Source organism: Neospora caninum, chromosome VIII (genome assembly GCF_000208865.1).
Source record: "Neospora caninum Liverpool complete genome, chromosome VIII".
In the NCBI taxonomy this organism is placed as follows: domain Eukaryota; phylum Apicomplexa; class Conoidasida; order Eucoccidiorida; family Sarcocystidae; genus Neospora; species Neospora caninum.
This window is the reverse complement of record NC_018395.1, coordinates 6,357,231-6,425,288: the sequence shown is the minus strand read 5'-3', so window position 1 is coordinate 6,425,288 and position 68,058 is coordinate 6,357,231. Positions and strand designations below refer to the sequence as shown.

At 57.6% G+C, this 68,058-nt stretch overlaps 7 protein-coding genes and 1 pseudogene across 7 annotated transcripts in view, besides 1 other annotated feature; 2 read left to right on the top strand and 6 right to left on the bottom strand.

Moving 5' to 3' along the window:
• NCLIV_0380 (transporter, major facilitator family domain containing protein) overlaps window positions 1-4,721 on the bottom strand; it is a gene marked incomplete at both ends in the record, with an annotated part of 11,143 nt that extends 6,422 nt beyond the window's left edge. The window contains 3 exons of the mRNA XM_003884004.1: window positions 1-1,523; window positions 1,805-2,106; window positions 2,588-4,721. The exon at window positions 1-1,523 is cut by the window's left edge and continues 4,398 nt beyond it. Of these exons, the coding sequence (XP_003884053.1) occupies window positions 1-1,523; window positions 1,805-2,106; window positions 2,588-4,721 (3,959 nt within the window). The remainder of the gene's footprint in view (window positions 1,524-1,804; window positions 2,107-2,587) is intronic.
• A 3,758-nt stretch (window positions 4,722-8,479) lies between these two features.
• On the bottom strand, window positions 8,480-13,847 carry NCLIV_038025 (uncharacterized protein; the record flags this gene model as incomplete). The annotated part of the gene is made up of 3 exons (XM_003884003.1): window positions 8,480-11,133; window positions 11,540-12,568; window positions 13,571-13,847. 3 exons carry the CDS (start codon window positions 13,845-13,847, stop codon window positions 8,480-8,482), a joined length of 3,960 nt encoding a protein of 1,319 aa, XP_003884052.1.
• Window positions 13,848-16,461: 2,614 nt separating this feature from the next.
• On the bottom strand, window positions 16,462-21,237 carry NCLIV_038021 (annotated as a pseudogene).
• Window positions 16,462-21,237: a sequence feature.
• A 2,662-nt stretch (window positions 21,238-23,899) lies between these two features.
• Window positions 23,900-33,587, bottom strand: NCLIV_038020 (conserved hypothetical protein; the record flags this gene model as incomplete). Its single annotated transcript, XM_003884002.1, has 4 exons — window positions 23,900-25,462; window positions 26,012-26,312; window positions 30,918-31,923; window positions 32,378-33,587. The coding sequence occupies 4 exons, from the start codon at window positions 33,585-33,587 to the stop codon at window positions 23,900-23,902; spliced, it is 4,080 nt and encodes a 1,359-aa protein (XP_003884051.1).
• Window positions 33,588-35,548: 1,961 nt separating this feature from the next.
• Window positions 35,549-38,647, top strand: NCLIV_038010 (conserved hypothetical protein; the record flags this gene model as incomplete). Its single annotated transcript, XM_003884001.1, has 2 exons — window positions 35,549-35,608; window positions 37,436-38,647. The coding sequence occupies 2 exons, from the start codon at window positions 35,549-35,551 to the stop codon at window positions 38,645-38,647; spliced, it is 1,272 nt and encodes a 423-aa protein (XP_003884050.1).
• A 2,406-nt stretch (window positions 38,648-41,053) lies between these two features.
• On the bottom strand, window positions 41,054-43,845 carry NCLIV_038000 (CUG-BP-and ETR-3-like factor 3, related; the record flags this gene model as incomplete). The annotated part of the gene is made up of 3 exons (XM_003884000.1): window positions 41,054-42,111; window positions 42,472-42,915; window positions 43,311-43,845. 3 exons carry the CDS (start codon window positions 43,843-43,845, stop codon window positions 41,054-41,056), a joined length of 2,037 nt encoding a protein of 678 aa, XP_003884049.1.
• Window positions 43,846-50,527: 6,682 nt separating this feature from the next.
• Window positions 50,528-55,620, top strand: NCLIV_037990 (putative AGC kinase; the record flags this gene model as incomplete). The annotated part of the gene is made up of 8 exons (XM_003883999.1): window positions 50,528-50,617; window positions 51,073-51,195; window positions 51,594-51,745; window positions 52,372-52,504; window positions 52,864-53,003; window positions 53,639-53,772; window positions 54,237-54,283; window positions 54,913-55,620. The coding sequence occupies 8 exons, from the start codon at window positions 50,528-50,530 to the stop codon at window positions 55,618-55,620; spliced, it is 1,527 nt and encodes a 508-aa protein (XP_003884048.1).
• Window positions 55,621-57,718: 2,098 nt separating this feature from the next.
• On the bottom strand, window positions 57,719-61,390 carry NCLIV_037980 (conserved hypothetical protein; the record flags this gene model as incomplete). The annotated part of the gene is made up of 1 exon (XM_003883998.1): window positions 57,719-61,390. The coding sequence occupies one exon, from the start codon at window positions 61,388-61,390 to the stop codon at window positions 57,719-57,721; it is 3,672 nt and encodes a 1,223-aa protein (XP_003884047.1).
• Window positions 61,391-68,058: the final 6,668 nt, after the last annotated feature.

Sequence of the window (68,058 nt, the reverse complement as noted above, 5' to 3'; positions counted from 1 at the left end):
TCTTCGTCACGGAAATCGACGATGTCTTGGGAGTGGTACGCGAGAAGGACAGGTTCCGTCGCGAGCGCCGAGGACGAAGCGAGGTTTCGCGGGCCGAAACCTAGGGCTGGACGTGGAGAGAGCGTGCGGGAGGCGACGGCAAAAGACGCCCGAGAAAAGGAAGAGACAACACAGTCTGCGGAAGACGCACGTGAGAGCTGAGAAGGCGCGGGACGTGCGACGCTTCCCCAGGCGCCTTCCCCTTCGTCAGATTCGACCTTTGGCTGCCGTTCTGAGACAGGGAAGGCGCCGCTAGTGCGGAAAACCGTTTGTTCAGAACACCGTGCCCAGCAGGCTCCAGACGAAGCGCAGGTGCCTTGGAGGGCAACCGGGCCCTCTCGCATTGTTTGAGGGAGTCCCTCCCACGCTTGAGAAACAGGAGAGAAACAGGAGAGAAACGGCGAGAAGAGCGAGGCAGCCGACGGGGATGCTGAGAAGGGAAGGGCGAAACTTGAGGCTGGGCGGCCAATCGACAGTGAAGGGGGAACGTTCGGGAAAAAGTCGGTAGGGCAGAGCGACGAAGAAGCCTTCCAGGAACAGGAGGAAGAGGCGGCAAAAGGTGGACACACAGGGGACACAGGAGATGCAACAGAAAACAACGGAACGTCTGTCAGCTTTGTGAGAGACACGACGCGAGAAGAGCAGGCCGCGGCGGAAGAAGACACGGCGAGGGAACACCGAGGAGACAGAGGAGCCGCGCCGACGCCGGGTCTGAGTGCGGCAGGTTCAGGAGATGCAGCCGAACACAGCGGAGCGGCCTCAGCGACGGCTGAAGAGGCAAAGCCGAACGAAAACGATCTGGGTGAAAGCAGACGGGCACCAGCATCTCCCCGCAGAGCCACGGTAGCGGGCGGAGGGACACGTCGAAAAATAGAAGGTAGCCGCGACGACGAGAAAGGCGAAGGAGGCAGTGCAGCGATCATTTGGTTCTCGAAAAGCCGCACTTCCCTTCTTTCCAAGCGTCCCTCCTCTGTCGTTTCCGTCGCTCGCGCGAGGCCGGTTTCCTCTTGAGGTGTCCGTGCCCGGCGTCCTGCGACGCGCTTCCCCACAAAAACTGCATGCGCCCCTGTGTCTTCATTATCGACTCGGCCGGCCTTCGCGCCTCCTCCACACCTGCCTTTGCCGCTCTCGAAACCGTCCAATGTGCTGTCCGCTTCGCCAGCCTGCATCCCAGCTCCACCTACCACGTTGGTTATTGTCTCGTCAGCCTGCCCCAGGATTCGCTCCGCTTTTTTCGTCTCCGCTCCCTTGTCTGTCGCTTCCCCTTGCTGTGCTTCCTGGTCTTCGGGGGTTGGGTGTTCAAAAACCTCACGGGCGTGCGAGGTGTTGTCGCCAGTTTCCGGCTGAGCCCAGACGTCGACGTGGGCGGCGTTGCAGAGCGCGAGTAGAAGCAGCTGCGCGACAAGCAGAGCGACTTGCAAGAAGAGCACACCCCGCCAGTCGAGGCGCGACTGTCGGAGGAAGCCTGCGAGAAGGTAGCCAACCTGTGGAGCGACGAGGCACGCCGGGAAGAACCGCAAAAAGCAGACAAAAGGTCAGAGACCACGCGGACGACATGAACGGCGCAGACGGTCATTCTCTCCTAGCTCTCTGCATATATATATATATATATACATGTAGCTACAGACGAGCGATGTGTCAAAAGCCTGGTCGCGCCAGTCTAGCACGAGTAGCTACATCAGTATGTGTGTATCAGCAAGTGCACTAACGACCTGCGCAGATGTGTTTGCTCCAAATTTTCTCTGGGACTCGCCAACCCGCTTACCACGACACCCACCACTACGGCGGACTGGGTGAGGCCCATCCACAGGGTGAGCAGATTGTGGGGCGCGAACTTATCTACCCACACCGGGGCGTAGACAACGAAGGCCGTTTGCGAGAAACCGATAAGAAAGCGTGAGAGGAAGAGTGGGATGCAGGAGCGGCTGGCTGCAAAGAAGATAATTGCCACGGCGTTGAGGAGAAGCGAAACAAGGAGCAGACGCTGGGGCCGAACGGCCTCCAAACACCGGGCACAGAACGGACAGAAAACGAGCATCCCGATGTGAGGCAGGGCACCAACGAGGCCTGAACGGAGAGAAGACAAAGCAGCGACGCACGTTGAAAGACAAACAGACAGTTCCTGTAGGGCGATACCTTCTCTGCTCGTGCAGCCTTCTCTGTCCATAAGAGCGATCAGCTTCTCCGCCAGTGTGTGCTTCCATTCAACGACTGACATGTTCCACTCGAGAAGAAGGAGTTGCGGGGTGGGGAGGTGGGCCCGAGGGAGTCGAGGACAGCGGGTGCTTCAGAATCTGCTTATAATGTGCCGATAACAATACACGACCTAGCTACGATCTTTACTTTCGCGACGCCGCTCTGTACGAAGGAGACGCTAACTTCTTTGTAGCAATCTATACTGTGGGTTCGTTCATATGTCCACCGAAAAAACGTGGCCTGTCGCCGACAGACCGGAATCCCGGCTCTTTCGTTTCACTTTGCCGCCTGCTTCCGAGCGTTTCTGCCTTTCCTCTGATTTACGTGGTCTTCAGTGGCACTGGGGGCTGACCTTGCTCAGATGCACTCGCGTGAAACTCGCGCCCCAGGTCTGCCAGGACTGCAGGCACGACACCGTTGTCGATGTTGAGCGTCATTTGGATCCCGAGAATAAGAGCGAGAATTCGCACCTTCCAGGGCGTGCTGTAGCTCCCATCTTTCTCCCCTTGCATGCGTACATACCCCTCATCCCCCGCTTTCTCGTCGTCTTCCTCGTCGTCTTCCTCGTCGTCTTCCTCGTCGTCTTCCTCACCTTCGTCCTCGTCGCCTTTCTCTTCTTCTCCCTCTCCGTTATCGGAAGGCTCACGCGTTAAGGCGAGAGGCCTTGCCTCGGCGGTTGCCATGACATCGGCGGTAGAACAGGCTCGGAGACAGTCAGCGAGGTGAATGGAGTCTTCGGAGCCCTTGCTGGATTGTCGCGTTTCCAGGAGTTCGTGCTCGTCATCGCTTGCTCTTTTCTCGCCTTTCCTCTCCTGCCTGCTTCCGTCTGCATGCCTCGCAGTCAGCCTGTGGCTGAAACAGCCTCTGCCCGCTTTCCCGTTCCGCTTCTCCCGGTGGGTCGGGTCACCTCTCCGTTCGCCTACACCGCTCTTCCGATGCAGCTTTCCTTCCCTTGCGTTCTGTTTCTTCCAAGGAAACGAAACCCCAAAGCGAAGACGGCTTGGGCGCAACAGAGATGCAACCGCCTCTCCGGCGCCTCTCTTGCGAGTGCGTGTGACCCGCCTTTGCGGTCCTGCGCCCTCTTGTTCTGCGTCTTCAGGTATCGAGGAAGTGTCTTCGTTGGTTTCGCTTCGCCTTTTTTCTTCGTCCGATGCTTGCTGTGGTCGTCTGTCTTGCAGGTTCGCCTGCTCTGGCGCTGCTTCGGCGCGCAAAGCCTCGTTCGAGTCCCGTGTCTCTTCGTGCCCGTCTTTTTCCACACTGTGGACGCCATGCAGCCCGCCTGCGTTCCACCCTTCCTCAGCTTGACTCCCTCGCTCGCGCCCCCTTTTCGGCTCTCGCGCCCTGTCCTTTCTTTCTTCCTCTTCGCCGTCTCGCTGCTCGTTCCCCGTGCGTACGCGCGCCCCGTCTCGTTTGGCGCCTGTCGCTGTGTGGCCAGCGCTGTCGGCCGCCGCTGCTGGGACGCTGTCTAGACAGTGCCGAGGGTGCAGAGGAAGTCCGAGGACGGCGAGTTGCCGATCGCCTTTTTCCCCACGACGACACGCGGCAGAGAAACATCCAGCGGCAGTCGAAGGAGAAAAGGACGAGCGCGAAAGAGGCGACGCAGGCGAAGCACAGGGAAGACAAGCGAGGGGGACAGAAGAGGGCGAGATGCCGGCGGCGCCTGGGCGCACGGCTGAAGGCGCAGTCGGCGGTGAAGCCACGGGGGGACAGAAAGGCGGAGGTCTGCGACCCCTGAGAGAAGAGGGGACAAGGCCGGAGGACGAAGAAATGGGCAGCCCAGAGGAGGAGAGAACCCCGAGTCGCAAGGAAACGGAGGATTGGAGAGAGGCGTCCGGCTCAGATGGCGCAGGAGGCGGCAAGCGACCTGTAAACAGCGAGGGCCTAGCGCCGCCATGAGAGACCAAGGACGAGGGCGACGACTCGTGAGAAGAAGATGGAGCCAAACGAGACAATCGAGAAAGCCTGAGCGACGGGACATGTTGTGCGGTGGCTAGAGTCTCCGCAACGGAGTCGAGAGGCCCGGGTGGAACAAACGCGCTTTGGGTTTCAAACACTCCTTGAGAAATGCCCGAGGCTGTCAGACAGAATGCGCTCCCGTTTCCGACCTCGCTGGGCTTCTCGGTTTCCTCACGCTCTCGTTTTTTTCCGACCTGCCTGTCTTCGTCGTTCCCTTGTGGGTGCTGTCCTCGGCCCGTTGCCTTCTCCGCGTCCTCGGCGATTCTCGGCTTCTCTCGTCTCTCTCCTTGAGTCCGCTCTCCTCTGCACGAACGCGTGCCAGGTGGTCTTTCCCTGAGTTCGTCGTCGTTCCTGCGCCCGCGGGGAGCCTCAGGATTCTCTCCATGTAGTTCTTCAGGCTCCGTTTTCTCCCCTTCTGCCCGTTTGATGTGCTCTGGCGCACGAGACAAGCGCGGATCCGAGAAACTGGGAGGCCAGCCTTCCTTTCTTCGGACAGATGCGGAGTCTGGAAAGGGGCCTTCCGGAATCATCTTCCGCGTTTGCCCGGACATCCGTTGCTCCTTTTGTGAATCAAAAATGGACAGGCAGAAAGCTTCTGAGCCGTTACCACTGCTTCCGGCTTCTTCCGTGGCATCCGAGTGCAGTTCTCTTGCCCGTCGTGCTGGGCCTTTACCTCCCCGTCTTCCTTCGTTGTCTCCGCTCTCCTCGCTCGCGGCTCGGTCGTGTCTGGGGTGTCTTACTTTTCTTTCTAATACGCTTTCTGTTAGGATAGATTTGCCATTTTCTTCTTCCCCGAGTCCTGTTTCTTCCTGGCCCTCTCGTTTTCGTCGCCCGCCTCTCACACGCGACAGCCTGCCAAAGCCATCACTGCCTCCACGTTATCCCGAAGGGGGAACGGCGTCACGCGATGCGGGAATGCCTCTTTGCGAGGGTGTTACGGGATTCCCTGCGTTCCTAATTCGCCGCATAGATCAAGCAGCTCACGTCTCGCGGTGGGCAGACAGTGGAGACAAACTGTGTTGTCGCGGTTGTTGGCTCTGCTCAGAACGAACGGTCTTTCGTTCCTCGGTTCCAATTCGCTGTCTTCACTGTTTTGGGGGGCTCGTGGAACCGCTGAAGCGACGAAGTCTTGGATTTTTTCCTTTCGTTTCTCCCGGGACGTTTTCTCCTCGCTCTCGGTTCTTCGGTCTTTTTTCCTAGTGGGCGCGACCAGCGATCCTCCCGGCCTCCTGTCTCTATGACCAGCCGCCCACTATCTCAGTTGGCTGAAGCGCACGGCGATGTTGAGGAAACACCGGCGAAGTCTACAAAACGCGTTTGCCCCGAAATTTACCATGAAAATTTTCCTAATGAGAAAGCGTGGCGTGAATCAGGTAGATGCAAACAAGAGTAGAGGGCTAATCACAAATATGCCTACAAATATGTGTACTTATTTGTGTAGATACATACAGATAGATATCCACGTTTTGTGAGCATGAGATAGAGGGAACGCTTGCTACTGAAGAGAATAGCTCAATTCTGCCATGCAACACAACCGGGTTTTGCCAGGATCCTCACAAAAGTGTGCGGCGACACATATCGGAAATTTGGACCCTAGCGTTTCCGCCAGTTGTCTGCAAGATTCAATCTCCACATGGCGGGTGAAGATCGACAGTGAGGCTTCATTTGCTGTCTCAACGCTAGATCGACAAACGGAGAAAGCGAGTGCAAGACAGCAAACGAGAAAAACTGGTCTGAGGTAGAATGAGAGAACGAACAAACGTCTCCGGTTCGCCTGGAACATGTCTCGACGATCCCGTTCCCCAAGCAGGATCTGCAGTTGACTGCAGAGTAAACGAAAAACGATAGAGCTTCACTTTACCGCTAGAGCACGCAGAAGCCCCGAAGAAGAAAGTCGAAAGGCGCAACTCTCGTCTGAGGTGACGAAGAATTCCTCCAGATCTTTTCCCACTGTGCGATCTCGATCATGTCTAGACGCTTTCTTTTTTTTCTCAGAAGACAATGATGACCTCCAACACGGATTCATCTGCCGCTCTACTGTGGAGGACACAAGAAGCTATAGCCTAGCACATGATGAGAGACAATTATGGGCGTAAATACACGTGCATTTCTAGCGTTCCGTTCGACAACGAATTTCTGGGAGGCAGAAGCCAGGAGAGACAAGCTGACAAGGGGAAGGAGGGGGAAAATCTGTTTGACAAAAATCGACGATTTTCAGGAAAAAAACAAGAGACAGAGTGGCGCACGCCGTTACGAAAGGAAACATATCTGCTGCTGACACTTTATTTTAGAAACAAGGACGAATAAAGTGTCAAGAAAGAAGCCTACGGTTTCCAGCGCAAACATGCACAAGGAACTTTCCGACTTTTTTTTCGTTCGCCGTGAAACCGACTTGTGGATGCACCCAAAACACGAAGTAGAACCAAGTGGCGGGCAAGATGGAACGGAACATGACGAGAGCAAGACCGAGTCAGTTCTCGAACCACACTGAGAGAAGACGGTCAAGAGAACGGTGATGTTTGGACGCCGTTCAAGACAGTGGAAGACGAAACAAGAAAAGGGGGAAAAGATTGCAAGGCAACAAGGTGGTGGAGGCAAAGGGAGAAAAAGTCGGATGGGAAATCTGCAGGAACCAAAATGTACAGGAATACTGGTCCGGATCAGCCAGGCAGGGGGAAACGTGGGAGGCTGACGCAAAAGAGACCTCTTCTGGCCCTTCCTTCAACGGTCACTCTATTTCCATTCCTCTCAACAGTAGTACAAGAGAAGCAAGATCAGCTTGTGAACATGCCTTTGAACTATGAGACTCAGACGGTCATCTGCTGAATTGTCCGTATAGCATCAAGTTCTTGTAAGGCTGAGGGAGACGCAAGACCGTATCTGCTCTAGGACTAAATCTATAAAATAACGGCTCATCGACTGGACGGTGGATTTGTATTACAAGCCTGTGGCCATTACGGCTACCACCCGTAGTTGAAGATAGGTTGAGACAAAGATTCGTACATAATCCGGTATTTTGGTGTTGCAGTAGAAAACTGTATATAGATGGAGCCCCGAACAACATCCGACCGCTGTTCCGTTTCAGACCGACAGTCAGTTCCAAGCATGCTCACCGTCCACGATTAAGCACACTAACACTTTGGTAGGCAGCAGGGTCTCGTGACTACCGAATCCTCCCGCTTTTCTCTTTGTGTCGCTCCCGAGGAAGGTTGACGAGACGGATACGGCTGCTCACCGATGCCTCGACGGCCTGCTTCCCCGCGAGGGACGATTGGCTAGGAAAAGTACGAAACAACTCATTGTGTGCTGAGGCAGACAAACGCCGAAAAAGCGCGAAAACGGCAGTGAAAGTTCTGTGTGGCTCCTCGTTTCCCACGCGACCAGGAAGGTCATCCGGTACCCGATCTAGCTCTAGCAGGGACGGTGTTACTTTCCAAAAGAAGATCGCACTGGCCACCAGCGCGACGGTCCCAGCTAGGTCTAAACGAATCGGCCAGAGGACTACCGAAAAACGTCTGGTACATCCGCTCCTAAGAAAACAAGCGCATTCACTCTAGCACCGATCGTACTGACTGGGGTGCTTCGTGCTGCTTCAAACACAGCGAAGAGATCTTCCCTCTACGCGTCCCGTAGACACCAAGGAGCAGTGTCGGTAAGGGGACGCATTCCCTGCGCTCTAGTCGCCTGGGTCGTGACTCTATTTCCTAGAGCTTCTTCAGTGCAACCGCCGTGGGTGTAGTGGAGTAGTAGCAAGGACAGGGACAGCGATGTGTGGCCGAAGAAACGAGAAGCGAAAAGCTCTGCTACATAGTCGTAGGTAAAGCCATCTGCTTCGCACCAGTAACTGCATAACTCCCAAGCAAGACAGAGCGTTTTGTATGCGTCTGGACTCCCACGCACATGCGTGCAGTCCTGTTTCGGCCGAGGTGAAGAACGCCGCCAACGGTTCAGCATCTGTGTGCCAAACCGTACATACTTCTACTTGTTTGCATGGACAAAGGCGTAAACACCCGCCACGAATCTGCACATAGCGTAGGAATGTAACCGCTTGTACGAAAAGCACAGCTGCCTTCTTTCCCGAGATAGAAGAACGAAAAACCAAATTGGCACTGCTCGATATCTGGGCACACACACCGCAGCTACACTACACATGCACAGAAAACTGATGTGGACGTCTGGTCTCAGGCACGACGCCAGACGCAGACGTGTACATTTTCCCCTGGCGTATTGTTTCTATTGTTTCTATTTCCGCGAAGAATAGCCGCTTCTCTCGTTAGTCGATGGAGATTCAAGGGAAGACCTCTTCCTTCTCTGTCCTTTCTCGCCGTTTTCGCAATTTTTCCCTCACTGATTGGACAGCCGACGCTCCGGCTGAGGCCACTGTCACGGTAGCCGTTGCCACAGTGAGGCCAGCCACCGTGGCTGCCTGGCGAAGAATTTCACGCTTTCGCTTTTGCTTACTCACAATGTGGGCGTCCTCGCTCTGTTCCGCCTCTCTTTCTGCACTCATGGGTCTCCCGATACATCTCCTTCCTCCATCTGCGTTCCCTTCTACTCGCTCCCGTTCAGCTTCTCCATACTGGCTGTCGGTAGCCTCCGAGCGGTGTACGTACACCTCCAGGCTTGTGGTGTCGGCGAGCTCCTCCCCGTGAGCCGCATTCGCTTGGTCCGCGCCCTGTGGGTGCTGGATCGACTCGGCGTCGCCTCGCTGCCCCTGGCGTGGCTTCCCAGCCGTTTCAAAAAAAGTAACCCTCTCCTGCTCTCTGAAGGCATATGGATGGCCTCGCTCTGCTGTCGAGCGTCTTCGCCGTCTTTCAAACTCGCTCCCTCTTCGCGGAGAAGAAAGAAGAATGCCGTGGGGCGGTAGCCGCGTGGGCAAGCTCGAGTCGCTCGTGGGGTGTACGTCCGGCAGATTCGGCTCGTGGAAAGAGATCTGTCCCCGACTGTCACCTGTTTCGTTCGGCGATCGACCAGGACATCGCAGTGCAGAACCCGAACGCCCCTCGGAGTCTTTGTCTCGTCTGAGGTTCCGGACTCGACGCGCCGCTCTTCTCGAAAGGCTCCGCACCCTCTCCTCGGTCTCCGTGGCGAGCCGCGTGACGATCTCTTTTGCGCTTTCGCTGAGGCGTCGAGTGCGGCTCTGCCGCCTTGCTCTCATTGCCCTACCCCGCGTAGGTTCTCTAGACCGACTCTCGTTTTCTGTTCGCTCGCGCGCCTGGCGGTCCCCAGCCAGTGCGCTTTCGTGTCCCCTCCTTCTCTCTTCCTGGAGACACACGAGAAGTTCTTGCCTCTCCTTTCGCTCTTTTTCGTACCTCTCCAAGAGCGACTTCTGCCTCTCAAGTCTATCCAAACGGAGACGCTGCTCCTCCCCTTGGGCGCGAAGGACACCCAACCACTTCTTCAGCTCTTCTTCGCTCGCACTCGCTGCATGCAGAGCCTCCGCCGCACCCCCACGGCGGCACCAAGACCGGCCGAGTGCCTGGCCGTCTGCCTCGTGATTCGCCAAGCTCCCACGCCCGTCTTCGCGAGCGGGTCGTCTCTGGACGCGCGTCGATGAGGCAGTGACTTCTTCGAGTACGGGAAGAGAGAAGAGGTACGCTTCTTCCTTCTCGAGGGCCAGCGTCGAATGTGAAGAGAGACACCCGAGTTGGGAATGCCGAGACGCAGAGACAGAGACCGCCGAAGAAGCCTGCGAGCCGTCTGGCCGATAGACAGCGGGGTTTCTCGGCTCGTCTCCCGCCGAAGAGGAGACACTTTCCGTTGCGGCGGGTTGCGCTTTTTGTGGTCTTGCGTCGTTTTTCTGTCTCGCTTGCTTCTCCTTGAGTTCCTTCTGTTGCTGCTTGATGATCTCCTGGGGAGTGGGGCCGAACACAGCGATGTTCTCTCCCCTTGACCTGGCTTTCTCGCGCAGACTCGCGTCCTTCTTCTCTCCTCTCTTCTCACCCAGACTGCCCAAGGAAGGGAAGGCAGAAACAGAACTCGAGAGACTCGAAGCTGACGGAAAGCGACCAAATGAAGGCGAAGCAGGAGGGAAGGTCGGACTCCGTTCGTCCGCGTCCCTTCGTCTCTCTTCCTGGTGTCGCTGCGCCTCGGCGTGCCAGGACTGCTGAGGAGAAAGCGCCAGAAACCACTGTCTAGGCAGCTGGACCTTCTTCTTCTCCGTTCGCCGCCTCAGAAGCACCTCTCTGTGGCTGACGGCGTGGACGCCCACGGACACGCGAGGCGGCCCGGTGGCGGAAGAAGAGACGGAAGATGAAAAGAAGGACGACGGCGGAGAAGAGAGCGCACACGAAAGCGACGAAAGCGGAAACGACAGAGACGAGGTCAACGGCGAAGGAGGATGGGTGCCTTTTCTGTCGTCCTCCTTCAAGACGGGGGACAGCGCACGCTCTCCCCCTACGCCTCTTGATGCACTCAGGGACGCACTGGGCTGCGGGCTGCATTCCAGAACAGAAGCTGGGAGCGAGACGTCGCGAAGCTTCGAGACACCACTCGGCGCCGGCGAGGCTGCTGGAGACGGGTCCGGGGAGGAGCGAGAAGCAGACGGACGGGCACACAGCGAACGTTGCTCCGTTTCTGCTCGTGCGTGTCGGCCCGCGCTCGCGCCTCCCCGCAAACTGCCGCCGTGCCCGTGCGGATGTACGTCAGTGTCTTCTCCCGGGTGTCTTTCAGATGCCCCGTTCTCCGCTTTGTCGCGCTTCGCTCTCGAGAGCCGCTTCGCGTCCGCCCCCTTTTGGGCTGCAGGCGCGCCCCGGACTCCGGCGGGGACGGCAGACGAGGACGCGCGAGACGAATTGACCAGAGACCCGAAGATCGAGCCCACGTCCGAGGGCTGCTCGTCTCCAATCTCGTCCGTCTGGACGGCGGAGGCGCGTTTCGTCTCTTTCTTTCTCTTGGCTCGTTCGTGGCCTGCTCGAGGAAGGAGCTGTGCCCCGGGTCTTCCTGGACAGAGACACGGAACCACAAAGAAGAGACAGTCACCGAGGTTGGAGGGCGACGCAGAGCGAGACAGAACAGAAGGAAGAGAAGGAAGAGAAGGAAGAGAAGGAAGAGAGACAGATCCAGCACTAGGGAACCATCAAGCGATCCGGAGAAGGAGACAGCGAACGAGACGGAAAGAACAAGGCCACTGACGCGCATATCGAGGCGGAGCGACAAAAAGCGGTGCAGAGGCTGCCTTTTGCTTTCTGCAGGGTCGGCTGTGCGCGGCTGTCCATCGAAGCTTGACACACTTGTTGACACGTCCTTCGGCGCGTCCTGTTTGAAAAGCGACACACATCCCCAATGTCGTTCGCGCTCTGTCTGAAGCCGCAACGGTTCTCGCTTTGCCCTTCGCCTTTTCTCCTACCTCCACGTGTATGGCGCGAAACGCTCAGAGAGCCTTCACCGCACCCGCCTGCGACGTCTCCGCAAGGGTTTGGCCCTCTTCTCGAGTTCGCTGCTGCTGGAGGGTCGCTGGGCTGCTTCTCAGAAGACGGCTTCCCCGAGCCGCCGACGGGGATGTTTTGCCCCGGGACCGGGGCTTTCCTGAGGTTTGCACGAGACGTGAAAAGGTCGACCGCCGTTCCCCACCAGCTGGGCTCCTCGCAGGTTTCTTCTCTTCTCTCGCCTTCTCGCTGCGCTATCGCCTCTCCAACGACAGAGCGCGGCAAGCAGACTGTCTCCCCCGGAGGGGAGGGAAGCTGAGGAAACGCGCCTCCAGGAGCCTTCCATCGGGCTTTGTCATCTTCGTTTCTCTTCAGTTTGGTTCCAAGGCGAGTGAAAGCCCCGCTCTCTCCGCCCCGCTCTTCCTCTTCCCCACGCAGGGTACAGAAGAGAGGGCCCCGCCGTCTTCTGCCCTCACGCTGAACTTGCGCGTTTGCTTGGGCCGGTTCTCTGTTGCCGTGTGGGGCGGAATGGCGGGCGTGGCGAATGGTAGAGACCTCTGGGCCACCCGCCGAGCCGCACCAAGAGGCGACAGAGAGCAGCATTTCCTCCGTTTCACCGGCGGTTAAGGCAGGCGCCTCCGCGACAGGGCTGGAGACACAGCGACAGGTCTGCTCACGTCTCCTCGTCTCTTCCAGAGCGACGTGGGGCACGAAGAAGGAGCCCAGGCGCGGCGGGGACGGCGGGCGGTTGGGCTCGAAAAACGGAGGAGACACCTGCAGAGTCGGGCCTTCTCCCAGAGTGCACAGATCACTGTCCACGCTCCCCGACGTCTCCTCCGTCGGCTGCAGAGCACGAGGAGGGAGCAAGGGAGACTCAGCCGGAGGAAGCGAAACCGAAGGGACAGCGCAGACAGGCAAAGCGGGCGAAAGGGAGGAGTGGGCGACGTAGACGACCTCCGGTGCGCCGGTGGGAGGAAGAAATGACGGCAATGGAAGAGCAGGGTGGAGCTCTTGACAGTGGCATGGAGAAGCGCAGAGATACGCGTCATTGCCCGGCGCGTGTGGCGGTCTCCACTGGACAGATATCATCTGAAACAAGAACAAACACTGCAAAAGTTGCGGTTGCATACAGGCCGCAGGCACTGAGAGACGAGGGACAGACACTCTCTCTCAAGAGTAGCCGGGTTTTCCTCCAAGACTTGCCTTCTTCGGATCGGAACTGTCTCTCCTCCCATCTCCTTCTTTGGTGGTCTGTCTGTGAATATGCGTCTATCGTGTTTTTGCTGATCGTGAAGAAAGAAAACTCGCTCTGGGGGCTGCAGCATCTGTCTCCGCGCGCGTGTGTGGGTGCGGCTTGCCCCCGGGGTTCATCTCGCCGATACCGTCCTTTTTCTGCCAGGTTTTCTCTCGCTTCTTTCTGGTCTGGGCCTTGCTTCGCGCATATCTCTGACTCACCGGCACAGTGCGGGGAACCTGCCTTTCTCGCGTGCCCGTCGTGGGGCGCCCGCCCCCTGCGCAGCACAAAACACCCGCGGAAGGACCTCATGCTCTCGGCCTCTTGACGCGCGCAAAGGGCCCTGGCCCAACCCCCCGTTACTTTGGTCCACAGGCGAGGAAGTGTCTCTCCTGCCCCGCTCCTAGTAGCGTGCGCTGCCACGCGACAGGTGTTTCGACCTTCGCGGCTCCACAGAGTTGCCCACCAGAAAGAAAATACCAATTTACGATTGAGCAGGACACGCGCTCCGTCCGGCCACTCTGAGGGGCCTGCCGCAAAACCCAGTCTGAACAGATGGAGCCCGGTGTGGAGACAGATCCACGAAGAGATGGAAAGACGCCACACTCACGGTACAGCGACGCTTTACAGCTCTGTCCGGGAAACGAAGATTCAAAGGCGGCCTTCGCGAGTAACTTCTTCTCGAGCAAACGAGATTCCACTGTCGTTTAACCGACGCTTGGGTGTGTTTGGAAAGGGAGAAACACACAGGGCGGTGCACAACGTTTTGGATGCTCACCTTGGCCCCCGGGGGCGGAGCAAGGCAGCGGGAAGGCGGCGGAGGTGAAAGTCGGCGCGTCGATTTGTGGAGAAGAAGTGGGAGAGCATGCAGCGGAGGGGAGAAAGCGACGAAGGTCTCCACCTTGGAAAGGATCGCTCGATGCAGAGAAACAAGAGGCTGCAGGAGGGATTCCGTGAAAAGGTCGGTAGGCAGAAGCGAGAATCTCGCCAGGGTGCGGCGAGCACGGGAACGAGGTCGGAGCAAGAGGTCCCACCTGCCGAGAAGGAGAGTTCATTTCAGGAGACAGCGGAACTGGGAGTAGAGCGTGGAGAGAATAACGCGGCGGTGACCAGACGTGGGGGGACGACGAGAGAGGTTGCGGGCAACTCGTGTTTCGTCGCGAGTGCTCGGCTCGCAAAGGCGCCGCTAGGGCGACAGACTTGGGTTGCTGCTGAGACACCCCTCGACTGCATGCGTCGAGAAAGTCCTTTTGCGTTTGGGCTGTCGTGGGCGACTCGTCAATCTGCGGCAGGCTGCGACTTGCTTCTTCGCGTCTCAGCTTCTCCCCTTCTTCAATCCAAAGCTCCAGCAGACCAGCCAGAGAAGACGAACCCGACGCCAAAGAATTAGACGCACAAGACGAATTAGGCGCAGCAGATGCTCGAGGAGAGACAGGAGAGGCAAGGTGTGGCGAGAACGAGGAAAGGGCCCGTTGGGGGGCCAAGGGAGCGCCGAGAGGCGACGAACAAGTGGCTAGAGGGGCGAACGAGGACGAGGCTGCGGCGGAGGGGCGATACGCGGAGGAGTGCGGAGAGAGAGAGCGAGGCGGGGAAAACGAGGTCAACGAGGAAGGAGAAAAGATGGGAGGCAAGGCGATAATGGGTGCTTCAGCGAGTTTGCCTGGTCCTTTGTCTTCCTGTTTTTTCTTGTGGGGAAGGCGACAAACGGACGTCGCCGCCCGACCCTTGAATGTGTTTCTGTCTCCTCGCTCACTCCCGCGTCCCTTGGAGCCGTCCTCCGAGTGCGCTTCCCCTTCCAGAGAGAAGATTTCTTCGTGACCTTCCCCCGGTCGGCGTCTGCTTCGCACAGGCTTCGGCAGCTCGTGCAGCGAGTCGAGGAAGGCCTGCAGAGCTTCGCTGTCTCCGGGAACTCTCGGCTCTTTCCACTTCTCGTCGCGCTCCCCTTTCCCCGACGGTGAGAGGCCTGTCTCGCTCTGTTGCGGCCGCGCGAACGTGGGGACAAAGGAGAAAAAAGAAAGGGGAAAGAGCAAAAAAGCGGGGGTGAGTCCCGCGGAGGTGCTGGCGCTCTGCAAGCAGAAATCGCGACGGAAGATCCCGTAAAACTCCTACAGCTTCTTTCCACCTTCGTTTATCTCTACGTTCTTCCTCTACCTCGTTCTCCACGTGTATCTCCTTATACAAGCGCGTACCCGATATGGAAGCACGTACACGCATATATGTATATCTATGTATGCATATACTTTCGTGATTGTGGGCGAAGAGCAACACACGACTTTGTCAGAAGGATTCTAGACACATCGCGGTCTGAATAGTCCGGCGTGAGTCGAGACGCGCAAGCTGGGAGCGTCTCTTTTCGAGGTTTCGTATCGGCGCGATGCTCCGCAAAAAGGTGTGGCAGATTGAGAAATCCCAGATAACAGTGGTCCAGCCGACAAGCCGTGGGGTGGTACGTGGTTCCTGTGGCTTCAAACACAAAGTGTGAGTCGACGTTTGTCACGCGCTTTCCTCCACGACAAAGGGCCGGTATACAGAAAAGCGATCTGACTGTTGGAGCTATGCTGCACCAGATACAGTCCAATTCTGCTTCATCAAGAGGTTGTTGTGTCGGCGTCGCTCGACAGGGACGCCTGTGGGATGGAGACGAGTGCGGAGAGAAGGGGAAATCAAGAACTAGATGGCGACGTTTGGAAAACCCTCCTTGGCTTCTCAGACGAGATGGGCCTTGTCCGACCCTGCTCTAAGATACGTGCGTGCGGCCTTGGGAAGTGTTCTCCTTCGTCTCCTTGGACATCCATATGCTTTCTGTCGTGGTCTTTGGATTTTCCAGGTCCGCTTGAACAAGACGGAACCGGGGGTGTTACTGTGCTGCTCGTGTTCCCATGCCTCCGGTGCCCGTGAAAAAATACTCGAAAACCCCAGAGAGTTCCGCGGTTACAAACGGAAAACGCACGTGTGGAGATGCCCGGCTGCGCTCTAACACACCGGCGCCCCGACAATCAGCGGAGAGCGTTTTTTCTGAGTTGTCGCTTACGGCGCGTTTCGTGTCTGGGCGTCTCTCGGCCCCACTGCCAGTCTCCGTCCCTCGCTTTTCTGCGTTCGCGCCGCTCTTCTGCCTCGAGCTCGTCTTCGCCTCCCGCCTCGCTCTTTGATCTCCGGCCGCGTCCGCTGCGCCCCGTGGAGGTGTCGGAGAGTCCCAGGGCGCTCCTGTGCGTCGCCGAGCTCGGGCGCGGCTCTCCTCCGGGCGCCACGCTGAACGAGTCGACTCCTCTGGAGGCAGCAGCTCCTGTCTGCGTTCGCGGTCTTCCCTCCAGCCCCGTTCTTCCTCGGTACCGTCTCTGCTCTCCGGTAACACTCTCAAGGAGGCACAAGGTAGGCTGTCTCCTTCCCTGGTCTCTCTCGCCCCTCCGCTTCTCCCCTCTCCAGGCCGGTGCCCGCCCCTCTCTCGCCCTGGCTTTTTGTCTCCGCTTTCGCACCAGAGAACCTTCTTCGTTCTTGGCCCGAGGCCTTCGCCTCGAACCGGGTCCACAGCCCTCGAAGCGGCAGAGGGACACCCTGCAGTCTGGGCATCCTCCGCGTCTCCTGCGATCGGTTTTTCGCTTTTCTCTGTTCTCTCGCGCGCTTCGCGCCTTCCTTCGCCGCCATGGACCCTTGACGGAGCAGCGGAGCTCCTCAGCTCGACCGGGCGTTCGGATAGCCGTCCTGAGTCTGCACATACACAGGAAGAAAGTCCGAAGCCATTTTTTGCGTTCTGTCCTAGCGGGCTGCTCTGGCGACCTCCGCCTGGTGCGCGGCTCTGCGCTCCTCTCTCCAGCCCGTCCATCCCTCGCAGACGTCGATGAGCATTCGACCGTGCAGTTCCCTTTTTCTTCCTGCGTCTCTTGGGCTTCGTCCGGCTGTCGCCCGAGGCGCCGTTTGATCGTTTCCTCGCCGCCTCGGCGGTGTCGTCCTCCCACAGTCTGTCTCGTCGACGTCCTCACCTTTCGTCTCGACCGTTTCATCACCGGGTTGTCGCCTTGCGACTGGACGAGCCTTTCCTTCCTCGTGGTCTCCCACCTCGATTTCGTACTTCTTGCCAGTCGCGTTCTCTGCGGCTGCCTCTGCATCCTCTCGGTTTCTTTCTTCTTCGCTTTTCGATGCGCAGGCGCTCTCGGGATTTTCGTACGCCGTCTCACCTTCTCCAGGTTCGCATGCTTCCGCCTTTTCCCTGCAACCGCGAGTTGCTTCCCACTCGCGCAGACCCTCGCGCCTGGTCCGCGCCGAGCCGCTTCGCCTTTCGCTCGGCAGCGCCTTTGGCACACGTGCGAAAGACGGCCGGCGCATCCGGGGCCCGAGCCGACGGCTGCGGCTGCCCGAAGACGGGCCAAGAAAGTATTTCGAAGATTTCATTCTGCCGCTCTTGGTGAAGAGGCGCCTGCCGCGCGGGGAAGAAAAACAACTCTTGCCTTCCCCGCCTGGCTGTTCGACTGTATCGTCGACCGGCCTGCTCGTTTCGTCGTCGCTTTTGGCGTCGACTTCCTCATCCAGTTTTTCAACTTGTTTCAGCTCTTCGATCGCAAGCTCCACCTCGGCGCACGCCTCTTGATCTCGCGACTCTGTCCCTCCTTTCGACCGGTCATTGTCTCCCTCATGTGCCGGCTCGAAGTCTCTCCTGTCTCCTTCCTTTCCGCTTCGCTCCTCGCCGCTTGCTCCAGAAGAGTTTCGCCTTGTTTCACCTCGCTCCTCGCTGTTCGCTTCTTGTTCTCTGCCGTCCTCGCCGCGGTCCTCTTCTTGCAGCTGCGCGTCTTCAGCCCACTGCGGCGCCGGGAGCTCCGGGCGACCGCAGGTCGCAGGGGAATCTCTGGGTCTCCTCGAGTCGCGGAGGAACAGACAGCTGCCTGGAGGCGGAGACGCAGGAGACGCCAACATGTCAGAGAGAGTCACCGGTGAAGAGGGTGAAAAGGTGGAGACAAAGGTGAAAGAAGGACGTGGAGGCCCAGCGGAAGCAGCGAGACTCTCCGAGAAAGTGAGAACAGAAGGCCGGACACATGACGCAGAAAGCGGACCGCTTCGCCCCACGGATTTGGGCTCCACAGGAAGGCCCGGAGCCCGTTCGACGCGTGGTGCTTCACTGAGTGAGAGCGGGAGATCATCCCGTTGCTTTCTTGAAGCGTCCCCGAATCTGTCTTCTTCATCTCTTGCGCGCTCGTCTGGCCGTCGCTCTTCTGACGATGCGTCGTCTATTTCCTCCTTCTGGTCCCCGTGCTTTTCGCCCTTGGCAGGCGGCGCTTCCGCCGCTTCAGGCGCGACAGACGAGGCAGCGGAACGGCTCTCTGAAGGTGCGAAACTCGCAGCTGGAAGCGGGAGCGTTTCCAGGGCTCTGGCCGGCGAGCAGGCAAAGCGAGACCACGAGGCAGGTCGAGGCTCAGCGATGGAAGGAACTGGCGACGACGCAAGCCCGTAATAGGGCAACGAAGGGAGGGGCGAACGCGACTCAGAGGCCAGCACTGTGTTTTGAGCTCCGGCGGTCAATGCAGAGATTCCTTCCAAAGAGATGGCGAGATCGAGAGACGACTGACATGAAAGAAGAGACAAGTTTTCCCGGCGTGGAAGGACAAGCGATGGCGCCTGTTCCGTCGAAAGCAGACAGGAGGGACCGTGTTTTTCCTCCTCGCTTCTCTGTAATTCCGGAGTGGTCATCTCAGGATCCACACTCTTATACTGCTCAACGGCGGACGCACTCCCTCTACGCTCATCGTAGAGAACCTCCCTCTGTCGGCTGGGGCTTTCCTGTGCTTCCCAAAACTTCTCTCCGAGACTCGGCTCTTGGTTTTCGTCATCCCCGCAGCTGGACGGCACACGCACCCTTTCAGCTTCGGGAAGCTCAGGGTCTCCGCCTTCCGCTTGTTCTTCCGCCTCTCCATCTTTCCGCTCTTTGCCGGGGTCTCCAGTGTCTACAGCCGCTTCCCCCGCTGCCTCTCGCTCCGCGGCTTCTGAAGGTTCCTCAAAAGGGCCAAGGCCCTCCGCGACTTCGCTCGCCGTTTCTTTTCCCTTGGCGCCAGTCTCTTCGGCTCCGGCGTGCCTCCCTTCTCCGGCGCTTGCAACCCCGTCCTTCGTCTGCCTCGCCACTGTGGCCCCTTGACCCCGCAGCACGCCGACAGGATCGGCACCTGAGCTGTGCGAGGCGTCCTCGCGTTTGCGCTGCCTTTCTGCCGGTTCCCTCTCTCTCACCTCCTCACAAAAAGCCGCTGTTTCCTGTTCTTCCCTCTCGCCGTCTTCTTCCCTGGCTGTCTCGCGATTGTCGCTGTTGTCGGAGATGCGCGCGCTCCCCTCATTTCGCGTCAATGCACTCCCCTCCGATCTTGCTTTCCTTTCCTTCCCCTCTGCAGATGTGGCGTCTATTGCATCCTCTCGCGCTTGGCCTTCCCTTTTCTGCGATGGACTCAGATCCGACGAACTCTGCTCTATCGCCTCGCTCTCCGGGCTGAGGAGTTCCTGCCGTGCCACCGTGCGCGCGCCGTGGTCGGTCTCTTTTCCCTGGCTCTGGGCCTTCTCGTTTTCCTTATTCGTTGAGTCTGTGGCGCGCGCGCCTTGGTCGGTCACTTCCTTCTCTCCGGCATTTGGCTTCTCGCCGGCGTCGCCGCGCGCATCTCCTGTCTCCGCACAGGAGGCCTTTTCTGGGATCGCCGACCCCTCACTGGGCCCCCGCTGTTCCCGCAGAGGCGAATCTGGGGAAGGCGGAAAAGAGGCGGCTGAAGGGGAAATGGGAGACGGCGGAAGCGACCGAGAAGGGCGAGGGGAGTCGGAACGAGACACAGGTCCAGATGCGGAGGGACATGGCGAGAAAGGTGCGTGTGAACGCGGCGAGGACCGAATGACGAACGGGCTTTGTTCGCGGGTAGCCTCCAGCGAACAGCTCAGCGCTGGCCGTGGTCGCTCTTGGGGGACTTCCAGGGCTGGTGAGGCTCCAGGAAGGGCAAGAGTGTTGGGAGGCAACGAGGAATCGGATGAAGTAGGAAGAGAGGAGATAGGAGAACAAGGAATCAAAGAACAGGAGACCGAATTGAGAGAAGGCGTGGAAGATGGGGGACACGAAGCCGGCCGAAGCGAGGACGGAACAGAACGTGAGAGAGAAGAATCGGAAGAGGAAGCAAACAGCGAAGAAGCAGAAGCTGGAAACGCAGGTGGAGACGCGTTTGATTCTTCTGTTTTTGTAGAGGCAGACGTTTGTCTACGAAAGGGCGGGCACGACTGAGTGATAGTGTGCCGGGAAGAAGAGATCAACGTCACCGGAAAAGACGACAGGACGTTAGGTGTTGCGGTCTCATCCGCAGAGGAGATATTCGTTCGTGAGTTGTTTCGTCGACGCTGGGTTTCTTCCGTTTTCTCTTGGTCCAGGGCACTGATGATTGTCCGGGCGTCGCGTTCGCTTTGCCACTGTGCTCCCCCTCCGCTTCCAGGTGCTTCAGGCTCTCTCTCTGTTTCTCCTATTCCCTCAGCGTTTTCTTCGTCTGCTTTTTCCTGGGCACTTTTCGGCCGTTCTTGCTCCGTGCTTTCGCACTGCACTTCGGCTCTCTCATTCTTTCCAGTGCCCTCGTCCCTTTCCTCAACATCTTGTTCGGCACTCGTTCCGTCGCGGTGTCGGTTTGCTTCTCTCATTCCTTTCGCATCGCGTTCTCCTTCCTCCTCACACGTCTCGACTGCCTCCTGTCTCTGAGCCTCGCCCCGTCCTTCTCTGCGTTTGCCTCTCGTGTCGCCATAATCGCCTTGCGCTGCGGTGTCTGTCCCTCCCCCAGGCTCGGTCGCGTCATCCGTTATCTGGTCCTCGCTCTCTTCTCGAGGGCCTTGCTTCACTGTCTTCGTCGTCGGGTCTGCCTTCGCTGTTTCTCTGTTCTGCTCGCTCTCATTTTTTCTCTGAATCGAAGCGCAACTTGCAAAGGACAAAGCGTTCCCCACACCGGGGAAAAACTCGTCGCTTCCCGCCCTCCCGATAACACCGTCGTCTTTCTCACGTTCCGCATTTTCCCCTTTCTCTGCCGATGCTCCTAAAGTCCGCTTCGTTTTTTCACTGTCTCGCCTCTCTCTCTGCTCTTCTTTTTGGCATTCTCGCTCATGGATCCGGGCCGCATTGCCCCAGCGCTCGATCACCTCCTTCGGCGTCTCTTCTTTCGTGCCGGCTGCCTCCCAGCCATCGTCACGCTTTCGTTCCATCCCCCCCTCTTCCATCGTCGTGCCTCTCTCTCTTTTTGGCGCTTTTCTCTCTCGGCTGCCTTTTGTTTCATTTGAAGACGTTCCGTTGCCGTCCGTCTCTCCCCGGCGTTTCCAGTTAGCCTCGCTCTGTCTATCTTCCTCTGGCTGGGTTTCTTCCCCGCCATGTTTCTGGGCAAAGGCCGTCTCATGTCCTAGTTTTTCCTCCCCGTCTCCCGACCCCCGTTCCTGCTCTCTTCCGTTCCGTTTCTCGCCGTCCATTCCTCTCAGCCTGGCCTCCCGGGCACCTTCTGCATGTGGAGGAAAACTCCCTCTGTCTTCTCTCCGCACTTCCTCACTCTCAGGCTCTCTCTGTCTCTCCCGTGGCCTCTCGCCCTCCGAAGTTCTTATCACCCCTTCACTCTCTTGCGCGCCGAGCCTACCCCCCAGCAAAAGACACCTGGAAGAAGAGGGCTGGTGATTCGGGGGAGCGGGCAAAGACGGCGTAACGCAGGCGAGAGGGGGGGATGCATTTGTCTTTTCTGAAACGCCAAGCAGACGCGAAAACAGAACGATTTGTCGGAACATGCAAGGCAGCTGTGCACCTCCCGCCGTGGTGTGAGGGGACTCATCCGGCTCTCGGCGACCGCATGGAACACGCGCTGGAGGCTCTGAAAAAAGCTGCCGCAAAAAGGAAACAAAGGCTCTCCTTGGCAATGCGTCTCCTTGCCTTTACAAACCCGTTTCAGCATCGTTTTCGCCTCTCTTCTCGAATCGGTGCCATGCCTCTCAGTTCCTTCTCACGGGTTTCTCTACCTATTTCCTGTTGCTCTCCTTCCTCTTCCCCCTTGTCCTCTCCTCCACAGTGCAACACCGACCTCGATCCTCCTCTGCTTTTTTTCTCTCTCTCTCTCGATGTCTGTGTACATCAGTCTCGTCCAGTTCTCTTTCTGCGGTGTCTGTCGAGCGTCTCTCTCCTGTTGCCTCTACGCATTTCCACTTCCTCCGCTTGTCGCTCGGCACGTCGCTGTCCTACTCAGTGCAGCAAACGTCGTCTGACTCGGTTACTGAGGGGTGTTTGATTGCGAGGCTAAGCGATACGTCAAACCCGAGGTCGACTTCCCCCCCCCCCCCCCTTCACCCCCCCGCGGTTTCTATCGTGTGGCGTCTTCGCCTGCGATGCATTCGTCACCTGACGGGTCGTTCGCATCGTTGGTTTCTTCTGTCTTCGTGTCTTCCGCAGACTTCTCTCCATTATGGGAGCCACGACCTAAAACGCGGTTCTCTCGCTTTCCCTCTTCCTGCCAATCTCTTGCCTCTTCTCGCTCTGTTTCTCGCCATAGCTTCGTCTCCGTGCTGTTCGGCCCTTCTTCGTAGGCCGGTCCTCTGCCCTCTTCCCTCTCCTCTAAAGCGTCGCCTTGGCTCTCCTCTCTCCCTTCTGCGCTCGCGACACTTCCCCTACACTCGGATACCAGCTCGGCGTTTCTCGCCGGGTCCTCTCCTGGATTCTCGCTCTTCTCTTTTTGTGGCCCCCCCGCGTCTTCCCCATGACCCGAGCCTTCCTCGAGCACTTCGCAGTTCCCTCCGTTGTTTCGCGCCGAGTTTTCCTGCCGGGCGGCACCGTTTCGGCTCAGAGTCTCTGCGCAGGACAGCGCACGTCAAATCCTTTCTCCTCCCTCTCAGCATCGTATTCATGCACAGGTGTCCTTAAAAAGACATACTGGTTTCGCTGTCAGTGTTTTTCTCTCCATTCATACACGAAGCTGACGAAGAATACCGAAAATACGTGGACAATGGGCACAAAGGGACAGACGGAGACACCCCGAGAGACACATGGACACACTTATAGGGACAGACGGAGACACCCCGAGGGACAGATGGAGACACCTAGAGGGACAGATGGAGACACCTAGAGGGACAGATGGAGACACCCCGAGGGACACATGGCGAGACTCATAGGAAGCGGTGAACAAAAATAGAGGAAGAGTGAGGGACAGGTGCCGAGGTCGGGCGTCAGGTGAAGGGATCGTTCCGGTGCGTGTTGTCGACCGTCCGATTGACCCAATGCATCTCTTCAGCTCTCCGTGCCGACAGTTGAAGGCGACGCACCTGATTTAAGATTCACAGTTTCGGTTTGCAACACATGGTGCTTCTGAGGCTCCCCACACGTTTTGTCGGGCCTGTCCGCGTCTGCCTTGTCTCCGTCCTCGTCGGCTCCAGAGGAGCCGCCAACGGCCACCGGCGAGTCTCTGTCCTCGTCTCGTCTTGTTCCGCTTCCCTTCCAAGGGACTTCAGGTTGTGCTCGGAGTGCAGAGGCAGGTGACAACGCACGCGTCTCTTCTCTCCGCATCCCGTTTCTGGTTCCTTCGCAGCTTGAGTCTACCAGACTCGTATTTTCACTGGCTCCCAGCGAGGCGTCTGTTCCTCCCTCCCTCGGTCGCCGATCGGGCGACGCAAGCAACGCATCTCTGTGCTCGTCCCTCTGAAGACGTCCGTTCTCTTCACAGCCCCGCGCAGACTCCCCCACTGGGACCCACGCGGTGGCGCGTCCCTCGCCCTGTCGATGGCGTGTCGTTTTGGCCTTCCCGTCGCCTTCAGCTTTCTTCCACTCCCCGCGTTCAGACCGCATCGTGTCTTACCTCTGGCGCTTTTCTCCGTCGGCGGCTTCGCCCTCACGACCTCCCAAGACACTCCAATAACACCCCGACTGGCGCGCCCTCAAAAGATCCCTCGCGGAGCTCCGTGGAGGCTCCGCAGCGACGAAGCCGCCTGAAGGTCCGAGCTTAAAGGCAGCGGGGAGGCGCGAGGGGCGACCGTGGACGCTTTCGGAGCGATTTGCCTCGCGCGCCCGCCAAAGAACTCCGCGAAGACGGGGAAACACGCGGATCTTCCTTGCTTTTCCCTTGCCGCGCCACTTCAAACCCTTCCTCTCCTGTTCTCAGCCTCAAGCGTGGGTCGCTCGACCGCGGGAAAACGGCGAGGCGGAACGGCCTGCAGTCGCTGAACTTTCCTCGCTGCTCCCTCGACCGTCCGACGCCGGAAGTTTCTCGCCTTCGCCGCTGTCACCAGGCGCCAGGAAGGTCCAGTCTGTCTCCTTCACGGCGATGCACCCCTCGACGATCCGGCGGTACGCCTCCTCGTAGGCCGTGTGGTTGGTTCCGAGGCGGGCGAGGTCACGGGTTTGGACTCGCCTCGGTTGCCTGGACTCCGCAAAGGCCCGTCCGCCCTCGTCCGCCTGGGCGTCTCGCGCCTCTCTCGCCTTGGCGCGCTCCTCCGCGAGGACCTCGGCAATCACCCGCGTTGCGAGACTCCCGCCTCTCGAGGGAGACGACGGCGAGGCGACGCGGTCTGCAGAGTCAGCCCCGCGGGCCTGGGCCGAGAGAGATCGATGGCGACGCTTGGCAGCGTCGGCCTTCACGCGGCGTCCAATGGCAGCGAGAGACGCGTGGCGTCTGCGAACGAACTCCGCGTGGCTCTCTGCGCCTCGATCTTCTCTGACGCGTTGTCGGCCTCGTTCCCGCTCACCGTCCCGGCGCTGAATCGCATCCACGCTCGGCTCCGAGGCTTTTTCGGTCTTCCTTCGCGCTCCGTTTCCAGCGGACGCACGACCGATGACGCCCTCAGACTCCTCGTCTCCGAACGAGTAGTCCGACTGCGTCTCGGGCTGTCTGGGGGCCTCCCCAGTAGTTTCCTCGTCCACGCTGGCCAGCGGCTCGGGCGCCGTCTCCTGTCCCTCTCGTTCTTCTGGTGGTCCCGCTTCCGACCCGCTCGCCAGCGCGTCGGCTTCGAGTTCTTCCTCGATCCGAGGGAGACTCTGCACGGTCGCGGGGATCGAGTCTTCTGTCACGCTCTTCTCTGGAGACCGGCACGCGGCAGGTGCATCAGCCTCCGGCGTCTCCTCGTCGTGGGACAAGGCCGACACCGTGAGGTCCTCGTCGTCCTTGCTCGCGCCTCGAAGGATCACGTCTTCGCCCTCGGGCTGCGGCGACAGCGCGCCCTGGCCGTTGAAAGAGAACGGCGACTGAACGCCTTCCAGCAGCGTCAGATTCAGCTCCTCTGAAGACGTGAGTTGCGACACGAGCTCCAACCTGCCCTCGGTGTTTGTCTCGGCTACGGCTTCGCTTTTCTCGTCTCCACTGGATTCACCTTCGCTCGCTGTCTCCCTCCTAGCGGACGTGCCGGGCCGAAAGCGCTTGTGCGGCGACTGCGTCCCCTCGCCGTCCTCCCGGACGGTGCTCTCGCCGCTCCGCTCCCGCTTCTGGCCTTCGTCCTTCTCGCCAGGCCCCGGCAATGCGGCCTGGATCTTCAGCCCGGCGCTTGCGAACGCCGAACGGTCGACAGCTGCCTCTTCTCGCAGGGATGGCTGCTCGCGTAGCGAAGGCAAACAGGCGAAAGAGTCGCCAAGCGGGGCCGAAGGCCGCGCTCTGTAGTGACTGTCTTGGTCCCAGTACGACAGATGCTTGTCCAAGGTGAGGCAAACGGCTTCACTCTGCATAGAGGACTTCGCCTGAAAGCGACACCAGCGCACAGTCCACACTCTCTTGTGGCCTGGCTGCCGGTACAGGTCTGGATACACATCCACGCGGGAGTCCCTGCTTTAATGTATCTACACTCGTATGGGGGGATACGCGTCTAGGTGGTTTACGAGGAAACGACGACGGACACAGACACCTTGCAGGGACTTGGCAACTGCAGTGGACTTTCGCCCGAGTCTTCACGGACAGGGAAAGAAAACACATCCAGGATGGAGACACACACACCGCAGGGTCGCAGCTGTCGACATCCCCCTGGAGAGAGAGATGAAACGAACGACAAATGAAAACCGAGCTGGGCAGCGGGGATTCGCAAGTCCTCCAGTGCACGGTGCGGTGGCTGCATGCAACTCGGTCGATCTCAGATTTGCTAGAACGCGACGCTGAGGTTCTTCCGGAGGCAGATGGTCTTCGCGTCAGCGGACACGCGATTTGGCGAAAAAGAGCTTTTCCGAGACAAGTAGCGAGAGGCGTATCTCGCGGCAACCGCGGGTCACTCAACAAGATCAGGCGCGAGAACTCACCAAGAGCGTCGATCCTCTTCGCGGATCATTGGAGGTAGCAGACCAGCCGTGCGCGCCAATGGCCGTGTCTGAAGGGAGAAGAGATTGGATCTGTTTTTCTTGTCTTTCTTCCTGCGTCTCATGAACTTCCTCGGCTCGAGACGGGAGAGTCGTACGGGTACGAGACAGACTCTTTGGAGATGCCAGTTGGATGTCTCCAGTCAAAAAGCTCTTCGGCGGAGGAACGCGGACCGAAGTCAGGCGGTGTCGAGACACTTGACTCCGGTCACAGAGCCTGACGAGCTTCACGCTGTACACGTAGCTGGTGAGCGCAACACAGGATAGGGAGACAGGAAAGAAGATCAGAGCTAGGAGGACGCGAAAACGGAATGGTAGAAATCTGGAAGGACGACAGGCAACCTCGGGCTCAAAACGGAATCGCAGGGAGCAATGCGCGACAGAGAATGGGGGAGACGCCTTCGGAATGCACAGCGAACCATCTCCGTGTAGACCAGCGGACCCGGTCGCGAGGAAGAATTGGAATCGCACAACTCAGGCGCGGCCACATTCGTTACAGGGACGACAGAGCCTAGGCTGCGCTTCTTAGCGAGAATGTGCCGGTTTTCCCCCCCGAAGCCCCTCCTCCCCAAGTCTCATATTTTGACGTTGTAGAAAAAAAACGTCTGGTCGCTCCAGACTGAGTTTTCGCACTGTGTGTTCGCTTCGCACTTTCCCGGAGATGTCAGTTCACTCCAGACCGGGAATCGACGCACGCACACACTGGTCACGGGATGAGAAGCCATCACGCCTTTTCCGGATGGTCCCCGCTCTGCGACGAACCACCAGATTTGCTTCCTTCATACTCTTCCACGCGCTCCCCTTTCCCTTCCTTCACGCTTCTCCCTTACATGGAGCCGTGGACAGTTCACCTTTCGTTTCCCTGTTCTATGTTTGTCTTTTCTTCTGTGTCTTGTTCTGCTCCTTCCGGTTTCCTTTTCGCCTCTTCCCACCGTCACCGGAAGAGACAGAGGAGAGCCCAGCAGAGGGCGATCGCCAAATGGACCAGAATGCAACTCAAGCAGACGCCAACAATGCAAATGGTCACGCGCAGAAGGATGCGAAGGGACACTGCGACGAGGGGAACGAGGAAGACGGCCGAAGCGAGGCAGAGCGCCGACAGGCAGGCGAATGAGATGGGCAGCAAGAAAGCGAGCGTTGCTGCCGAAAGGGAAACGGACGCCGTCGCGGCTCCTAGGACCAGCGTCACGAGACACGAGGAGTACAGACACTCCAGAGGGACGGCAGTAGCCAACCGCGAGGACGCACTTGAGAACCAGGAGGCGACCCGGGCAACGAAATCCCGACCAGAAGGCCCGCCGTTTTCCACGAACGTCTCTCCCCACAAACTGGCAAAGCTCGCGAGAAACGTGCTCGAGAAGAACGTCGAAACCCAGCCGTCAACTGAACGTTTCCAGCAGCTAAACAGAAGCAGCGACGCGTCCGGGGAAACGGTAGAGCAGACAGGAGAGTCCCCCCAGGTGAACAGTGCGACCCCGACTCCAAGACAGAGAAGCGGAACAAGGAAACGAATGCGGCGACGGACCGAGAAGCACACGTCGGCAGACTGCGAACTGAAAATGCGAAAGCGAAGTGACGAGGCTAGCGGACCTTCACGCCTTGCCAAGCCCTCGCCGAGCGGGTCTGTCTCTTTTTCTCCCCGTCCCGAAGCGCCTCCGCCGCGGGGTGCTGAGGCGCAACGTCCCGAGCGACAGAGATTTGTTGTTTCTGGTCGACTCCGAGAAGAAGAAGAAGAGGCACGAGCTCCCGACTTTGAGCACGGGAAAAGCGACGAAAACCGATGGGCAGCCGAGGGTTTTAAGTCCTCGCCGTTACGCGAACCGGAAAATGACGCACTCGCCCGGCCGGCCGGGCTCTCGCTGGGGCTCCGGAGCCCAGCCACCGAGGCGTCGACAGGGTAGGCCCCGAAAGTCGGGGACGGGTTCCCGGGGCGCCTTTTGAACCGAGGTGAAGCGCTCGGCGAGGGCGATCGATTTAAGAATGACACATAAATGTCGGAAAACGAAGGAGAAACACAAGACGAAGGGGTGGGGGGCTTTCGCGACGCCACGAGAGAGCTCCGGTGGTCGCCTAGACACAGGGCGTGCTCCGGGCCAGCCATAGGCGTGTTGGTGGGGACCGCTCGAAAACGAGAAAATTTAGTCCCTCCGAATGACCAAGCTTCCTTTTTCCCTCGAACGCGGCTGCGATTTGTGCCTCGGGATCCCCTTTCCGATTTTCAAAGAATTTGTGTTTCCCGTTCGAGTGCACGGGAATTCGCAGTTGAGCGACGCTCGACGCCAGCGAGCATTCGCCTGGAGCATGTGAAGGATCACGAACCGGGAAACAGGCCTCCACAAAAAAGGAGGGACACCTTTCGGCCTAGTTCAGCCTTTCTCTAGGTTCTCTGAAGAGAAAAAGCGAGCCACATAGTCCCTTTTTCAGGGGTAAAATGGACTCGTGAAAACAGCGCAGAACCGCGAGACGGGACACGGCACGGACTGCTGGCTTCGCCGCCCGCCCAAGGTCACCTTCCTGCGCTTCCCTCCGGGGTGAAAAGTGCAAGAAAGCGGGGAGGGGGGGGGAATATCCACCGTTGACGGAAAGAGAAAACCGATTGTTGAAAAGAGTAGAAAAGTGACTCGTTACGAGAAAGATGGCGGCGATTTCCCGAAACGGTTCGCCTAAATCGGGGCCCGTCGCCACACGCGCGATTTCGAGTGGAACCTAGCGGTGAGCTCGTCCGGCACGAGCGAGGGGAACGGGGGAAGTGAAGAGAGACAAAGAAGGGAAAAAAGTCGACAGAACTCCCAACCTTTGGAAACGACACTGACCGACACAACCGCCTTTTCGGCGACTGCCCTGTCCGTTACGCAGATTTCTTTCCCAGAAACAATTCCGGCGGAAATCGCGACGAGAGAGTCAAGGGCGCCGGCTCCGCTCGCGCGGCCGGAGGAGCACAACGAAACGGTGAAACGCCGCGGCGGGACCAGTCCCACGAAAAATCGTCAAAAGCGTATCGAAACGTGAGAACGAGCGCCGCAACTTCTGTAGAACCGGACGCCAAGTGGGGGTCTGGATCCAGCAACAAAACGAGGGCGGCCCATCAACGGAAGGTCACCTTTTCTTCTCCGCAACAGACAAGGTCCAACCCTTGGAAACCAACCGACAGACTCAGACACACTCCCGATCGCCCTAAGCATTTCTGGGAGGGAATCTCTCCACCTGGCGTGTACATTTGAGAAGGCATGCGCTGGAAAGGGATACCTAATGACACGGAAAACGCACCGATGGTTTCTGCCTTTCAGCAGAAAGAATGAAAGGGATGGGGCACATAGCACAAAAAGGGGGGGCCCCGCCGTCTTCCCTGTGGGGCAGAGAGACTCACGACTTGCCTCAGTAACTGAGGCTGTTCCCATTCTTCCTTGACAGGAGGGGAGCGGAACATGCGGTCGGTCAATTTTGGCGGGAGAGCAATGACGCGACCTCCTCGCCAGAGGACCAGCACATTAGCACACAAAACGGTAAAACACGCGCCGATTGAGGGATCCTTTTCTCTTCTAGTGTCCCCGCATGAGCGATGCAGATTGCAAGCACACACACACACACACTGCTGCAGGAGCCAGAGCCCCGTGGAACAAGTCTAAGGAACGAGCGAGGCATCAACAGGAGAGGGGAAAGGAAGGGAAATAGCGACACAGACCACTAAGATATAAAACCACCACTGGGGCAATAGTTGACACTCCGCAAAGAATGGCGGCGAGAGAACAGAAAGAGGGTTACCGGCGTCTGTTGCCCTCAGCGCTTCAGAGAAAACGTGAACATTTTCCAAGCACGCCAAACAAAAACGCAGAACAGCACACCTGCCGACAGGCCGGTAAGGAATGGCCATCGACGCGAAGACAGATCTGATTTTCGATGCGTGCTAAACACTGAACTTGGCCAGGGAACCCACGTCTTTGGCACGCCTGCCTCGTTTCACAAAGGAAGCACGGACGATTCAGAGAGACGAGAAAAACAGGACACAACGCTCAATTTCCGAGAGTCCGCGCTCCACACACAGGGACCGCACTTTTTGCGATGCTGTAGGCGTTCCCGGCAACACTCTGTACAGAATCCTCAGAATCTTCACCACTTGGGTGTTTTCTGCTTTGGGTTCTCCCTTCTCCCGGGGAAAGGAAAAGAACTTTGGGCCCTGTGCGGTGTTCTTCCGCGTAGCCGCGGAATGGATTCGAAGACTGCCAACCTTTGTGAATGTTCTCACCGGCACGACAGTCCCAATCACGGAATCGTAGGGGTACCAGAGAGCAGTCCCTGCGCTGCACTGAACCACGCTTCTGTGGTTGCGCCATTGGGTCTCAATCTAAGAACTGGACGCCCGGCAACACTCTTTCCCTTTCGGTTACCTCAGCGCATGCCAAAGCACAGGCCTGAATCTCCACACACTCTAGGACCGTGTGCCTCTCGAGACTGAGGCGCTTCTCGCATTCTCTACACTTGGCGTTGAGAATGCTTTCGCTCGCCACGAACAACCCTCGTTTATGTGAACCAAGAAACACCAATACATCTCCCTATCGGCGCCTCTCTCTCCACCTCTACTGCGTCTCGATTTGGATAGCGAAGCATGTGCTGTATTTCATTTTACATGTCCACGACGCTGTGAAGTGCCGCCTATCACTCCTTGCACACGCGCATGCAGGTAGACTCACAGCCCTGTGCGAGGGCTCCACACAACGGGTACGCTTGCAGGTGGCCAGGGTTGCAGAACCGCTCACAGAAGAACGGCGCGTGTGTCAGTGTGTGTCAGAAGGGTCGTTCTTGGTTTTCACGCCGTATGTTTCGTTCTGGCGTCCACGCCTCAAGAGCTTACCGGAAATCGAAGGTGTCGTCTTTCCTGTTCCGCCGGACCTCATATCTGCCAATCAACTCGACCTCCACCTCGTCAAGCTCCTGGTTCACGGGGGCTTTTCTCCGTCCTTCTTCCATGTCGAAAACGTTAGAAGGCAACGGTAGTGTCGCCCCAGCCTCCGCCGGACTTCCGCGACTCTCGCGCGCGCCGTCGCTCTCTGCTGACTTCGCGGGGCACGGCGCTCCCAGGAGAACAAGCGTCAGCGAGCTCGGGTGCGTCTTGCCGCGCGCTCCCAGAGCCTCTCCGGCGTGCGCTCTCTTCCGAGTCTTTCGATGCCACATGATCATCACCACAAGCCGCGGGAGAAGAGCGAGGAGCGAGAGCAACAGAATGAGTTCTTGGCAGAGAAGAAGACTGAAGAGCGCCTCGGATCTGTAGAGGGACAGGACGTCCTGGACGGGCTGGGGGGCCTCTGAGTCTTGAGCCTCCGCGCCGCCAGGAGCGTCTTCGGTGTTCTTCTCGCCTCGTTCTTTGACGCAGTCGGTTAAGAGGAGACCCTGAACGGCCATCGTGAGGACGGTGACAACCACGAGCAGCGTCTCGAACGTCAGCCGCACCTGTGCGCTTCGCCGACGCCTCTTCTCCGCCTGCTCGGGCTCCTCAGGGCTCGGAGACTGCGCCCCAGCCGACGAGAGCGTCGACTCCGAGGGCGAGCTCGAGGGCCGCTTGCGGGCTCTGGCGCGCCTGCAAGGCGTCACTTGGGAAGCGACGGCCATTCCCAGAGCGAGAATAAGCAGCGGAAGAAGCGCTCCGGCGGCGACGTACGCTTTCAGGCAGAAGAGCACGAAACAGATGGCTGGCGTGGCCCCGCACAGGAGTCCGGCGTACAGGCCGCGGAAGGAAAAGAAGGCTACCGTGACGTTTTGGTACACGAAGAAGTAAAAGGGTAAGTAGCCGAGGTACCCCGCCACCGCGAAGTTCAACAGGAACAAGGCGAAAAGGAGCGAGACGGCAGCGACGAAGCTTGCTGGAGGGAAAGAGGGCGGCACAGAGAGCAAGGGCGCGACGGGAGACGCAAAGTGAGACCGAGCAGCCGAAGGACGGGATGGGAAAAGGACTCGCCGGGGTAGGAGAGGCAGAGAGAGAGAAGACACCGGTCGAGAGACTGGAGCACACGAGAGGGGTCGGCAGGGGAACGGTGTGTACGGTCGGACCCTTTGAGGTTTTCATTGTGGAGCGGCAGGTGACACAGGAGCAACCGCAAGGCGGAACGAAGATAGAAAACGGACTGAAGGAGCAGCTTGGCAGAAGCGAGACAGAAGACAAAACCGGGAGCGACGGACGGTACACCACAGGGCGAAGCCAGGTAACATCTTGACGGTTCCTTTCTGGGAGAAGAGTCTTTTACAACTGCTTCCGAACTCAGGACCGTGACTCCAGCCCCGCATCAAAGGCGTCCCCACCGTCTCTTGGCTTCTTACCTAGGAACTGGTCTTGCCGTCTTCTCTCCGTGGTCTTTGTTTCTCCATTCGCAGCCGTCAGGTATTTCCGTGTGTGGCGTGCAGCCCGCCTGAGCAAGGACAGAGCAGTTCGTTTTCGTTCTTCGATTTCTTCTTTTTCTCGGGCGACTTCCGCATCTGTCCCCCCGCCCAACGTCCTGAGGGTCTCGGCCCGCTGTTCGAGGGCAGCTAGGTGTTTAGTGAAGAGTGTTTCCTGTTTCCGCAGCAGCTCGGTGCGCTCGATTTCGCGTCCTTCGCGAACCGCCCAGGCAGTCGCGAGAGCAAATGCGCAGACGGTGAGGACGAGGAGGAGATGGAGCGAGAGGGCGTGACGCTCGGCTCTAACGAGGAAGAGAGCGACGGCGGCGACGGCGCAGAGAGCGAGGCCAGCAGCGATATGCCCCACGCAAAAGAGCACACAGGCTAAGGCGAGGAGCGAGCAGGAGAAGAAGGCGTGGACTTCCCATTTCGTTGGCGCGTTGTACCCCTTGCAAAGCGCGCTGCAGCAGGAGGCTGACTCCGTCGAGCCTTCGTTCAACTGGTCGGTGCAATCGGACTCGCCGTCCGAGGCCTTGCGCGCGAGGCCGTGGGCGGCTGCGTCTGTCTCCGATCCATTTCCGTCGGCCGGGGGGGCGAAAGACCGGCGTGGAAGCGGCGCAGAAAGCGAGTACCCGAAGGGACGGCCGGGCTCAACCGCCCAAGTGTGTCGGCCTGAGACACATGGGGCACTGGGCGAATGGAGGGGAGCATAGCGTGGCGAAGCGGAGCGTGAGGGCGCCGACGCGGGCGCCAGAGAAGAGGGCGAAGTCGACTGGGGAAGGAACTGAGAACCTCGCGAAGAGGGGAGTCGAGGACGGCCGGAGGATTGAGACGACTGCGGCGAGGGAAGTTGGAAGCTGACAGTACGCGGAGTCCCAATGGGCCGAGGCTGACCGCGGAAAGAGACCTGCGGCGAGGAGTGCAAAAAGTCGGTTGTGGGAAGGGACGAAGACGGCACGGCCTCATCTCGTTTCCCTTCTCGGGAAGCGGAAGCAACGGCGAGACGCAGGCACAAAGACGAGTTAGGAAGAGACGAGTGGAGAGACTGGGGAGTCCAGGCACCCTCCTGGGAGTCGCTCGGGCCAACTTCGGATTGCGCCTCCCGAGAAGCGTCGACCGACCGAGGGGGAGTTCCAGGTTCGGCAGTCGCCATCGTTAAGCAGAAAAACGCAAAGAGGCAACTGGGGCGAGAACGAGTTGCGGAACGAGCCTTATATTTGGAGGACGTTTCGAGAGTCCTGTCCTGCCTGTATATCGGCCCTCCAGTGTTCTCTGGGACCTTCCCTCGGCTTCGTCGTCGCAGGGGAAAGCGCCAAAATCAGAAACAGAGGCAGGTCGAGCGAGCACAGGGGAAGACAGCCGCCAGTTTCTCCGCGGGTCAGTTACAGAAGAGTGTAGGGCGGAGACAACAGCAGTGCGCCTCCAGCCGGACAGGAGTGGACTCGGGGGAGGAGCAGCGAAGAGGCCGAGGCAGTAACTCGTTCGAGGCCAGCAAGGAGGAGGACACCGAGAGAAAAAGCGGAGGCAAGCGCAGGTGAAAAAAACGCGTCAAGTGAGCACGGGGTCGGAAAAAGTCGCCCCGGTGACAAAACGTGAGGGAAGGTCGGGTGTCGGCGTCCGACCTCAGCAGCCGAGAAAACGGGTCGCCTCTTGGGGAGTCGACACTTGGCAAAAAAGATTTCTCGTCCCAAAGTTGCAATTGCGTATCGCACGTGCAGTCTGGCGCATTAACAGAGCGCTTTCGCCGGTGAGCCTCGCTTCCCCGAATTGTACCCGAGTCAAATGGCCAAAGAGTAGTTTGGCGCCTAGACAGCGCGCGCCGCAGGTGACATTTGGCCAGTCAATTCTCGGCTTTCTTCTGAGGATCCCCAAGTGTGAAAGTCTACAGAGCACCGCTCTTGACTTGGACGAGGACGACAAAGACGACACTGTCGCGAAACGCCGAGACGCAAACCGCGGGGCTCTTCCAGAAGAGAAGCGCGGCGCATCCTTCCCCAAGCCCGAATAAACATCGAAACCCGGCGTGATCCCGAACCTCGCGCCTCTCGAGGAACTCGCACAGCTGCCCAGCGCACAAGACGAGTGTGAGTTTTGGGCAACGGCCAGCAGGAGCAAGACACGAGCGCGCGACACCGCACGCCTAGCGGAGCGCGTCTTCTGGCATTTCGGCCACAAGTCGATTGTTCTTGCTCGGCTCGACCGGAAGAACGGGGCGCTTTCCCCGTTAGGAAAGTGCGCAAATGACTGAGCAAGAAATAGGGAGATGCGTTTTCTGGAGGAAAATCCGGAATCCAAGCTTGCCTTTTGCCGACAGGCGGAGGAAACTCCTGCCATCGGCCAGGTGCCGCCCGCGCGTAACCACGCGTGTGACAGTGGCGAACCGGTTTCGGTCACCAACTGCTCGGGCGCACGAAGCCTGGAACAGAAACAGGAAAGGCAAGGGGGAAGCAAAGGGATTTTCCAGACATTGACTTCAACGGGATGTGGGCAGAGGGCCAGCAGTGCGGCAAAGTTCGACGTGTCGTATACTTCGCTCCACTGGTGTATGTTTCGTTGCCTCAGGTTGGGCGGTTGCCACGGACGAATGACGTGGAAAGGAGACGCTGGCCGATTGCGTTTGAGCGGTAGGCGTCGTTTCGAGTATAAAGCTGCGACGTGCAGAGACAGGCGTGTCTGTTAAGCCGCACGTCAGAATGACGAGCGTATTCTTCTAGTATCCCTGTTCGCCTCCGAACTGCCTCGTCGTCTGTCCCAGTACGTTCTCTATCGCTGTTTTGTTCATTCTCACACGACAGAACGGCTCGCAAAAAGGCTGTCTCTCTCCTGCGCAACTATGGCTGTAGGAACACAGACGGGTTTGTGAAAGACGCAGGGATCGAGGCAACAGAGTGTTGCGTAAGGTGGGAGAGGGAAGCGCCAGAGAAGGCTGCAGCGCGTTCTACTTGCGCCGTCAAGTCGTCAGAGACACGCCAGTCGATGGGGGAAGAAGACTCAGAGGAGTGGTGGAAAAAAAGTCGAGGAACCTGAGGACAAAGCTACGGGAAGCTGTCAAAACACTCATGCTCGAGTGGGAATCATTCGATTCTCTCGGCGGGTACACAGGAGATCTTTTGAATGCAAGTCCCGTCTCTACCTCCCGACAGGCACTTCCTGGTGTGCTCGGGTGTTGACATGGTGAGGGAACTTGCCAACTAGCGAGGCCACAAGCGTCGTCTCGGTTACAATTGACACGACTGGCGGAAAGTCTACGCATCCAGAATCGCTCTACCCTCGGCTGTGCGGCAGTCCGCGCGTGGAACTATAGGTGTGAAGCAACGACTACTGCTCGGGTAGGCATCGCCTGAGCATAAATCTGTGCAGTTGGACGTGGCGTACCGAAACAACCCTGTCATATTTGATCTACCTCACAGCATGCTTCTGATCTCTCTCTCCCTATATATATATATACACGTGTATCTGACAAATAGGGACGTAGCCAGGAACACGTTGGCTCGTCGTTCTTTTTCATTTCGGAGCATTTGTTTCCCTCATGTCGCAGGCGACGTTCTGAGCTTGCGGTTGTACAACAAACAAGAGAGGAGTTCGGTTAAAACGGCTTCACCCGCTTTTAAAAGAACACTCTCGTGAAGACTGTTCGTGGTTTCCGGCTGCACACTGCCCGATAGAATTCTTGTCTTCAGCGGTGTGTTGCACTGAGAATGTACGCCCGCTCGCTTGTTGCCAGAGAAAAGACAACTTGCTCCATGGGGCGCTAGGAACCTCTGAACAGACAGCAGATGCAACAGTGACAGCACGCGTTGCGCAAGACCACAAGTCGTTCCTGTACAGCATATGTAGTGTATGTGCGTACACATACATGTAGGTATGTATGTATACATAGAGACATGTGTGCATCTATCATGTTCTGAAGTCGCAGGTTCGTCTACGTGTGTTCTGCAAGGTCGTTGGGTTCGCGCCGCCCCGCCTTGTTCTTTTGCGATTTCGCGGAAGACGTCGGACAATCGTCTCCCAACGGCATAGCCGCACAAGCGGAATAAAATACCGGAAGAGAGAAACACGGACAACGTAATCATAATGATGTTGCCACGAAGTGTTTTTTCGCTGCTAGAATTTGTGGGGCCGCCTATGACTCGACCCTCCGCTTTCTTGGCGCCGTTACCAAGAACGAAAAGCGTTTTCTCTTTCGAAAGACCCATAGAAACGTCCCAACGTAGGCAAAAGGTTCTCCTTAGGAATAGGAACTTCCTCTGTGCCTCAATCTTGGCATGAGTACCGCCTTTTTTTTCCTGTGAGAGAGTGGGGCGGAACTCAGCGTGGCACCTGTTTCTGACAGTCCTCTTCTGAACATTTTAACGAGGCGCTTTGTGCGCAAAAAGGCCTCATCGCCGCCATGGACAACCCAAGGCAGATCGAGTGGTGCTGCGGGGTAATGAAACTCAGTTGCGAACTGCGACTCGCAGGACACCAGCCGCTCTCCTCTCACGATCACGTTCTACCGGACACAAATCGAGAGACGGGGCTGTACATAAGAGAAAAGAAGCCACGCAATTGCAGAAGGAAACACAAGTAGAGTGCTAATCTATGAGTGCACTTGTGACGACAGAAGACCACCGTTGGCGTGGCATGCCGCTTTTTATTCACGGACACGAAGCGCGGAAGTGTATGAGCTCTGGACGTCAAGCCGTTTCGTAATTCTGGTCCTGAAAACAAAAGGAGAAAGGGGGATTCAGTTATAACCCGGGGCCAGATGTTCTTCCACAAGGCAGCGCATCGCTTACCCGGTTTCTGTAGCTCGGCCGTACACACTGAGGGGAAAGGTTCCTTCTCGCCCACAATCAGTTCTTTTTCCCGGGGAAATGGAGTCGCAGCCTCAAAGAAGACGCATTGCCCCGCAGAGACCCTCACTTAGCTAAATCAGTCCGGGAAGTTCATTGATAACCTGCACATTCGTTTCCTACTGTTCCTCCCCCCCGTTTTTGCCGCAATTTCCCTTTCCTTCAGGTTCCCCGCCTGCCCTCCCAGAGCGACCGGCAGTTGCTGGTGATCGGAGGGATCCTCAATCTGCTTGTCCCGGTTGGGACCGGTGCGCTCGTTTGCGGGCTCGCCACTGGCAAGCGCCCCCTGCTCGTGTCGGGCATTGTTCAGGTCTTTACTTCGTTCCTCGTAGTAGGCATTGTGTGGTCCATTGTCACGGGGGTTCTCATGATCGTTCAAGGCTCAGAACTCTTTGTTTCGCCCTTGGATCTGCAGCCTCGGCAGAGTCAGCGCGACGCGAGCGCCTCTCAAGACTTCCACAGAGCCCCTCAAAGTGGAGACGGAACGGACCCAGAACAGGGGTCGACCGGAGTGTCGGAGAACGCAGCCCCCGCCGCTGAAGTAGAGGAAGTCGCGACGGAAGTGCTTGTGATGACCTGTCGACACCAACCCGCAGACGACCAGGAAAAGGAGAACGCCCCCGAATCGAAGGGTTTGAAACGGTTAGACGGCGCAGGCGCCGCGAACGCAATGTACAACAGAGAGCATGCGTTCGAGCAGGAAGTTCTGATCCTCGAAAGCGATGGCGCTGTTCCAAACTCGAACCAGGCGAGCCTCGCTGCAGTTGCAGCCGTTCCAGAAACGCTAGGCAAGGCTTGCGTGGGAGTCCCCGGCGCCCATACCACGGCCCACACAGCGCACTGTCTCGGGATCCCTGCAGCGCTTCGCCCCCTCTTGCTTCACCCCGCCGACGGGAACCTGGAAATCCACGACTGTGGCCCGAGCAATCCTGGGGGCCCGTCGCACGTGGGTAAGCGCCTGTCGAGGAATCAACAGGACGAAGAGGAGTGTCTTGTCAGCATCGAATCAGCAGGCCCCGCGCAAGAGCCGGGTAACGGCGTCTTGGAAAAAGGCGACCGCAATGAGAAGGTCGGCAAAGAGATTCAGACGCGAGGAGCAGAACAGGGGGACCATCTGACTATCGACGACGCAGACATCAATCGGACCCCGCAGCCGATGAACTCCGCCGACGGGGCTCTCAGGGAAACCGACGGAGAAAGCCACTCGCCGCCCAACCTTCTCGACGCCGCTTGGCCAGTTCTAGGAGCAGAGCGAGGGCGCGAGGTTTACCCCAAAGTGGAAGACGGAGAGCCTGTGATGCAGCAAACAGAACGTCTGCTACCTGTTGAGGTGCTCGAATCAAGAGAGCGCCGCGAAGTCGCTGCTTCTCTGTTGTGACGACGGAGAGCAACACAAGAGGGAGGGTACGCCTCGCGACCAGGTTTTTAAAGAAAGCTGGAACGCGTCGGGGAAGGGTCCGTGGGCAGAAGATCCAGCGGTGCTGCTCTGGAGCTTTTCGTCAAAAAGACGCTCCATCACAGAACAGGGGAAACACGTGGAATCTGAGCATAGCAGGCATCCCAACACATCAGTTTCTTTCTGCTGCCTGGGAGAGGGACCTGCTTAAGGGAACATTCAACTAGTTCTTTTGTTTGCCCAGTTCCTGTGGCTTTTTCAGCCGAACAAAGACTCAACCCAGCAACGGTGACACGGCGGCCAGACTGACGAACCGTACAGTGGATTCGCTCTTCTTCCAGAAACAGACTCGAAAACACGGTTCCTTCACTCGGATACTTTTGCGGCCTACACAGACACGCGTAGAGAGCTCGGTAGCTCTCTTGCTGAGGAAGGACATCCAACACAGGAAAAGACCTCTGCCGGCAACGGCATACCCACACTGAAGACCTGCCAGCTCCTTTCGTTTGTCCGTCCTCCGTTGAGGTTTTCGTCTCAAGCGAACGTGTGCTTGCGAGAGAAAGCAGGTTTTATCGTTGACCCACAATCATGTAACTTCTAACTCACTCGACTGAACACTGCGGTCCTCTGGGTACACCGCATGCCTGTGTGTGTGCCGTGGGTAGTTCTAAAGGTGCCTTTCGGTCCGCACTGCTGAAGTGTGCTGTTCCGCGTATATCTCTGCGTCCTTCTGCCGTCGCGCTCTCTCTCGTCCGACCGGCCTTCCTCCGGCCCCAGCTCGGGAGCGGGGAGCCCGGCGGGAAGTGAGTCTGGTGTTGAGATAGGGTTTACTTGATCACTCGAGATATGAGGCTCTGTTCTCTATATGGCCCGCTGACAATCTGTTCCAGTACACCGACGGAGGAGAAAACCGGTGGAAAAAATACACGAGAAGCGATACTGCTTCGCTTCTTAGTTCACGACCCTCTCCATGTCTCTCGTCCCCGTCACGAAAGTGGCGTTTCTCTCAGCGTCTGCGTGGCCTCTCTTGTACTGACTCCTGTATCCGGTCAGCAGCGAAGCCGATAGTGCCACGTGTGCAGCGGCGAAGAACACCCGAGCGACGGCAACCCTCTCTCGTCCCTTCTTCCCCACTTCCCTCACCTCCTCTTGTTCCTCTCTTCTCTCTCACTCTGTCGTGAGTCTTCTCGAGCCCTTGGCACGCTCGAGTCGCTCTCCGCCTCTCGCGGGCTGAACGCTCCGCCACAGACTCCCCCCTTCCAGCGACACACACACACACAGCTCGCCTCCTGGCTGTCACCGAGCGCACATCGATTGCGGCTGCGTGCTGTCGCCCAGCGAAAGACCACGACTTCTCCCTACTGCTTGACGAGTCCTCTGAACCCCTCCCCGCCGGCACGCTCCTGGTTTCGCTTTTCTGCCCTCGTGGAGAGAGAAAAGAACTGCCGCACGCGGCGTGCGGAGAAAACTGCGAAAAATACGTCCAGGCGTCCCGCCCTCTGTACAGGGGCTTCGGGGAATCGTAAGACGCTCGCCATAGGTGTGAGCCTCGCCCTCCACCGGAAAGACATGGCGAGTCTCGACATTGGCATTTGACGGGGAAGAAACGGCCTCTCCAGCCCATCGAAATCTGTCGCCTACAGAATGTGTTCACGAATCGACTGTATAATTCTTCGCTACACATACCTCTCTGACACATGACAACGCCCACACATGCAGAGAAGAGAGAGGCCCTGAGCCTCTCGCTGTCTCTTTGGGGCGTTACTGTGACATTTCCGCTTCCAGTCTTCGCTTCCCTTTCCCGTGTTGGCAATGTCAGTGCCTTCGTCGCCTTCAAAGGAACTAGGGGAGACACTCGGCTCGATTTTGCGAGGAGGGAGAGTCGGGAGAGGGCTCTCGACATATGGTTTTGCCTTCTCGGGCGCCGCCCTCCCGCTACCTCTCTTAAACCCCCTGCCACCGACCTCCATGCAGCAAAAAAAACCTGCATACACTAAATAGCAGCGGCTACAAAAACATACATATGTGCATGTGCCTCGTTCTTTCGCAGCTGGCTTTCGCGTCGTTCGGTCCTCCATCTCTTCTCTCCCCGCCACAAACTGCTCCGTCCCTTGACTTTAAAAGACAGACTCGAACGCGAATCGAGCCGAAACACAGTTAGCATCCTGCTCCTAGTTCTCTTTCTTCCCCCGCTTCGTCTCGCAACGGTTTTCCCCTTGCGTTCACGAATGCAGCCTCGGATCAGCACTTTTGCACGACGGACACATGTCGGATGCTTTCCCCCCTCTCTCCCGCCCGCGCACCCCGCATCTGACCACCACCTCCAATTTCCGCGCCCCAGGCCTGCGTCCACACACGTCCTCTCTCGTCCACTCCCCTCTCGCTCTCTCAGTACGCGTTGAATCTCTGCCCCGCCGCGCCGTACGCCTGCTGGCCGTACCCGCTCCCGGGCCCCCCGGCGCCCCAGGTTTGCTGTTGGGCTCCATGCCCGGAGAAGGCCTGGCCTGCGCCGCCCATCTGCGGCGAGTTGCTCATCATCCCGCTCGCGGGCGATCCGACGGCGGCGAGTTGCAGGTGCGAGGAGAGCGAGGCGTGGACGTTCCCGGTGCCCTGACCGCCCTGCGCGGATACCGACGCACTCTGGCCGCCGGCCTGCTGCAGGGGACTCCCGAGCCCGACCACGGCTCCAGAGCCGGAGAGAGACGCGTTCGCGCTGCCTTGCTGCGAACCGCTCGCGCCGTGGGGGTGCATGCCGTGGGCCGACGCGCTGCCAGAGACGCTCTGGCTCTTCCCGTGCTGGTTCGGGCCCAAGTGGTGGCCTTGGGCGTGAGCACCGTGGACGTTCAGCAAGTGCTGGACGTGGTGCTCCTCGCCCTTTTTGATCGACACATTCAGCCGCTTGTTGGCCGCGAGGCAGCCGTTCATGTGGTTCACTGCATTCGCCGCACTCTGGACGTTGTCGTAGCTCACGAACGCAAAGCCGCGGTTCCGATGACTGACCTTGTCGACTGCAATGTGGCACGAGACGATGTTCCCGAAGCCGGAGAAAGTCTGAATCAAGTCCGCCTTGGTCCACTCGTTCGGAATGTGAAACACAAACACGTTCGCCCCCGGAGGCCCCGCAGTCTCCGAGCCGCCAATCCCGCTGTTCACCGAGCCGTGGTGCAAACCGACACCGCCGGAGAACATCGACGCCTGGTTCCCGCCCAGAGCCAGACTCGCCAGCGGCAGATGATCGAACTCCGGCGGCCGCTCCCAAGTCGTCACATTCGTGTACTCGTTGTGGTAGTACGGGCGCCCGTCCGGGGCGAAGTACTCTTTCCACTGACCAGCTTGCCGCGGATTCGCGTTGCTCCCCGCCAACGTGGACGCGCTCCGACTCATTCCAGAGAGCCCCGCCTGCGTCATCACGCCCCCGCCGCCCCAGCCCCCGAGGCCTCCGAGATCTGCGGTCGACACACAAGACGGAAAGCGCTTGCAATGCCACGCAGGATTTCTTGAGGGAACGCAGCGACGCAGAGGCCGTCGAGAGGAAGCAACGCGCACAGCCACGGACAGCTGACGACCCACGCCACACGCATGCAGGACGCGCGGGAGAGACTCGGAACGGTGCGCAGAGAACACGAGAAACACAGGAAACTGAACCGTGTGAGAGAGTGCGTTTGCGACGCCGCCGGGAACGTCGCGGGCTTGCTCGAAACACCCGGATACACGGAACCGAACAATCGAGTCTCTGTGACGTTGTGCGTTTGCTGCGCGGTCGCCCTACGCGCTTCAAAATTCCTTTTCGCTTCGCGGCCGCTTACTGTGTTGACCAGCCATCTGCTGCTGGCGTTGAGACTTGCTCTCGGCAAAACGGACTTCGACGGGCCGCGTGCACCCCTCGAAGATGTGCTTTCCATTTAAATTGCGCATGGCGTGGAGCCCCTCTTCCTTGTACTTGAACTTAACGAACGCACAGCCCTTCCCGGTGCCCGTCGCGCTGTCCTTCATCACAAAGACTTCCTCGACGGTGCCGTAGGTCTGAAAGAAGACCCGCAACTCGTCCTCGCTCATCGTCCGCGGGATGCTCCCTACAAACAGCTTCGCCTGGTCCACGCCGCCGCCTTCGCCGCCCATTCCGAGGCTGTGCATGCCCAGACGCTCGGCCTCGCCGGTGGCGTACTTCACAATGATAGGGCCCAGAGCCGCGTCGAGGATTCTGTTGCTGTGGAGCGCTCGAATGCATGCATCAGCCGCTGCCAGGGAAGCTGCGGACGCAAACGCCGGAGACCAGACACAGGCGCGAAGCGTGGGGACGGGGCGCATGAAGAAACCCGAAAAAACAGCCCGTCCCGAGAGCGAGCCGGAGGAAGTTACCACGAGGCTGTTTCGAACAAAGCAACGTCGACACAGAGAGGAGACCGTGCACGGACGCGAAACAAGCCTCGCTAGGATCGCGAAAACAAAAGAAAAGGCGGGCATCGTGTACTCGCCCTCAGTCGCGCCGGGTACGAGTCCGCAAACAGTCCAGTAAACTTCTCCACAATCTTGGACTATCATCGGAGCTCGGTGACAGCTCCTCGTGATCACTCCTCTCTTCTTCGCTTGCCTTCTCGTGTTCCTCTTTCTTCCTCGCTTTCCTATACTCCCCTCTTGTGCGTACCCATTTTGACGAAGGCGCTGTTTTTGTGTTTGAGTGTGTTTTTGTCGCGAATGACAAACACTTCGCGGACGTCTCCGAACCCTTCAAAGATCGGCCTCAGGGCGTCTTCGTCCACAGTCTGCGGCACGCGGCCCACAAACAATTTGATTTCCACCGGCGGCGCGTTGTGGGGCAGCGGCTGCGTGAGCGGCGCCAGACTCGCTGCGTTCGGGCACGCCCCGCCGAGCGCGTTGGCCGCGAGGGTCTGCGGGGAGACGCCTCTGTCTCCCTTCGCCGCGGGCGTCGCGGCACTCCCCGCCAAGACGGGACTGGTCGCGGGGCTCACCGTCCCCGGTTTCTGGGCCGGTGAGCCGGATGGCGTGTGTGCCGCACACGCCGGAACTGTCTCCTTTCCCGCGAGCGCGGAGACCTGTGCGCCGTCGAGCGGGCCCCCGAGCAGCGGAGACGCGAGCCCCGCGCCCTTGGCCTTGGCGAGGGCGGCGACCGCAGAGGCCGTTGGCGTCCCGACGCCGGCGCTGCCGTTCTCGTTCTCCATGCTCGCGACGACGCAAAAAAGAGGGCGGTGGACTGCCGCAGTCTGTCGCCCTGGGCCCGAAAAGAAGGGCGGAAGAGACGAAAGACACGAGAGAGAGGCGACGAGATCGGGGCGCGACCGTGAGAGACCGCGAGGAGAGAAACCTGAGAAAAGGAGAGAGAGACTGACTCAGGGGCGAGGGCGAGTCGCGGCACTTTTCAAACCCGAGGGCGCGACCCTGCGCAACAGACACGCGCGCATCGAGGGCCGCACGCTCAGAGGAGGACATGCACACAGCGACGCGGAAGCAAACGTCCTTCCCGCCGACTGCCTTCGAACGAAAAGGGCGATAGCGAGTAGGCCGGAAAAACACCGGATGACACGATGTGTTTAACAAACGTCTCGACGACTGCTCGTTCCAGGGATTCCAGGATGCCTCGGAGGCCAGCTGACGCGATAAGCGTCTGGCTTCGACGCGGAAGAAGGCGTGCACTCGAGAAACGCCCGTTCCACTCATCACACACGCTCGGCTGCCTTTTCCAGGAAACAACTCGACGTGGCGCACACTCGTCGCCCTTTGAAAACCGCCAGAATGTATACGCCTCCTTGTCACTTCCCTCCAGTTGCCTTCGCCCTCTCCCAATCGCCACCCTGCATGCGTCATCAATCTTGCATGCTTCAGAGCAACATACACGATCCCGCATACGGCGTCCACATACATCTACAGATATAGATATAAGCAGCATATATATCTATATATATGGAGCATATATATGCATCTGTTTCTATATATTAGATATGTTGTAGTGTCTGGGTTCGTGTTTTGACCTGAAAGGGTCGATTCCCTCGGCTGAGTCGGACTGTGTGACTCACCCGACGAACGACGACCGGAACCCGGTCCTGTGGAGGGGGCCGAGGGAATCGGAGAAGCGCCTCTGCATCAACATGACGCAGCGAAGAGAGAGACAAGACAGAACCTTGCACATCTGAAGCTTTCACAGTCGAACACACACATTTCGACATGCAGTGAGATCGATGTACAAAGAGGGACTGAGAGAGCCTCGCACGCCCCGTCCCCTATTTACAAAGAGATCACGTTTTTTTCGCTGGCGACAGAAGCGAAGGGCGAAAACAGAGGGTGAAGAATGCCCGAGAAGCACCGAGCGGAGGTGGGCGGAAGTGACTACACACTACACAGAGGGCTGGCATGAAGAGAGACGAAAGAGAAACCCCCACCAAGAGTGGCATCTCTCGACAGAGACGAAAGGGGGAGAAAGGAGAGCGAAACGACAAGAGAGAGATGGAAAGACAGATAAAAGAGGGCGGGGAAAGACGCGACGCGTTTGTGAGGCAGAGAACACGGGAAAGAGTCGGATGTCGCGCCCCAAGTCGTCACAAGAAGGCGACTGTGGAAACGTTGCGGAAGCATCGCAAAACAGATCTCCGCAAAACCGAAGCTACATCGCGACAAGAATCCGCCCAAGTGTGCTGGCGGGAGTGAACCACGCTGCGCCTCGGAGACGCACACCCGCAGAGATATCACGCCTTTCTCTCGGGGTCTCCCCCGTCGAGAGAACTCGACTGCTCGCGCCTCAACTCTCTCTCCTGTTCACCACAGCTCTCGCCTCCCTTGCCGCCACAAACACAGACACAAGAAGCATGGAAGAACGCGCACGCAGTTCCGGCTTCCTGTCATTCGTTCTGTCCTCCGTCAGCGTGGGGTAGGGAGAGACGGGACAAGCGCCGGGAGAAGGCCGCATGCTACCCCGAAAGCGCGAGTGGAGACGACCCGACGAACTGGATTCAGAGAACGAAACTTTGTGGAATCACACCGGCGACTGTGCAAGACGGGGAGTAGTGGGGTGCGTGGGTGTTGGAGATTGCTGCACTCTCTGAGAGACACGAGAGTGACGCTCGAGGCATCCAAGAGCTTTACACGCGCGAGAGGCGGCGAGGCATCCAGGCAGCTAGACCCGAGAGAGGTCGTCGCCAGAGACGAAGAGAGCCGGCGTGCTCGCCCCCAAAACTGCACCAAAGCCCAGAGTCAGCGGGAGACTCCGTCTGTGCAGACGAGCAACCGGCTAGGTTGCGAAAAACGGGGCGAGAGCCGGCCGGTCATGCTGTCTCTCTTGTGTTTGAGAGGCGACTCCCCAGGAGAGGCTAGCTGCGGTCTCGTGCGTCCACGGGGTTCCCCCGTTACCGCGAACCATCCGTTCCAAACTGTCTCCCGAGGCGGCGCGAAGCGATTCCGCGCCGGAGACAAGGAAAAAACGGAAAGGACACAGCGTGCGGGGGCCCGGTGCCTGGTTGGCAGTGGCGAGTTTCTCGGAGCGGCGAGCGGCTCAGGCAGCGCGGAGCGGAGGCGCGCGCCAGGGCGGCGAAATTTCAGGGAAGTTTCCGCGTGGTGAGAAGAGAAAGGGAGAGACCGAGGCGAGACCGCGCCGAGAGTTTCCTGCGGGCGCCGCCGCGAGAGACACCCCAGGCACGGTGTGTCGAAGACAGCCGAGAACTTGCGGCGGGGCCGCGAGGAGCGGAGACAGGGCGAGAAAAAACGAGCACCGCGCACAGATCTGATCGACGTGAAACGCGAGGCGTGGCTGCGAGGGTCGAGGTGTATATACACCTAAATACGAGACGGGAGAGCGACAGCCAAAAACGCGCCTCAGAGGGAAACGGCGCGCGCGCGCGCGTGGCCGGGAGTGGCAGAGAGGCGAAAGGGCGAGAATCGTCTCTCTCTCTCTTCGGTTTACCTGTTTGCGAAGGTCGTGACTCTCTGGCCAGGCGAGGGAAGGTGCGTGTTGGACGAATTTTTCAGGTGGGGCGCGGGCGTAGATCTGCCAGATTGGACGTGGCACAGAGGGCATGAATGGGCGGCGGGCGTGCTCTGCAGTCGCCGGGCGATGTGAGAGAGTCCCGTCTCGTGGAAATCGGCCACGCGTCTTCCTGTTTCAGGGTTCGAGAACAACCCAGGAGAAAAAACAAAAGGCAACTGGCCTCTACGCGCGATTCCTCGACACAAGTGACACACCCTGCTAAAGGACACGGTAAAAAATCCCGCGCTCTACGCGCGGTCGCTCCGGATAGAGAGGGTGCGCAGAGATTCTCTATTTCTCTCGCGCAGCGTTTCACGTCTCAGCCGCCACGAGCTGCATGTGCTCACGTCCCCTGAGAGACCACATGACCCTAAGCGCAAGCGCGCGCGCGAGCGGCGAAAATCCTTCCCACTCCACAGGTTCGCAGTGGCAGCACGCGCGGGGACACACCCTGCTTTCCTCGCATATAAGAACGCCCTCTGCGAACGCGTCCCCCAAGAGTCGCTCTCGCAGCCTGTGTCTCTCGCGCCTCGCCGCCTGTGTCTCTCGCGCCTCGCAGCCTGTGTCTCTCGCGCCTCGCAGCCGCGCTTCGTCCGTCGGATGCCTCGCTGTCCGTGTCTCTGTCCCTCGGAGTCGCGCTTCGTCCGTTTAATGCCCCGCTGTCCTTGTCTCTGTCTCCCCTGTCCACCCCAGTCAGCGTACCGTGAGGACCAGGACGGCATGCACACGTTTCAGTTTTCCGGAAGTTCAGACAACACCCCGCAAACCGGTGCGCGTGCGCCCGCGCGTCGCAGGGTTCTCGTAGACAACGGACTGCCACGAAAACGAGGGGATAGAGGACCACGCGATTCGTCTTTCCCCCCGAAAGGAGAGATTGCGACGCCATCGACGACAGGGTGATCCGTGACTGGGAGAACCCGATTCTTTTCGCGTCCACGAACGGTCCCACGGCGACACTTTTTTTGAGAGAGGTCGAGTCGAAAGCGAAAAACTTGGCACGTGTTCGCCGCTTTGTCTCGCGGCTCGTCCCGCCGCCAAACGTCACCGCCGGGGGCTCTCTCCAGCTGCACGCCACACAAAATTTTAAGCATCCGCAGCTATAGATAAATATACACAAGTAGACTGATACAGACATATGTATTATCGTATATTCATACATAGGTTTTATACACAAAAATGGTAGTTGAACACATATATATGTATATATATATATATACATGTATATGTGCACGTATATATAAACGGCAATGCAGATGGACAGTGTGTCAGTATTGGGAGTTTGTCGAGTTTGTTCGACGAGTTCCTCTTTGGTCTTTCGAACCTCCGCACCGCTTATCGTTCACAGAGTCGCCGCGTTTGCTCGATTCTCTATCCGCGGATCTCGGGAGTTCACAGGCCGTCGCGCACTCGCGTGAGCCGCTTTCCCGTTTCATTGCCCGGCACGCATGGGGATTCGAAGTGTGCACGCATGCAAAGGAAACGAGAAATGAGGTAATAAAAGGCCCAGTCGGAAAACAGGGAGGGAGCGTTCGATCGCGTCCTTGCGGGTGCTTGGCCGTAGTGGAGGAAGAACTCGCCAACCCCCCCTCTCTCCCTGGAAAGCTGGTAACCTGGCGACTGACACCCGCGACCTTGAAGAAGCGAAAGGGCTCCGCGCAGCTCTCAAAACCGCGTCCAACGAAACTCGAAACTCCTTCTGACAGGTGTCCGACTCCCACCAGAGAGCGATCTCCAGTGGCGTTCGTTTCTTCATTCGTGCAGAGTTTTCGATCGCCGAGCGTTGCTACGAAAGCCTCCAGGCATGTACAGCGAGTCGACGCACCGCGCAGAGAAACGACTGGCTGTGCATCTGCTTCTCAATGTTACAGGCCGGGGAACGCGGTTTTGATCTTCACTGGAAACACAGGATGCGCTACACCTCGCTGTGCCCCGTGTCCCGGCGCAAAACACAGTCTGAATGCGACACAGAACCCGTCCCACGACCCCCTCTCGTGCAACTGGCCGAGCGCATCACTTCTTCTTTCTTGACTCCATGGTTTCCCAAGTCCCCCGAAAGGGGTGTGGTTTGTGTGCGCACCTCCGAGGAAGCCGAGGAAGGGTTGTGTTGGGAGTTTCGTTCAGAGGCTTCCTCCACCAGGCAGCGGGGACCTCACGCCTTTTTCTGACCCGAAAGAAAATCGGAATGAAATCGCCTGCCACCAGGCCTCTCGGTGCTACGGAGACGAAGACTCAAACGGCCGATCCGTACCCGCGAGAGACATCGGCAGGCTGAATGCACTTCAGACTTCAGTCGGCGCTCCACACACACTGCGCATTCAAGTGGAAACGATTCTCGGACCGCCTCCCGTCCCGGGAGTTCAAACAGATTCACCGTACACAACACACAGATGATCTACGATCCAGAACTGTGAAAAAACTCACACGAATAAACTGAGACATTCGCGTCCCTACAACGCTGACCGACTCCTCCGATCTGACGAACCGGCTGTCTTCCCTTCTGTCACTGGGCTGATGGTGGCGTGAAACTGAATAAAGCACCTTCCATCGAACGACAGAGAATCTCGCAAAAGCGACACAAAGTGAGCATGCACAACTCTAAACATTGACGTCGACAGATACAGACATACGTCTGGGTGCTCTCGCTCTACTAATACATATATGTACCACATATATATATATAACACACATCTATTCACATACGTGTATCCAGATGGATGACGATTATACTCGTAACTATACATATAGATGGTGTGTGTTCTATGCAAATGCAATTCATAGAGCGTCCATATAGACGTAAGAGCATTTGCCGACAGATATCTCGTGGTGCCTGCATAGATATTCTAGAGATGTGTGAAACGCACACGTGTGCGTGTATGTCAAGAAGTGGGAGGCGTGGGACAGATTCTCGTTGTCCTCTCGCTGAGGTGCGTGGACACCGGGTCCCCCAGCAGATCTATGCCTTTGGTGGCGGTTGACGGTTGAATTAGGCAAACGCTGTTCGTGCGGCTCAGATTTGTCTATTTTCGCTTTCCGGCCGACCGCTTGGAGATTTCCTTTCTTCTCTGACCCTGTCTGGGTGCTTGAGGCGTTCTGGAAGATGTCTTACCCCGCCCTAGCTACCCTTCAGGCATCTATATGCCAGCGCGCCCAACGGCGTCACGAGGAAGCAGGGGGGAGTCGTGAGGGAACGAGAGCGGGTCTCTTTCCCTGTATTTTTGGAAACGTTTTTCTGGACCTTTCTTGACAAAAGGATGCTGGGTTCTGTTTTGTCTTCCGTCTCCCGCCATCCGCTGTCTTGCGATCTTTCCCGGCGAGCACTTCTTTGCGCAGAAGAAGGGATTTCTCCGACGACACACGCACACTGCTAGACAGAACAAGAGCATCAGTGGACGAGGCACCATTCGCCTTTCTTCTCTGTCTCTTTTCCCCCTCTTTCTCTCATCAATCCACACGGCGTCTTCTTGCGTGCAAATTTCCCCTAGGAGTCCCCTGCGCTGTCGCAGGACGACCGCGCGTCGGCTCGGCGACGCGACCTCGCACATCTGTCGTCATGCCGTCGTCACGCTCAGACTGCTCCGTTTCTTCGACAGCTTCAAACAACTAAAGCGCCGCCTTGCGTCTCCTGCGGAGATCGCGAGCAAATACACACACCGAGATATCAACAGTCAAGACGACGCCCGTACACCCTGTCTCTGTGTCTCTCTTTGCCTCTCGCGCCGCTTTCTCTTTCTCGTGGACGTCGCTTCTGGAAGAATGGGGTGACTCTCGGACTGCCTCGCTTGTCTTTTCTTCCGGTGTGTTCTTCCCAGTCTTTCCCCTCTCCGGTAAATCTCCGTCCTGCACATTTCCCTTCCAGAAACTCTGCCTTTTCGCGACTTCCCTTTTTCGCGATGAAGGCAGGGTTCCTCGAGTCCTCTTCTTCCCGCCGCTCACGGCTCTCTGTGGCAAAGACTCCTCCTCCTCTCAAAGAAGATGGAAAAGTACGTTACTGGAGAAAAACCACACATTCAACTTCTCGCCGCTTTTGTGTCTCTTGTCTCTCTCTGCCCATCTGCCTTCTCTACATTCTCGTTTCGTAGTTCTTCTTCTCCTTGTTTTCTTCTTGCTCATCTTGTTCGCCTTGTTCTCATTTCCCCTGTTTACCGTCTTCCCCGTTGTGGCGGCCTTCCTTCGCTCTCTCGCCGCGTTCTCTGTTCTCTTCCCTGCCTTCGTCTTTCTCTCCTCGCTTCCTTTCTGTCCGCTCTTTCCCCCTGCTGATGTCAGACTCTCCCTGTCCTCTCTTCTTTTTTCAGAGGAGCCCTCGCGCGTGTGCAGGACACACTTCATTTGCGAGCTCCCGCTGTGCTTCCCGCGGACCTTCTTGCCTGTGGCACCTTTCTCTTTTTCTGTCCCCTCTGTCTCCATCTTTGCCTCCGTTCTTTCTTGTTTTTGTCAGTTCACCTTTGACCACTTTTCCCTGGAGCGCTTCTTGGGCCGCGGAAATTTCTGCGAGGTCTTCGAGGCGACGCTCGTCGACGACCCTGCCGGCCAGGCCTACGCCCTCAAAGTGTTTGACCGAGTGAGCGGATCAAGAACAGCACGAGGAGACGCGGCACCCCAGAACGCGCCTTGCATGCTCTCTCTCTATTCCCAGTGGATGCATGTCTTCTGTTAAACTCGCGCGTCTCTCTTTACCGCCAGGAGAGCGGAGAAAAGACGCACCGCCGAGCCGTCTTCTCCTCTTTCTGCCTATCGTTTCTCCTCTCTCTGCGTATCGTTTCTCCTCTCTCTGCCAAGAAGGCACTTCCTGCAGGCTCTACACCCCGCGCGAGAAAGAGGCGAGTTGGGCTCTGTGCCGTTGGCCTTCACGTGCTCTCTTCTTCTCCTGCGAGAGCCGCTTTTCTATCTGTTGTCTTTCTCGGAGGCGCCTTCCTCCATCTCCGGGATCTTTTCCTCTGCGTTGCCTTCGATTCTCAGAAACAAGTCATGCGACTGAACAAGATCCAGGACGTGCTCATGGAGCGGCACTGCATGCTTCGCCTCAACGAGCCTGGACACCCGAACGTCATCAAAATGATCGCAACCTTCAAAGACGAATTCCGCGTTTGCATTGTCTACGAGCTAGCGGAGTGAGTGTGACAGGCAGATGCACCACGAGGGGTTTGCTGCTTGTGTCGCCTTCCGCGGCTGCCCCGCCGCCTCGCCGCCTGTACAGAGAAATCGCAGGGCGCGGCGGTGATACACTCGCCGTTTCGCCTTCATCTCTCGGACGAACGGCGAGAGAAAACGACTCCGATGCCTGTGGGATCGGTCCCAATCGAAAACCGGGATGTCGCGTCGTTGTCGCGTGCCTGCCAGACACACACACACACACACTTGCAGGAAAACCCCGTCAAAAAAAGGAAGGTCTCCTTCTCGCTGCGCTCTCTCTCCGCTGTCTCGGTCTTCTTCCGCCCAAGTCGCTGCTGCGGCTTCGCAATACGTTCGTGTTCGTGTCGCCTTAACTCCCTCTCGCTTCTTTGAAAATGGACAGGCTTGCGCTCTCTGGAAGTCTCAGCTGGTCGTGAGGCACACACACACACGATGCGTTGCCCCGTGGCTTCGGCTGCTCTTTGTCGGCCCCTGTCTCCACCTGCGTCCCGCAGCGTTTGGAGATGGCGAGGCGTGAGGAAAGGCGTGTGCTCGGAGGGCGTTTTCTAAAGTGAAAAAGTAGACGTAATGGAAAGGCGCTCTCTCCGCCTGCCGTCTGTCTCAGAAACGGTGAACTCTGGGAACTTCTCATGCACGGAGGCGTGCTGACAGAGAACCTCGCCGCGCGCTACATCCTGCAGCTGTGCGCGGCCGTCGAGTACATTCACTCCAAGGGCATTATTCATCGAGACATCAAGGTGCGGCGAGTGAGGGGGGTGGGACCGCGGCTCTCGGTTGTGAGGAGAACCCCGACTTCTCTTTTTCGCCTCTGCACGACTCAGGCGACAGAGGCTGAGACGCAGGGGCGACTGCAAGACGGCGACGGCTTCTGGTGGCTGATTCTTTTTTTGCACCCGCGGTCGGCGCCTCGTCTCGTGCTCGTGTCAATTCGTCTCTGAGTATCTCGCTACAAGCTCCATCTCTCTTTGACCCTTGGCTCTCTCGCGTCTCTCCTTTTCTTTTCGTTTCTTTGTCTCACTCTGCCTGCGTGTTGTCTCTTTCTCGATCTTTACTCGACCTCTTTCTCGGGATCTCTTTCTCTTCGTTTCTTTTTCAGGCAGAGAACATCGTCGTGAAGCGGGATGGCAATTTGAAGCTGATCGACTTCGGGACTGCCGTCGACCTCGAGCACCCCGAAGTGAAGCCGCCCATCCTCGGCTCTCCCTCGCCGCTGATCTCTGCGTCAAACCGAAAGCTGTAGGATCCCTTTCAGACTGGTTGAGACCAGCTTTTGCGAAAGATCAACGCACAGCGAAGCGGGAGCGGTGCCGATTAGGAAGGCGAGACTAGGCTCGGTACCCCCCCCCCCCCCCCCCGCGTAGCGATGTGGGCATCCCTCGCATAAACGGGTGTAGGGCGTGACGCGCGATGTGGCGGCCGGTCAAACACGTAGCTAAACAACCAAGAAGCCGGGTGTGCATGGAGGTGGATGAAAGCTATCAAAACCGTTCATAAGGTGAAGCATGCCTCAAAAACGTCTTACAAAAGAGACACCTACATAGATCTATGCACACAGGTGTAGCAAATAGCGTAATACCAAGTGTGCTTTGGTGTTTGTGGAAAGGTAGGTAGTTGTGTCATGGCACTTAGAGAAAGGCAGGGTGATAGACTGGCGTTTCGGCTCAGAAGCGTGTGCCTATATGACGAAAGAGTGAAGCCTTGGATTCTTGTCTTCTGCGGGACGCGTCGTGCCGCCTCGTGTGGGGGTCACACTGCTCGTCGCCGTTTTATAGCGGTCTCTTTTTTCTCTTCTGCATGCACCCCACACATGCGGACGAAGCAGCAGCTTGAGGATTCTCGCGCTTTTGTCCTTTTTCGGATTTGACTGCTAGGCCGGCACGTGTCTCCTTCGCGCACCACATCGGCACTCCGCAGTTCATGCCCCCGGAGGCAGTCCAGAACAAAGACAGCGGGAAAATGCGAGATCTGTGGAGTCTAGGATGCACGATTTACCAAATTCTTACAGGTACACGAGAGACAGAGTAACAGAAAGGATGCGAGTTCGACCCCCTGACGATTCGACCTGCTTTTCGTCGCTCCTTCACCTCCAGCGGGTTTCCTTTTGTCTCTCGTCTTCATTGCCTACCATCGGGGTTTCGCCTCTCTGCCTTCTTCCATTCTCCTCCCTGTTTTTTTTCGTTCCATTTTCCCCATTGGAGCTTTCTTCCTCGGGGCGCGTTCGGCCTCTTGCCCTTCCTCCTACGCCTCTGCTTGTCGTCTATTTCTCCTTTTCCCCTCGTTTTTTCCTTCGCTTTCGCGCCTCAACACGAAGGCCGAGATGGGGACGTTTGAAAACGGTCACTGTGTAGTCGCGTGGCGGAGGTGAACTGCATGCACTGGAACGATACGGCGTCGTTTGGGCTTTAGCCGGAAGAACGCGCTCAGAAGCGAAAACGATGATGACGGCGTGTGTCGGATGTCTCTCCACAGGCAACCCTCCCTTCGACGCGTCAACAAACTACTTCATCTTCCTCAAGGTCATAAGCCGTTCCTTTGCAATTTCCGTTTTCTTTTCTCTTCTTGGGGCGGGTCTGCCTGGAGCGTTTGTATGGAGCTCCTCCGCGCGGTGTGCCTTCCCTTCCTCTGTTCCCACGCGCTCCCTCACGTCTGCTGAGCTCGTTCCCCCTCGTCGACTCCTTCCCCGCAACCGTGTTTCCGTATTTGTGTTTGTCTTCTTGGTTTCTTCTCATCCTTGGTTTTCTCTGCCTTCTCCGTCTTCGTCTTTCTTTTCGTCTTTCTCTTCTCTCCCTGCTTCATCTCGTCGTTCGCTTCTCTTCTTTTTCTCTCCGTCTTCGTCTCTCTCTTCGTCTTTCTCTTCGTCTTTCTCTTCGTCTCTCTCTTCGTCTCTCTCGTCGTCTTTCTCGTCGTCTTTCTCTTCGTCTCTCTCGTCGTCTCTGTCTTTGCCTCTTCTTTCTCTTCGTCTCTGTCTTTGCCTCTTCTTTCTCGTCGTCTCTGTCTTTGCCTCTTCTTTCTCTTCCCTCTCCCTGCTTCATCTCGTCGTTCTCTTCTCTTCTTTTTCTCTCCGTCGTGTCTCTCTTGTCTCTTTTTCGCTGCCTCCTTGTCCCCTCTCGAGTCTCCCCTTTGCCTTCCTGCGCTCCGTTGTCAGGTACAGGCGCACGATCTCCATTTTCCGCCGCACTTCCCGCCCGGCGCGCGCGAACTCGTCGAGCAGTTGCTGGCGCCCGATCCGGCTCGTCGGTTGGGCCGGGAGAACGGGATTTACGACGTGCTGAATCACCCGTACATTCTGTCCTTGAAAGCAAAGTTCTCTAGCTCGCTGGCGCGCAGCATCGCTCCCGTGCCGCTCTTGCAAGATCTCTGCTTCCGGTCTCTCCTGCATGCGTATTTCGTGAAGTTGACAGCCGCGGAGGAGCAGAAGGAGGAGGCGCGCGAGCGGGCGCGAGAAGACGCGATCAAGAGGCAGTGCCTCGCCGCCGTCGAAGAAGCAGAGGACGAAGAACCCTCAGAGAGAGGCCGAGAAGGCCAGGGAACGGAGGAAGCGCCGGTGGAAGGCAGAGAAGACCCGAGCGATGCTGAGAAGTACATGCAACTCATCGACGAAGTCATTCCAGAAGGCGTCAAGAAACAGGTACAGAATCCCGACCAGCCCTTTGTCAAAATTCTCCTGGACCGACTGCACGACGCTGCGGCCTCGCGCCAAGCAACGCAAAGCTGGCAAGACGCGCTCGCGGACCAGTGGCTGAAGGAGAGCGAAAAACGACAGGATAGCGACGACGAACAGAAGGACGCAGCGGAAGAGGAAGAAGGCGACGACAAAAGAAGTGACGGCGACGGAGAGAACGAAGAGAAGTGAGAGGCGGCTGAGGAGACAGCGGAAACCAGAGGGACAAGGCACATCCGAAGGATACCGGTATTTCGGGACTGCGTGCAAATCAGGTGGAGAGTCAGGAAAAGAAGAACCAGTGGCGAAGGAGGTCGGCGCCAAGGAGAGCGAAACGTTTCGGACGGGCTGACCGAGAGAAAGCAATTAACACGCGCATCTCTACGCCACCGGCTTTCTCCTATCCTTTTCGCATGCTTGCCGCAAAACCCAAAGACCTCTGAGGAAGAGAGCTGTGCACTGCTTTGGCGTCGCGCGAACGCTCGTGCACGCGTTCCTTTTACAGTGTTTGTCGTTCGCGTTTCTTCTTTCTCTCGTCCCCTTTGCAGTGCGCCTCAGCAAAACGCGTCCCGCTCGCAGAGTTCGACCTCGTTTTTCCTCTTGATTCTCTCACGCCTGCATCCGAAACCCATTCGTTTAGATCTTGACGCGAAGGACCACAGCGTCGACCTCACTAATAGCAAAAGAGTAAAACTGCTGAGGGAAATATCTCTGGGTGCATCTCAAATCAGGCAGGTTTGTGTACATACGTCTCCAACGTACATGAATATATATAATATATTCATATAATCTTTTTTATATTTACAACGGTGTCTCGTTGTGTCATTCAAGAGATCGGTAGATGTACACCTCTTTGCATGCATCATTTTTCTGTGCATGCCTTTTTTGTCCAACTAAGTGTTCATGCATACGCATATATCCGTTGTGCTGCATGTCTCCGGATATGTCTCCTTGGTTGAGTTCTCCGTCATGATAAACTTTTCCCGACGCTTTCATAGCGTCAGGAACGAACGTGCAAGACTTTCGCTCGACGGTGCGAAGTGTATCTGCATGTGCATGCAGACCGCCTCGCTTTTTTAAAGCAGGCGGTCACGAAAATGGTCTTGCCTCGCGCACATAATGTGCCGTGCATGCACCAAAGAAAGACAGAGAAGGGCGAGAGTCAGAGGAGAAGAACTCACAGCGCGAAATCAATTGACGAAAGAGAGAAAGAGAGAATGCTACACGAGGGAGAGGAGACCGCATAGCAATGGGTGCGAGAAACAGCTTAGAAAGGCGGGAGACAGGCAGAAAGAGAGAGTAAGAGACGAGGCAGATCGGGGGATAGGATACATCCTATGTCAGGCCGCAGAAGGATAGTCGACGGCCGAGAGCGACGAACGTGAACCGTTGCTCATACCGCTGCATGCGCAAACGGACTTCCGGCGACACGTGCATCTCTGAGAAGATTTGCCTGCCCTGCCCCTCATGCATTTTCCTTGATGTCGAAAGAGACGACTCGCCAAAGACAGAGGACAGAGTAAACTGTTGCAGGTCGGCAGATCCACAGGCACATTCATGTGTATGAACATGCACGTGCGTTGACATATGCATGCATCTGCATTGTTAACTATGAAGATTTTCTGTAGACTCTATGGGCATGTAATCCACTTTTCTGAACAAGTGAAACGGGTGACGCTGTCTAGCGTCCATTTGCTTTCGTGTGTCAGCCTGTTCACTGCGGCAAGGTTTTAGCCGTTAGACTTCTAGGCGGCCGAAAGCTCTGAAGAAGACAGGTGCCGAGTCTCTCACTCCGCTCGTCTAGGACTCTCATGCTCGACGTATTCACACTTGTACCTACACGCATATGTATGCATAGAGATCTATTCGCCTGTGCGTATCTGTATCAACAGGAATGCACACGAGATACAGAAAACTACGCAGGAAGGAATGCCGATGTAATCGTTCAGCTTGAGTTGTAGCTTTGTATCGCTGCTCAGGTAGCCTCCCAGTAGAGGCTCCCCCCTCTAAGGCTAGGCCTGTCGTTGTACTCCGGCCGGTGTGTGTAGCTGCAGGGAGAGCCGAGGACCCGTCAAAGCTTCTCCCACTTCGCCCCGAGAATCCGTGGGCTCGCGCATGTATCACCTTTCTTCTCCTCTCTGTGTCACGATCCTTCTTTCGCTGTCTCTCCCGTCCCCTGCTGTCTCCTCTGCTGGCCTCTGCGCTTGTGCCCGGTTTGTTTGGTCTCGCTTCCCTCCTCAATACTCCCGTGCCTCGACGCGCCCCGGCGTCTGGCTCACTGCCCCCCTTCTCAGTCCTGCGCTCCCTGAGATGTCGCCACGTCGAAAAAGTGGATGGCAGGGGAACCGGGCGAAGAGGGCCCGGTGGACGAATCCTGGGAGGCGTCGTCCGCTTGCTCTGACCGAGGTTCTTCGCGGGGACTCCCGCTCCCTGCAGCGTGCAACTGTCTCTCTGTCTCCGCTCGCTCGCCCCCCAGCGGGACCGGTGTCTGCCACGGGCGCTCGCCACTAGGGTCGTCTCTGAGGAGAGAGAAAGGCGGTTGGTTTTGAATGTGCGGCGCCGCCGACGCCTGCGAGGCTGCACTTCGCGGCCAGCTGAAGTCCATCGGCAAAGACGCCGATGCCAAGGGAGAAGAGAAAGGAAATGAGGAAGAGAGAGACGCGGCCGAAGCACGAGCGGCGTGAAAGAAGGGAACGGCTGAAACTGTGTGGCGTCGCCTACCTCTTTCGCGGAACAAAGGTGGAGAGAAGAAAAGGGCTTTAGCTCTCTGTTCCCGTCCTGGTCGGGGGAAGCGCAACTCACTTTCGTTTCTGTCTTCGTCTCTTTCTTCTCCTTCACTGTCTCCACTTCTGTCTCCTCTTCCTCCCTCCTCCTTGCCTCTTTGCTTCTGCTCTGCACATCCCGGCGTTCGCTTCCCACCGCCCTCTGCCTCGCGCGCTGCCGTGACTTCGCGCGCGGCGTCTGCATGCGGCGGCCGAAGGCGAGGGGAGATCTCGAGCCTCTCAGGGTGCTCAGCAGCAAAATCTTTTTCGTCCAGAGCTGCAAGGTCGAAGATGCCTGTGCCTTGCCGAGGAAGAAGAAACGCGCGGCTGCCTGCTGGCGCTTCTCGCGGCGCTTCCACGAACTCGCCGAGCCGTGCCGAAGGTGAAGCAAACGCCGGGGTCTCCTCACCGTGAATCGCCGGAATCAAGAAAGGCGCCTGGCTGAAGGGTTCTCCAGATGCGCCAAACATTCGCCGCGACCGGCCTCTCTCGGCTTCGCTCTCTCCGCTGCCCGTTTCTCTGTCCAGGGTTTTCTCCCCGCATTTCTGTGCACTGTTCTGTGCTCGTTCAGCGTCTTTCTCAGCTCCGCCCTTCCTCAGAAGCCAGGCTCTCCCACCTCGGGTGGCGTGGCCGCCGCTGAAAGGAGCGAACAGAAGGCGGGGCGGTTTCGAACGCTGTGAGGACGGGGAGAGAGCGAGCGAGGAAACCACCCGGCTGGAAGCTTCTTTCGCGGAGGGTTGTTCAAAGCCCACAGGCACTGGCAGGCCAGGCGAGGACGGCGTCGCCTTCCAAGTGTCTCTCAAACGCTCAGGCTCCTCTCGGTCCTTTGCGCTCGCCTCGCCCTGTGTGGTCCAGCGCCGCAGCGTCAACGACCTCCGAAGCAGTCGGGCAAGCGACGGCGAGGAAGAAGACATCGACGAAGACATCGAGGAAGTAGACGGCGAGGAAGAGGAAAAGGAGGCACGACGCGAAGACGGAGAGGCGGCGAGGAGGGAGAAATGAGGGAAGGCGAGATGTGGAATCCGAGCCGAACGGGAGGCGGCACGAGGAGATGCCTCAGAGCGAAGACTCGAGGAGGAGGTGCGTCTGAAGCAAGACTTTCCAGGCTGAGCTGTCAACGCCGGCGGAACGTGCAGAGACTGCTGCCGGGTGTTGCCATCGGGGCCTCGAACAGTCACCAGGCGCCCGCCTCGCTCGAGGCAAGCTGGGACAGTTCGATGGCGCCGGCAGGCCGTCCCCGGCGAGAAAGCGGCAGACGCGAAGGAAGCGCCCGAAGGGACAGAAGGATGCGAGGCCTTCGGAGACAGAGGCCTTGCCAATGGTTCTGCCGAGAGAGACGAGTCGACGAACAAATCTGTTCGTGTTGACTGTGCAGTTGGAAGCTGACGACCGCAGGGGCTGTGAACAAAACTCGACACACAGCTGGTCTCAGGGGCCTGGTGCCTGCCAGTGTGTGGGCCGTCGAGCGAAGCGTCGAGATTCGTGGACCCCTGCGCGCGAACGCTGTCCAGAGCACAGACCGTGCCGGTGGCGGTCGCATTCGACCTGCGGGTTTCCACAGCCGCGTCGCTCGCTCGCGTCCTCTCCCTGTAGATGCCCGCGGTTCGATCTGTCTCCCCGTGTGCCAGCGTAGATTCGCGGGCCCCTGGGGCGACGTCGCTGTATCTGCCTGTCCGGCTGGGTGTCTCCTCGCCTCCGCGGCCTCCCTCGCTCGGGCCCGTTGGACCGCCCTCGAGGCCCCGCGGCACAGCGGAAGACGCCGGCTGCCTCTGCGGAAAACTGTTCGACTTTGGAAAGACGAGACTGCTCAAAGACGACGCGGGAGGAGACGACGCCGCTGTCTTCGAGGGCACCTTGTCGAGGCGAGCGATCGACCTGGCAGAAAGAGGAGCAGAACTGGACGCGGCCGAGCAAGATGAGGAAGCGGAGGCAGGCAAAGGGGGAGATGAACGGGCAACAGGAGGAAACGTCGAGACGCTGTCGCTTTGTTTCCTGTCGAGCCGCGGTTCGCCCAAGAGAGAGGACGATGGAGAGAGAACAGACGAGGGCTCAGAAGTTCTGCTCAAGGGCGACATGCCGAAAAGAAGGTGACATTCCACCTGTTTCCCTTCACTCGCGATCTCTCGTGCCTCTCTGCGGACGAGAGGCGCTCCCGGCCTTGCTTGTCTGTGTCTCGGAGAAGCGTCGTCGCCTCCTCGACTTTGACCGTCAGGTGTAGCCCCTTGGGCCATTCTTCCGTTTCTCTCTGGGGCTTGAATCCGGTCTTCTCTCTTCTCAGAGTCGGCGTCGCGTGGGATGTTGCCGGCGCTCAGGGGTTTTGTTCCTGCTTCTCCATGACGTTTGTGGTCTCTGCTTGGCTCCTCGTTTGCGGTTCCCCTCTGTGATTGCACCCTCCTCGATGTAGACCACCTGTCCACGGGGAGACACCGCCAGTCCACGTCGTCCAGATGGTGCGTCCCGTTCCGTTTTTCGTCTCCAGCGCATTGGTGGGCTGGTGCACAGAGCGCCGCCGCCTCTTTCGCTTCCTTTCTCGCAAAAGAGGGCGAAGGGTAGGAAGGAGAGAAGGCCGACGAAGCAGCGAAAGAGGGAAACGCCGCAGGAGCTGGGGCAGCCACAGAGGCAAGTCCCGCACAGGCGAAAGAGGCTCGGGAAGAGGAAGAAGAAAACGAAGCATCAGAGGATGCAGACGATGCAGGGGACGGAGGAAAGACGAGGAGACTGTTGGTGAGTTCCTCGTAGGAGAGTGGATGCGAGGGCGAATTCGATCCGAAAGCTGCAGGAAGAAGAACCGCAGAAGAAGGCCCTTCGTCGCTCAAAGCAATAATGCTGTTTATCGACGCAGCCTCGGAGAGCAGCCACTCCTCTCTCCCTTCAGAGAATCGGACGTGCCGCACCTGCGGCGGAGACGGATGGGGCAAACAGGGGGCCGCGAGGCGCTCGCCTCGGCCCGACGCGTCGCTCTCGCAAGAAGGGACAGAGGATTGCGACGCGACGGAAGCCCCGCATTGGTTGCCATCCTGCTCCGCCGACGCACCCCAATGGCCTCGGACAGAGGACGCAGCCAGTGGATCGCTAGAAGCAGACAAACAGTCAGGCGGAAACGAAAGGCGTCTCGCAGAGGCTGGCGAAGGAATATCCAGACTCGAGGAAGGTGAGGAAGCACAAGGCGCGGACCAGGAGAGAGAAGAAGAGTAAGGCATCGACGGAGACGGGGAACAAGCGGATGCAGAAACGGCAGAAGCAGAAGGGGGCGACGGGGAAGGGGAGAAGGGAGTGGGCGGAAGGAGGGGAGATTTCGCAGCAGGCGCAGTAAGATGGAGACTCTCGTCGCTGGCGATCGACGCGGTTAGACACTCCGAAAACGCTGTCGAACACGAGGGGGAAGGTATATCTGCATGCAGGCGCCGGTCTGTACCGGCACCGTCCCCGGTGACTGGAAGCGGAGCAGATGAAGAGGGACTGGAGCAAGAAGGGAGCGTTGGAGCGGGGGACTCTGCCAGCCACTGCGTGGAGCGCTTAAGACGTGCGGACCGTGCAGAGCAGTCTTGTTTCGTCGGTGACGAGAACAGGACGGGGGGGAAGACGAGCGCTTCAGAGGGGAATCCGAGTTGGAAAGGCGGAACAAGATTCTCTCTGCCGAAGCGTAGATCACGAGGACATGCGCAAGGTGCCTGGCCCCTCCCGCAAGGCTTTTGAGACGCAGAAGAAGAAAAGGGAGCCAGCGAAGCGGGTGGATCGCACTGGAGAGACGACACAGACGGAGGCGGGAGGAAGGCCTTCTTCAGAGGACGTGGGAGAGGAGACATCGAGGGCAGAGAGGAACACGGGAATGGCGAGGATTGGGTGCAGAGAGGGCGTGGCACAGGCAGCGGCGAGTGAGAGGGCGGTTGAGGTCTGGGGTTTGAATCAGCCGAGCCACGGAAGAGGGATCGCTGCAGAGCCGGCGCGTGGTAGAGTGAGCCCGCTGGTCGAGGTGGAGAAAGAGCAGCAACGGCGAGGGAATAAGATGAAGAGGAGAGAGAGGCAGCGAGAGAAACCGAGGAGGGAGAGCGTGAAGTGACAGCAGGGGACGCGGGGGAGGCAGAAGAGAAGGAACACGAGCAAGTGCAAGACGCACGTGAGGAAGGAGGGGAAGAAGAGGATGGACGGGGCGAGGAAGGAACCAGTGAGGAAGAGGCGGGCGAAGGCTGCGAGGAAAGACTGTCTGTTAGGGGCACTAAGAGGGGAACTTCTTTATCTCCTGGCAGCACAGCTGGTGCAACCTCCGGTGGATGGTGAATGGAAGAGGGACAGGCCTGGGGAGGCGTTGAACGAGGCGGAAGAACGCAAGCACATGTCAAGACGTTTGCAGCATTTGCAGAACGCCCTGGAAGCCCTGTTGCCCTCTCGTCGTTCTTTGGATTTGCGCTTGTTTTTGAACTTTCTTCGTCCCCTATCGTTCCGATTGCCGCCCCGGTCAGTTGCCTGTGCCGCTGTGCTACCCTTCCATCATGCGGCATGTCGTCAGTGGTCTCTGATGTTTCGCCCGCTGTGGAGCGGGGGAGGTTTCCAGTCGTCACTGAGCCCGTTTCGTGGTTTTGGCTGGGGGGCCAAGAATCAGCAAAGGAAGGCGCTGGCGAGGACGCAGGGGAGGAACTCAGAGGAGACCGTGAAGAAGAGAGTGACAGAGAGGGGCGCAACAATAATGGAGCAGAGGGAGATGGTAAGCGATAGGGCGACTGTGGGCTAGGTGTTTTCGATGAGGAAAGAGAGGGAAAGGGGGAAAAGGGAGTCGAAGAGACACAAGATGAAGCGAGAGGACGGGCTACCGCCGGTAGCGCTTCAAACACAGAGGACGGACTTGACATCGTCAGAAGCTGAAGCACCGAAGCATCCGGAGACAGCAAGAAGAAAAAAAAAGCCGAAACGAGAGGACGGCCTGAGACGGGAGAAAGAGAGACGAGAGAAAACTCGATCCGTCTCAGGGGTGCCGCAATAGGGAATGCGACCAAAGAGGCATGCGTTCAAGAACCTAGACACCAGCTGGTGGAACACCGAATATTCACTGTTTCTGAGTGCGAAGGCACGATTGCCAATTGAGTGAATATCCGTAACGTACGATAATGGACGGGGTCAGGGGGGGGGGGGAGCGACTCGGCAACTCTCCTAAATGAAGGGTGAAGAAGAGAGACAACATAAGACGCACAGATGGCGTCCACTGCTGAAATACCTTCCCAGTTTATCTCGTCGTTTCCTTTCCTTGCTCTTTGGCTCGAATATGCACAAGGCTTAGAATTGTTTTCTGCATTCTGTGCATGCCACTGGCACTTCTGCTACAGGTCTAAAGCAAAAACCTTGGAACCTCAAAATCCCAGAAGGATTGTTCTGGTTATTTACGTAGAACAGAGAGTCTCCCAGACTCATTTGAAGATCTGTTCCAGTCTCTCGTTGGAAGCAACACTCCTGGTTTAGAGCATGTGTTCTGCGGCTTCGGCCATGTCACCCTGACTCCAGTTGCGGAGAGAGAGATGCCGTTCTGGCCGTCTGTTTAAGTCGTTGACAAAACCGCGCGTTGGCCGGTTCGACGTAGAGAGTGTTTCTTCCTTTCGATGCTTCCACGGTCACCAGCGTCGACACGGGAAACCCCCTGGCCCCTTGTCATGGCGTATTTGACTCTTGGGAGCACAGAAAATGGCCGCGGAAAACGGCTTGAAAACAAGGAAGTCAGGGTTGACGCGCTTGTGCTTCTATGGATTCCCGCTCGAAGAGCAAACACCAAACGCTCAAAAACAGTCCGAGCCTGACAAGAATCCAGAGCGCGTTCGGCCCTTTCGACTCTATCGTTTTTCTGCGGCGAAGAAACGGACGGGAAAGCAACGTCCTGACAGTTTAAAGCGACACAGAGCTACCTCTCGCACTATTTGTCCTACTCGACGCCCTCTTCACTTGAGTCAGAACAGTCAGGACAGGCGAGATCACAGACATGACATGACAAAAACCTCACGGCCTCGACTCAATAGAAGAAGGCTTCTGAATGGTGCCCCTCCGTCGGGCGGTTGAAGAAGCAATGAGGGAAATGTGAAGCGCACACAGCTCGCTGCCAGATTTTCGAAGCAGCGATTTGCTTCTTGATTTTTGGTGGCAACAAGCTACGCACGAGTAAAACAACTAGGCAGGCTTTTCGTGCAGCCTGCCGCGACGAACGACATACGGTGGCACTCTCTGTCGGCCAGGCTCGTGCTTGCTCAGTATGTTCCGTTTGCAAGAAAGGACGTTTTCTTTGCTTTCTTGTGTGACCAAAAAGGCGAGAGAGTCTGCAGGCGCATCCCAGATTTCTCATGCTGCGCCTTTGTTGGTTCTGAATCGTTAGAATACTGCGATCGTTTCGCCGCTCTTATTGCGTCAACCCGTGGGGGATCGTCTTGGCAGACCTCTGCCCGTCGACATTCCGAGCATGAGACAACAAGGCGACGAAGCGGTTTCCCCCGCTCGAGAAAAACCCGGGAATTACCATTTGCGCGACAAGAAAAACGCCCTCTCGTTCCTTCAATTCATAACGAATACGAGGAATTCTCCTCGAAATAGGAAAACAGGAATCGGTGGGGGCCTGAGACCAAGTAGCTTCCAGTCCGCTTCGGAAAGCGTTGCTCAGATTCTCCCCTGCAGATCTCGATTCTTCGAGTTCTGTCGAGCGACTCTCAGACAGACTTTTGAATCTGCAGCCCTTTGAGAAGAAACGCTTCATACACAGACATCGTTTGGGGGGACCAATATCTCGTTTCCCCGGCGCACGTGCTGTGAGAAGTCTGAGTCGGCTTCTCGCACAGGTGCAAACATGCTGTTCTACCACAGATCCTTAGAACCAGGCGGAACGCCATGTCACTTTGAGCCCTCTGAGGGTATACAGTGCTAGTGTAGGCTATCCTGTAGGTTGAAATTCTCATCTACCACGAGGCAAGAGAGGCGCGCAGCTCCAGGAGAAACTTGTGGATACGTTTGACACGCACAGAAACTCGATTCATTTCCTGTCCTTTATTGCCAGATGATTTACTTGCGGGTGTGTCTGGATAATCCAACTTGCGAGCTGCAGCCTTGGCACGAAATCCGTTCGGAAAACAGACAAAAAAAAGCTTGCTACACGCCAGGGCTCCGCATACCGGTAAACGTGGAAGGCTGTCTGACAGAAACTTCAAGGCCAGCAATTTAAAATAGACAAATAGCGCGTGCCTTGATGCACTGGCCCAGTAGGCCGACGGAGGATGTCGGCATACCTTCTAACGCCGCTATGGAAATACTGAGACTGAGGAATCTCCACACATACATGGCGGATATCGATACATCTGGAAATCGTTTGTATATGTATGCGCTGCAGCCCACCTTCTGTAGCATACTTGTTTTCGGTAGCCCCATTGCCAAGTGCGTGTCAACATGTCCTCTTGAGAAAGGTGCGACAACACTTCAAACTCTCTGGGCAACACGGCCCTCCAGCAGCCCTCGTGGTTTCGTTGCGGCTGAACTCCAGGCGGTCTCACGCTTGAGTTCACTTGAATTTTTGAGAGGACGCTTATCAAAAAAGACGCAAAGCACGTGGGAGGCGCGCCGTTTTTTGACTCTTCTGTACGCGAATGTCGAGTGCTTTTTCCTCGTTTATGCCTAGTGTCTTGTTCTAGGGAATACACCGTGGCTGAGTTTCCTTTCGTGTTTCCCCCCTCGCAAACGCTAGCAGTCATTCAAGGAATCTACAAACGTTCATGTCGATTCATTTTCTATGTGCAATAAATACTCCTTTTCGCTTCAGGGCCGAATCCGAGATTCGCTTACGTGAGCAACTGCACACGACCGTGTTTCACACAAAGAGAAACGTTTGTCGGCGAACAGGCTTGGGATTGTTTACCAGGGGCCACCCGAAAGCTGCCATTGTCTCTCTGGCACCTTCTGTCATTGTTTGTTTGCACATCCACCGAATTATGGAAAACTACCGACAACGTGTGGAGATTCCCGCCTACATTCCGCTCATGCGAGGCAGCTAGAAGTTCGTACATCTTGAACGAAGTTGCCGTTTTGGTAAACGCGGCGCGTGTTCGTCTTCCGCAGACTGCACGAAGGAAGGAATCCACGAAAAATCCCGGTTCCAAGCCGCGGGAGCCCCTTGATATTTCTTCGCTCGAAACAGAGTCTTGTCGGCTTCTCATGAACGGGATTGTCGTGAGCAGGATGCATCCTTACCTGAATTTCTGTCGGGTCACTTGGTGCCTTTCAGTTTGAGTATAAAACCGCGGCCTCTAGCACCCGTTTTTGTCGCTCTTTCCTTAACCAGGTAACATAGTTGGCGAAGTTTTGCCGGTGCTTCTCTGCGCCGCGTGAGTTTGCGAGATGGGGTAGTCTACTCGTTTTTGTCGTTGGGTTTTCCGTGTTTTTTTCTGTTTTCCCGCTGCCTCATTGCTGTTTTCCTCGGATGAGGTATTCGTTTCTGAGGACCATTGACGTCTTTTCCTACTTTGCTCGCTCCACACGTTTCGGGAGCAGTGTGGGCTCCCAAGTGTGAAACTCAAAGGAATTGACGGGGTTACGGCGCAGTAACGTGCGACCGATCTCCACATGGCCATGCTCAACTTCCACTCTCCGAGCAATCGTTCAGTCGTAACCCATCCGAAAACGAAACTCGACTGGTGAAGAGCTGCTGTGCGGAAAAGAAGGCGCTGTCCCTGTAGGCAGATATTTGTGTATTTCCATTTACCTCATGCGTCTGCATCCGTATGTGTATACACGAATAGTTTTACACATGGATCACTCTCAACGCTGGTAAATAGATGCTGGTACCTGCGTGAATCCGGTTCCAAAGTTTTTCCAACAACGCAAAACGACGCATTTGCGATCCGCCACTTCATGAGACTCCTGAGACGCAATCGTTTCCTCAATCAAATCGTCTTTCTGTGGGAAGTCGACGAACTCAGGCTCCCGGATTTTACCGCAGCTAAATGGATCTACATATGTGTATTCTTGTACATTGTAAGGTTTCGGTTAGGTATGCGCGCGAGTAAATGTATGCGTTTGTACAGGTCGAGAGTGTTTTTGGCATGAATTGAGCAAGCGCGTCCGCGAAGGACCGTGTGAGAACAGGTTTCCACTGTCACGTCAGGCCGGGCAGAAATTGCGAGTTGCAAAGTGCCCACTTGTTGTGTTTCTTTACCGCCGTCGCCTGTGACTCTCCGCAAAAGTGCCTCTAAAGCACAAGTTGTCTCTGCCTCGCGAGTCTCTCAACTCGCTGCGGATCGTTTCAGGCAGCTGATAAAGGAGCAACTGAAGAGACCATGGCGCAGGAGTCGAACGCCTTCGACTCGTCCCCCTCCTGTCCTTCCAGGAAACAGCCGATGGTGGTGCCGAGTCCTTTTTCCGGGAAGGCGAACCTAGGAACTCGTGAAAACGTCAACACGCAAAGCGCGAAAAGCGAAGTGTCAACCTTCCACGCGCTGCCGCACAGTAGTTCTTCTCATGTGTCGTCTCCTCCTTCTCCACACAAAAGCGAGAGGTTGAAACTGATAAACGGTGCGGCTCCTCAAAGTTTGGCTAGCGCGCCACTCGGAACTCTCTGTCTGCTTCTTTTACTTTCTTTGTCTTTCCTTTTCCTGAATAAGCAAGTTGCAATGCCAATGGATCCGTTTCCTCGTTCCAGTGGTCATGAGTGGGTGCCTCTGAAGGCGCGAGAACCGTCTGCAGGGGCACGGGTTCGACCGTTTCCGAATTCCGTCTCTCCCGGTCTACCGAACAGCCGCAACTGCGGGCACCACTCGCTGCCTTCCCTGGAATCCCTCCCAAACCCATCAACGCGTCCCTCGAACCTCTCCGCTCGTTTGTCGAACTCGAAAAAGTCCGGCCCTTGCCTTTCGTT